General features: G+C 43.8%; 1 long non-coding RNA gene across 1 annotated transcript; it reads right to left on the minus strand.

Moving 5' to 3' along the window:
* Positions 1–15,075: 15,075 nt before the first annotated feature.
* On the minus strand, positions 15,076–15,714 carry LOC138784489 (uncharacterized). The gene is made up of 3 exons (XR_011361859.1): positions 15,587–15,714; positions 15,282–15,489; positions 15,076–15,148 (listed from the first exon to the last, which is right to left on the minus strand). It is a non-coding gene; the product is annotated as an uncharacterized lncRNA (long non-coding RNA).
* Between the last annotated feature and the right edge of the window lie 52,212 nt (positions 15,715–67,926).

Here is a 67,926-nt window from a genome sequence, read left to right on the forward strand (position 1 = left end):
CTCCTGCTTGCTTCGGCGGTTCCCGGCACGTCCCGCTCGGCCAATCACTGTGCTGCCCCGCCACAGTGCACTGGTTGGCTGAGCGGGACGTTAGCAGGAGCCCCGAAGTAAGCAGGAGCGGGGACCCGGTAACGTATAGTCTCCAGCGGCAGGGGGGTTAATGGGGTGGGCTGCGGAGTTTGTCTGCTATTGAGAGCATAGGGCCGGGATCCGCAGCGAAAAACTCGCTGCTGATACGGCAAGTGTGTTTGTACCCATAAGGAGAAACTGGGGAATCCAGAGAAAGGAGCTGACAAACACACACATCTATTTATCCTTCTAGACCAGGGGTGGGGAACCTTTTCCATGTCGAGGGCCGGTCGGGCATTTATAAAATCATTCGAGGGCCGCATACCGTGCGCAGCAGGGTAGCGTGGCTTTGCAGCACCCGGGGCAAGGCAAAGTATTGTTCCCCTAATGCCCCTGCTATTGTAGTTAACCCTCTGTGATGCCCCTTGTACCTCATGTGAATCCTTAGTGATACCCTGTAGCCTGAGTTAACCCCCCAGTCATGTCCCTGGTAGCCTAATTACCCCCCCCCCCCCCCTCACACCCAATGATGCCTCTGGTAGGCCTAGTTAATCCCCCCAGTCATGTCCCTGCTAGCCTAGTTAATCCCCCCAGTTATGTCCCTGCTAGCCTAGTTAAGCCCCTCTGTGATGTCCGTGGTAGCCTAGATAACCCCCCAGTCATGTCCCTGGTAGCCTAGATAACCCCCCAGTCATGTCCCTGGTAGCCTAGTTAACCCCCCCGTCATGTCACTGGTAGCCTAGTTAACCCCCCAGTCATGTCCCTGGTAGCATAGTTAACCCCCCAGTCATGTCCCTGGTAGCCTAGTTAACCCCCCAGTCATGTCCCTGGTAGCCTAGTTAACCCCCCAGTCATGTCCCTGGTAGCCTAGTTAAGCCCCTCAGTCATGTCCCTGGTAGCCTAGTTAACCCCCCAGTCATGTCCCTGGTAGCCTAGTTAACCCCCCAGTCATGTCCCTGGTAGCCTAGTTAAGCCCCTCAGTCATGTCCCTGGTGGCCTTCTTAACCCCCTCAGTCATGTCCCTGGTGGCCTTCTTAACCCCCTCAGTCATGTCCCTGGTGGCCTAGTTAACCCCTCAGTCATGTCCCTGGTGGCCTAGTTAACCCCCCAGTCATGTCCCTGGTGGCCTTCTTAACCCCCACAGTCATGTCCCTGGTGGCCTTCTTAACCCCCTCAGTCATGTCCCTGGTGGCCTAGTTAACCCCCAGTCATGTCCCTGGTGGCCTAGTTAACCCCCAGTCAGGTCCCTGGTGGCCTTCTTAACCTCCCAGTCAGGTCCCTGGTGGCCTTCTTAACCCCCCAGTCAGGTCCCTGGTGGCCTTCTTAACCCCCCATCCCCCCAGTCATGTCCCTGGTGACCTAGTTAATCCCCAGTGCCTGCCCCAAATAAAAAAAAAAATAAACATCCCACTCCTCCTCCCACGCTATCCAGGTCCTCTTCTCCTGCCTCTCTTCTGTGCCGGTCTTCTCCTGCAGGCGGCGCGCGGTGAAATGACGTCATCGCGCGCGGCCCGCAGGAGTCACAAGACGTGCGCCGCTCTGTTGGGGAAGGAGCCGGCACAGACACAGGAAGATGCTGTGTATGCCGGCTCCTGCCTCACCACCGCGGCGCACATGACAGGAGAGCCGCAAACCGCAGAAGACGTGTGCCGCTCTGGAGGAGAAGGAGCCGGCATACACAGCGTCCTCCTGTGTCTGGTAACTGTCACAGACACAGGAGGAAGCTGTGAATGCCGGCTCCTTCTCCTCCAGAGCAGCGCATGTCACAGGGGTGCCGCGGGCCGCATCCGGAGGTGTCAGGGGCCGGATGTTCCCCACCCCTGTTCTAGACCATGGGTCTTCAAACTGCGGCCCTCCAGCTGTTGCAAAACCACAACTCCCATCATGCTTGGACAGCTCAAGCTTTGGATTTGGCTGTCCAGGCATGATGGGAAATGTAGTTTTGCAACAGCTAAAAGGCTGCAGTTTGGAGACCCAGTTTCTAGACCCTGACACTACACTGCTGTCTCACACACACACACACACACACACACATCTATCCACACACACACATCTATCCACACACACATCTATCCATCCATCTAGACCCTGACACTACACTGCTCTGTCCCACACACACATCCATCCAGACCCTGCACTGCCCTGTCACACACACACATACACACACACATCTATCCTTCCATCTAGACCCTGCACTGCCCTGTCACGCACACATACACACACACACACACACCTATCCTTCCATCTAGACCCTGACACTACACTGCTCTGTCCCACACACACACACACACACCTATCCATCCATCTAGACCCTGACACTACACTGCTCTCTCCCACACACACATCCATCCAGACCCTGCACTGCCCTATCACACACACACCTATCCTTCCATCTAGACCATGACACTACACTGCCCTGTCCCACACACATCCATCCTTTTATCCATCCCCTGCACTGCCCTGTCCCACAGTAACCCCCCTCACACACATCCTTCCATCCATCCCCTGCACTGACCTGTCACACACACACACACACACACACACACACACACACACACATCTATCCTTCCATCCATCCCCTGCACTGCCCACAGTGACCACCAGTCACACACATCCATCCTTCCATTCCCTGACACTGACCTGTTCCACAGTGACCCCCTTACACACATCCATCCTTCCAGGCCCTGACACTGCACTGCCCTGTCCCACAGACACATCCATCCATCCCCTGCACTGCCCTGTCCCACAGACACATCCATCCATCCCCTGCACTGCCCTGTTCCACAGACACATCCATCCATCCCCTGCACTGCCCTGTCCCACAGTGACCCCCTCACACACATCCATCCTTCCAGGCCCTGACACTGCCCTGTCCCACAGTGACCCCCTCACACACATCCATCCTTCCAGGCCCTGACACTGCCCTGTCCCACAGTGACCCCCTCACTCACACACATCCATCCATCCTCTGCACTGCCCTGTCCCACAGTGACCCCCTCACACACATCCATCCCCTGCACTGCCCTGTCCCACAGTGACCCCCTCACACACATCCATCCTTCCATCCATCCCCTGCACTGCCCTGTCCCACAGTGACCCCCTCACACACATCCATCCATCCCCTGCACTGCCCTGTCCCACAGTGACCCCCTCACACACATACATCCATCCATCCCCTGCACTGCCCTGTCCCACAGTGACCCCCTCACACCAGGGGCAGATTAACTTTACCATAGGCCCCGGGCTGTTCACCAAGCCTGGGCCCCCCCACCCCACTGTAACTATGGAAGCACTAGCCTGGCGTTCATAGTACAGGATAGATAATGTCATGATGTCCTGATTTGTGCAAAATTGCCATAAAAAACTGTGATTTTTTGCAAATCATGGCAGAAGTGTAGCCAGGAGACAGTACACCGTTGAAAGTATAAATCTTTTTGGGTGGTCATGGGCCCCCCAGGAGCTCAGGGCCCCGGGCTGCCGCCCAAAACGTCCCTATTGTAATCCACTACTGCCTCACACACATCCATCCATCCATCCCCTGCACTGCCCTGTCCCACAGTGACCCCCTCACACACATCCATCCTTCCATTCCCTGACACTGACCTGTTCCACAGTGACCCCCTCACACACATCTATCCTTCCAGGCCCTGACACTGCACTGCCCTGTCCCACAGACACATCCATCCATCCCCTGCACTGCCCTGTCCCACAGTGACCTCCCTCACACACATCCATCCTTCCAGGCCCTGACACTGCCCTGTCCCACAGTGACCCCCTCACTCACATCCATCCTTCCATCCATCCCCTGCACTGCCCTGTTCCACAGTGACCCCCTCACACACATCCATCCTTCCATCCATCCCCTGCACTGCCCTGTTCCACAGTGACCCCCTCACACACATCCATCCATCCCCTGCACTGCCCTGTCCCACAGTGACCCCCTCACACACATCCATCCTTCCATTCCCTGACACTGCCCTGTCCCACAGTGACCCCCTCACACACATCCATCCATCCATCCCCTGCACTGCCCTGTCCCACAGTGAACCCCTCACACACATCCATCCTTCCATTCCCTGACACTGCCCTGTCCCACAGTGACCCCCTCACACACATCCATCCATCCATCCCCTGCACTGCCCTGTCCCACAGTGACCCCCTCACACACATCCATCCATCCCCTGCACTGCCCTGTCCCACAGTGACCCCCTCACACACATCCATCCTTCCATTCCCTGACACTGCCCTGTCCCACAGTGACCCCCTCACACACATCCATCCATCCATCCCCTGCACTGCCCTGTCCCACAGTGAACCCCTCACACACATCCATCCTTCCATTCCCTGACACTGCCCTGTCCCACAGTGACCCCCTCACACACATCCATCCATCCATCCCCTGCACTGCCCTGTCCCACAGTGACCCCCTCACACACATCCATCCCCTACACTGCCCTGTCCCACAGTGATCCCCTCACACACATCCATACATCCAGACCCTGCACTGCCCTGTCCCTCACACACATCCATCCATCCCCTGCACTGCCCTGTCCCACAGTGACCCCCTCACACACATCCTTCCATCCATCCATCCCGTGCACTGCCCTGTCCCACACACACATCCATCCATCCCTGCACTGCCCTGTCCCACACTAACCCCCTCACACACATCCTTCCATCCATCCCCTGCACTGCCCTGTCCCACAGTGATCCCCTCACACACATCCATCCCCTGCACTGCCCTGTCCCACAGTGACCCCCTCACACACATCCATCCATCCCCTGCACTGCCCTGTCCCACAGTGATCCCCTCACACACATCCATCCATCCATCCATCCATCCATCCATCCATCCATCCCGTGCACTGCCCTGTCCCACACACACATCCATCCATCCCCTGCACTGCCCTGTCCCACAGTGACCCCCTCACACACATCCTTCCATCCATCCATCCCGTGCACTGCCCTGTCCCACACACACATCCATCCATCCCCTGCACTGCCCTGTCCCACAGTCAGGGGCGTAACTAGAAATGGCTGGGCCCCACAGCAAACTTTTGATTGGGGCCCCCCCCTCCTCGACCAACCACTATGCCATCAACACACCCAGCTCTACACAGGTTCTATACACCATATAAATTACACTGCAGTTATATTAAGTGACTCACAGGGGACGCCTTCTCTCATTAGAGTTGTTTCCTTTTCATTTTCTTCTCCATCTGTCCTGGGCCATTATAAGAACTCCGAGCCACGAATCCACAGAATCTGCCAGACAGACAAATTAGGCTCTGTGTAGACAGCTTATAGATTGCCCCTTGTTCAGTCCTCCATATAGATGGCCCCATGTGCATCTACTATAGTAGAGATCCCCCTCTGTGTAATCCATTTATAGTAGATGACACCCTCTGTGCATCACCTATATCAGAGGTAGGGAATCTCTGCTCTCCAGCTTCTGCAAAACTACAACTCCCATCATGTATGGACAGTCAAAAATAAAGCTGTAGTTTTGCAATAGCTGGAGAGCCAAGGTTCCCTATCCCTGCCCTACAGTATATGGTCCCCTCTGTGTAGTCCTCTTAGATGACCCCTCTGTGTCAACCCCCCCAGTGTAGTTCCCCTTATAGATGCCCCCTAGTCCCCTTCATTCCCCATAAAAGTAGCCCCCAGTGTTGTCCATCCCCGTCCCGCATATAGGTAGCCCCCAGTGTTGTCCATCCCCGTCCCGCATATAGGTAGCCCCCAGTGTTGTCCATCCCCCATATAGGTAGCCCCCATTGTTGTGCATTCCCATCCCCCATATAGCCCCCAGTATTGTGCATCCCCCATATAGCCCCCAGTATTGTGCATCCCCCATATAGCCCCCAGTATTGTGCATCCCCCATATAGCCCCCAGTATTGTGCATCCCCCATATAGCCCCCAGTATTGTGCATCCCCCATGTAGCCCCCAGTGTTGTCTATCCTTAGCCCCCAGTATTGTGCATCCCCATCCCCACATAGCCCCCAGTATTGTGCATCCCCATCCCCACATAGCCCCCAGTATTGTGCATCCCCTTCCCCACATAGCCCCCAGTAATGTGCACCCCTAGTCCACACATAGCCCCCAGTATTGTGCATCCCCTTCCCCACATAGCCCCCAGTATTGTGCATCCCCTTCCCCACATAGCCCCCAGTATTGTGCATCCCCTCCCCCACATAGCCCCCAGTATTGTGCATCCCCTTCCCCACATAGCCCCAGTATTGTGCATCCCCTCCCCCACATAGCCCCCAGTATTGTGCATCCCCTTCCCCACATAGCCCCAGTATTGTGCATCCCCTTCCCCACATAGCCCCCAGTATTGTGCATCCCCTTCCCCACATAGCCCCCAGTATTGTGCATCCCCTTCCCCACATAGCCCCCAGTATTGTGCATCCCCTCCCCCACATAGCCCCCAGTATTGTGCATCCCCTTCCCCACATAGCCCCCAGTATTGTGCATCCCCTTCCCCACATAGCCCGCAGTATTGTGCATCCCCTTCCCCACATAGCCCCCAGTATTGTGCATCCCCTTCCCCACATAGCCCCCAGTATTGTGCATCCCCTTCCCCACATAGCCCCCAGTATTGTGCATCCCCTTCCCCACATAGCCCCCAGTATTGTGCATCCCCTTCCCCACATAGCCCCCAGTATTGTGCATCCCCTTCCCCACATAGCCCCCAGTATTGTGCATCCCCAGCCCCCACATAGCCCCCAGTATTGTGCATCCCCTTCCCCACATAGCCCCCAGTATTGTGCATCCCCTTCCCCACATAGCCCCCAGTATTGTGCATCCCCTTCCCCACATAGCCCCCAGTATTGTGCATCCCCAGCCCCCTCATAGCCCCCAGTATTGTGCATCCCCTTCCCCACATAGCCCCCAGTATTGTGCATCCCCTCCCCCACATAGCCCCCAGTATTGTGCATCCCCTTCCCCACATAGCCCGCAGTGTTGTGCATCCCCTCCCCCACATAGCCCCCAGTATTGTGCATCCCCTTCCCCACATAGCCCCAGTATTGTGCATCCCCTTCCCCACATAGCCCGCAGTGTTGCCCCTCTGATTAAAAAAACAAACAAACACATAACTCACCTAACCCCACGCTCTCCCGTCGGTCGCCGGTCTCCTCTTCTCTCTGCCTCCGCCCGATTAGCAGCCCTATGGTGAAGTCCCGGCAGCGTCATCGCTGAGCGCTCAGTGTGCGCCGCGGCGGCTGGGACTTCCGGTTTGTGTTCTTAGTACCGGAAGTCCCAGCCGCGGCGGCGCACACTGAGTGCTCAGCGATGACGCTGCCAGGACTTCACCAAAGAGCTGCTCATTGGGTGGGACACTCTTGTGATCGCAAGCGGAATGCTTGCTTGCGGTCACAAGAATGATTGACAGGGCGGGAAGCCTATGGCTTCTCGCGCTGTCAGTCAGAACACTGAACACCCGGGAGGCCCGCTCGGCCGCCGGGTGTTGCAAGCGTTCATCTTCGGGGGGCCGAGGCCACGGGCCCCCTGATGTTAGGGGCCCCGTAGCAGCCGCTACGGCTGCTACGGCGGTAGTTCCGCCCCTGCCCACAGTGACCCCCTCACACACATCCTTCCATCCATCCCCTGCACTGCCCTGTCCCACAGTGACCCCCTCACACACATCCATCCATCCATCCATCCCGTGCACTGCCCTGTCCCACACACACATCCATCCCCTGCACTGCCCTGTCCCACAGTGACCCCCTCACACACATCCATCCATCCCCTGCACTGCCCTGTCCCACAGTGACCCCCTCACACACATCCATCCATCCATCCCCTGCACTGCCCTGTCCCACAGTAAAAGTATAGGTAGAAGCAATAGGGGTGCACAACAGGAGTGGTTGGTGCTGGTTACAGACGGACTTTCATCCACATATAATCCAATACAAAGAATCCGTAGCACTCGTTTTCATATGCAAAAGTGTTCAAACGTTTATTTACAGCGTGAAAAAGGCAATGCCAGGTAAATGACAATACTTTCTTAGAAAAATAATATTTTGGGTTATGGCGACTGTGGACGTTTCGACCCTATCCAGGGTCTTTCTCAGCGTCGCTGTGAAGAGAAAATATATGTATGTAAGTAACCAATAAATTATGGATGGTGGGTGCATGGGTGAGTGGTAATGTGTGTGTGGAAATACTAAAGTAGAGCATATTATATAAACCTGAGTAGTAGTAAAGTGAGGGTCTAAGAAGTTGAATATATGTACACTGTAGGCTGGATATGGAACAGTATGGTAGGTACATCACATGAATAGCTGGATGTATATGACACAATATTGATAACAGGAAGGTATATAAGTAAACTCATGACATGCATAAAGTAAAGGGCATACAAGTAAAGATGCAAAATGTGAGCTCTTGTAAAAATCTCTAGATGTGGGAAAACAGTGTGATAGTTCTTAAATAAAGAGAACAATGATAGATGTTGTGATGGTCTGATATGTATATGCAGTATTAGGTGTATGAAGATGACTGTGTAGCGAAAAATAGTGAATAGAGAATATGTATGTACAGTATGTACCTTAGTGTAAAATGTAGATGGACAATATGAGGTAGAAAAGATAATAGAGAAAGATAAACAGGAGAAGAAAAGGGAGGAGAAAAGGAACAAGAGATTGGAGAAGGGGTAGGGAAAAAAGAGGAAGAAGGAAGTGGGCAGGGGGAAGGGGAAAACAAAAAAGGGGGGGGGAGGGAAAAGGAAAGGTATGGAGGGGTAGGAAGGGGGGGGGGGAGGGGGTTATACTACCTCACGGGTGCTGAGGTTAAAGTGCTTATGGGACCTAGGAGGCAAAGCAACAAATATGTCAATGCAAAGAATCACATTTCATATATATAATATGCATTTTCAAAGCAGAATATCATATTCGCGATTTAAACCATTCGGTGTGAGAGTTTGTAAAGTGTGGATCCAGAATGATTCTCTCTTTCTAAGTAGTAGGTTAATGTTGCCACCCCTCTGGGGGTGAGCAACTTGTTCCAGAATCTGGAATCTCAGTTGCGCAATAGTGTGTCCTTTATCATGAAAATGTTCTGGGAATGGGAGCCACGTCTTTTTGCAACGGATCGTCGATTTGTGGCTGCTGATCCTGTCTTTAATCCACTGTGGGTCTCGACAACATAGGCGAGTCCACAGGGGCCATATAACAAGGGGAACAGAGCGTTGTAGCGCCGCTGAGAAGAGCGGGGTCTATTCTCAGCGGCGCTACAACGCTCTGTTCCCTTCGTTATATGGCGCCATAGAGCCATTTATTATTTTTTTTCTTTCTGGCAATCACAGGATGCATTCTTCCCTTGATTTATCCCAAATTCAGATGCCATGACTAAGAGCCAGGTTGGCTCGAAACGCGTCGGCTGTTTCTTTTAATGAAATTTCCACAATAAAATTGAACATTTTATATGAGCTGAAGGAATCCTGTTGCTTCTCTTTGATATGGACACCCCGGCATCCAGGGGCTAGTACCTTCCTGCTCAACAATCTATTATCTGAGAGTGCACAAGTGCATAAGACTGGGTGCTGACCACTTTGTTTCTTGTCTGTTTATGCCAGTATTAGGAAGCTTTATTCTCTTATACTGGTGTTCTGCTATTGCTCTGTTATCCCTCCTGGACTAAATTTAAAGTGTGACCGTATATAATGTATATAAGTATGTCTGTTCTGTGTATATCATATATATATATATATATATATATATATATATATATATATATATATATATACATATACATACACTCACCGGCCACTTTATTAGGTAAACCTGTCCAACTGCATGATACCACTTAATTTCTAATCAGCCAATCACATGGCGGCAACTTAGCTGTAGACATGGTCAAGACAATCTCCTGCAGTTCAAACCGAGCATCAGTATGGGGAAGAAAGGTGATTTGAGTGCCTTTGAACGTGGCATGGTTGTTGGTGCCAGAAGGGCTGGTCTGAGTACTTCAGAAACTGCTGATCTACTGGGATTTTCACGCACAACCATCTCTAGGGTTTACAGAGAATGGTCCGAAAAAGAAAAAACATCCAGTGAGCGGCAGTTCTGTGGGCGGAAATGCCTTGTTGATGCCAGAGGTCAGAGGAGAATGGGCAGACTGGTTCGAGCTGATAGAAAGGCAACAGTGACTCAAATAGCCAACCGCTACAACCAAGGTAGGCAGAAGAGCATCTCTGAACGCGCAGTACGACCAACTTTGAGGCAGATGGGCTACAGCAGCAGAAGACCACACAGGGTGCCACTCCTTTCAGCTAAGAACAGGAAACTGAGGCTACAATTTGAAAAAAACGTTGGAAAAACATTGCCTGGTCTGATGAGTCTCGATTTCTGCTGCGACATTCGGATGGTAGGGTCAGAATTTGGCGTCAACAACATGAAAGCATGGATCCATCCTGGCTTGTATCAACGGTTCAGGCTGGTGGTGGTGGTGTCATGGTGTGGGGAATATTTTCTTGGCACTCTTTGGGCCCCTTGGTACCAATTGAGCATCGTTGAAACGCCACAGCCTACCTGAGTATGGTTGCTGACCATGTCCATCCCTTTATGACCACAATGTACCCAACATCTGATGGCTACTTTCAGCAGGATAATGCGCCATGTCATAAAGCTAGAATCATCTCAGACTGGTTTCTTGAACATGACAATGAGGTCACTGTACTCCAATGGCCTCCACAGTCACCAGATCTCAATCCTATAGAGCATCTTTGGGATGTGGTGGAACCGGAGATTCGCATCATGGATGTGCAGGATGTGATGCCATCATGTCAATATGGACCAAAATCTCTGGGGAATGCTTCCAGCACCTTGTTGAATCTATGCCACGAAGAATTGAGGCAGTTCTGAAGGCAAAAGGGGGTCCAACCCGTTACTAGCATGGTGTACCTAATAAAGTGGCCGGTAAGTGTATATATATATATATATATATATATATATATATATATATATTTATATTTATAGTATGTAAAGTGCCCATGTTCATGTGTGTATATAACCTGCGTGTATGACTGTAGGATTTAGTATATGTAGGATTCCTTTAATGCACTGGGGAAGTTCCTTGGCCCCTCAGTACACCGTCCCACCTGCACGCTGGTTGTGAAGTGCACACTTACTTAGGCCCCCTTCACATGTCCGGAAAATCTGGATTTCCGGACCCATAGACTTTTTATTAGTTGCGGACACCCTTATGGATTTTTTAGAATCGGTCCTATTTTTGTCCGGCATTCCGTCCCGGACACCTCCATAGGAGTCGATGGGAGCCTTGAAATCCTGGACGCTTTCCTGATGCACATCAGGAAAGCGTCCGGAGTTCCACTCACCCGGACCTCACAAGTCGCTCCCCCAGGCCTCCTTCCGCCGCTGCTCCCGGTGTGTCCCGACCTCCTGCTGCCTCCTCCTCCCCTCCCTGGACCTCAGCAGCGCCGCCACCCCCCCTCCATCCCGGACCTGAACAGCGCCGCCCGATCTGTAGAGATGAGTGGAACTTTCGGACTTTCGGTCCGAAAGCCGCTCACTCCAGTGCGATGCCTGCGATCCCGAGTGCATAGTTGCGCTCCTGGGAATCTGCGGCCGGGATCTTCTAGGGAATTCAAGATTCATTCCCTGGAAATCCAGGGAATGTATCTTGAATTCCCTGGAAGATCCTGCCCGCAGATTCCCGGGAGCGCAACTATGCACCCGGGATTGCAGGCATAGTAATTGAGCGAAGATGCCGTCGGACCGAAAGTCCGACGGTTCGCTTATCCCTACCAGTCTGCAAATCCAGCACTGGAACGACCGATATACTGTCCTGCTGACAGGTTATGATGGGAGTTGTACTTCTGCAGCCTGTGGCCATCCAGGCTGCAGAAGTACAACTCCCATCATGACCTGTCAGCTGGGCATGATGCCAGTTGTAGTTCTGCTAGCTGTGACCATACAGTTTACAGAACTACATCTCCCATCATGTCCTATTTCTTCTTCTGATCAGGAAATCCTGAAGACATTTCTTGATGATTTCCTGAAGGTAAAAACGGATTACTGTCAGGAAATCCTGATACTTTCCTGATGCCATTTGAGGCCTCCTGATCAGGATTTCCTGACATTAAAAACTGACTCGGATGTGAGAATGGGGCCTTATACATACTCATTTATCCATTAGCAGACACGTCTCGTTCCTGCGCTATCCGGAGTACGCAGTTTGAACAGCGCATGCGTGAGAAGGAGACGTGTCTGCTTTTGCATAATTGCGTATGCATAAGTAAGTGTGCACTTCACAACCAGCGTGCAGGTGGGACGGTGCACTGAGGGGCCGAGGAACTTCCCCAGTGCATTAAAGGAAGGAGCGAGGCGGCTACAATGACAACTCAGCAGGGTTATATGGACGAACCTGCTGATAGTTTTCCTTTAAAATTCACAGTTTTATTGTAGAAATATAATACAAGGCGTTATTGCTGTCATGGTGAGGCTGGTGACACATGGTAGTTTTTGTGCCAAAACCAAATGTGGATTAGAAAGGAATGAGGAATATAAGGGAAGGACGTGTACTTCTGCTTCCTGCTGGATCCACTTCTGGCCGTGGCTCAAAAACTGCTGTGTAGTCTAATGGTTTTCTGCATTATGGATTTACAATAAGAGTACGGTCACACAGGCGGATCCTACTGCAGATTTCACACACTCTGAAACCTGCATGGAATTTACTAGCCATTGCAGTGGGTAGCACAACTCTCAGGAAAGATGATGGTTTTACACTCCATGAGTTGGGTGCAGAGTGCCCATGGAGTGTAAGGAGAGGTGATGTATAGAGCCCTGATGTTAACTGTACTGGAGCCCCTGATCTGAACAAGGGTTCCCTCTCTTACTAGAACTGGGCAGGTGGGATTTACTTGCCTACTGCATATCCTGCCAGGAAAGTGTTGATGCTGTGCATTGCCACTTAATGTAGCAGTTCAGCTCTCCCCCCCCCCCCCCCACTGCAGGCTGGCACTTATACTTACCAGTGATCCGTGTCCTGTGGCGCGACTTCGCTCTGGTCCCACGATCACAGCTCTTCTGACCACTCTTCTTTCTACAGGTCTATTGAAGGCCGGAAGTCAGGGTTTCCAATGCATCTCAATGACAGCGCTCTCATAGTGATGCGTTGGGGACCTGACTTCCAGCCTCCTGAGCTGCAGAACTGAAGCTGAAGAGGTCACGTGGGCGCCAGTGGGATCCGAGTGGCGCCGTAGGACCGGATCATCATTGCTAAGTATATGTGCCAGTCTGCAGCAGGGAGAATAAAAAAACCTGGACTACTTCTTTTAATTTTTGGGGGGCAAGACACTAAGCAGCAATGCATATAGATTGTTGCACTTGTGTATAGAATGCATGCAATTGTGAAATGCGGGTGAGACCTTGACTTGCAAGTCTAGGTCTCCCTGCAGTTTACAAGGGGCATACATTAGCTGAGATATTAATTATATATTATATTATATTAATTTATTTTGTACTTGTGTTATTAGTGTATAGAGCTTGGTAGACGGGTGAAAGGAGCCCTAGCATTGTTCTCAGCTTTTAAATGAACTTTCACCATAGATAGTGAGGCCCAGCACCCTCTTGGTCAGTCTGGTGAGGCCCAGGCATTGCCTTGGTCTGTTGGGTGAGGCTCCAGTAAAAATTGTGTGGGAATTCACAAATCATCGTAGATCGTTCGCAAAACATTTGCAGATTGTTCAGTGTAAACATTCTTTCAACGTTTTCCCCTATGTGTGAGATAGACTTAAACGATCGCAAAACGATCGCATAGCGAATTTTACGTACGGTGTATTGTTCAGTCTAAACGCTGATCATTAGAAAAAAACCATTGTTCATTCAAAATCGTTAATCGTGCGATCGGGCGAATTATCGCAACGTGTAAAAGTACCATTAGACTATTGTGCGGTTTCTGATTTTGTCCCTGTCCTGCCTGATTTGTTCCCGGTCTGTCTAATGTTCCTTATAGTGTAAGCCTAATGCACTAAGCCCCTATTACACGGCCCGATCTTCACAGCAAGTGAGCGCCGACCTGTCAAAGCAATTGTGTCTGCATGCCACTTCAATTTGTGGGATTATTGCTTTTGCTAATGGGGAGCCCTGACATTTTGGCTATATGGGGCCCCGAAATTTCTGATGGTGGCCCTGCTCACACCCCTCCCCCACACAGTACTGTACGGCAGCTTTTAAAGCAACAGGGCACCTAATACACCTGGCCCCTGTCTTTATTAAGCTGCAGACAGAGACGTTCTGTCTCTGGGGAAACTGGCGCCCCCCCAGGCTTGCGCCCGGGGCAGCTGCCCCCCCTGTCACCCCCCAGGCCCTCGATCATGCACTTGTACATTACACTGAGCGATGATACACTATCACCGCTTCAAAAAGGCAATACTCCCACTTCAAAATGCTGACTGCATTGTTTTTTGTTCCTTTTTATAGAAATATCTGTGGCGCAGATGCTGCTGAACCAGTGTAACCCATCCAGCTTACAGTATACCGTAGGCTGGGTTCACACTATGTATATTTGCGGCTGTATTTGCTCCTCATGTCAGGTCCTCATAGCAACCAAAACCAGGAGTGGATTGAAAACACAGAAAGGATCTGTTCACATAATGTTGTAATTGAGTGGATGGCCGCCATATAACGGTAAATAACTTCCATTATTTCAATATAACAGCCGTTGTTTTAAAATAACAGCAAATATTTGCCATTAAATGACGGCCATCCACTCAATTACAACATTATGTGAACATAGCCTTTCTGTGTTTTCAATCCACTCCTTGTTTTGGTTGCTATACAGCCTCAAACATACAGCCTCAAATATACGTAGTGTGAACCCAGCTGTATACAATTGTATGGACCTTTCATAATGAACATTTCTGACACCAAACACTTTAACAACAGAAAGCTTGGTTTTTAAAGATTTTTTATTTTTTATTTCAGGACGTGTTTCCACAAAGGACAGATGATGTTTACTGATGAGCTCAGATGTTTTTAAGGAGATTCATCTTGCTATGGCAGATGCCACACACACATTTCTCAATGCTAACACGTTCTCTCCAACGTCGAAGTCTACGGTGGAAAAAGTAAGTATTTATTGAATTGAAGCAAGCAGTAGGGGTGACTAACACATTATTCATGCTCAAAGATGGAATTTCCTATGGATTAAGCATGTGACACACTTTTATATTACTCTGCATCTTACCTATTTTTGCACCTTGTGCATTCATAAACCACAGAATAGTGGATCTCATAACTGTGGTGTTCAGTGATTGGTGGCAGATCAGGATGAATTAATTCGGCATCGTCACAATAGGACTGCCATAACCAGCCATGCGGGTCATCTCCTTTCCCGTCTAGGATCCAACATGCAGCATGGCACATTTCGTGGATCATGGTGTCTCTCAGGCGTTCTGAAGACAAAAGAGGATATAATAACAAACAGAAATAAATACACATGGAAGACTTCACAGCAGCAAATCTATAAATTGTACTCAATGTGAATTATACCTGCAGAATCACAGATTTTGTCAGATAGTTGGATGATCGCATATCGCTCCCCGTTACTTTCCCCCGTTACTATCCAGTGCGGTCAGAGGTTTTTGTAAGCCTTTTGTTCCAGCTGATGTTCATTTCTGCAGGAAGCTACAGAATAAAGGAAGGAATATATAAAACTGTAACACAGATAACCCTTAAAATCATTGAGATATGGATGTTTTATGATTGTATACCTGATTCTCAAACACTGTCTGCTTATAAAACCTGTAGAGGCGTCTTGTCAGCTCCTGCTTCAACTGATTGAAATTGTCCACATATTTGGCTTCCAATATCAGGTCCGTCAAGAAGCAATTTTTGATCGGACGGTCTTGTATTCTGGTAACAACAATAAAATAGAAGTTCACATATCAATTTTAGATATAGTCAAGAACAGACAAAACATGAAAACAGACACACACCTCTCTCTGAGATAAACAGTACTGCCATCTAGTGACCAGAAATATGAAATGTGGTTTCCATTTATCTATTTGCGTCTGATAACAAAATACTCTACCTTGTCTCCTGCACAATTCTGCATGGAGGATACCATTTCTATTGACTACTGCATGGAGAATAGGATATAGCTGGTACAGATATATGAGCACTACTAGTGAATGTGTTACAGTATGGGCACAGATATATGGGGGACTTGGAGCTAAAACGTTAAATGGGCCATTTTTAAAGAGGTTAAGGGAGGCTACTACAGTCATTTGGTTCCTTTGGTGATATTACCCCACTAGAATATTGTTCTGATTTTCCTGAAAAGAAGCTATGTGTCATATGTAAAAGCCACCACTTACCTGGTCACCGGTGCCGCTGTTGTCTGTATGGGGTGGGGGGGGTTGACATGTTATCTATGTTTCTGAATTCATTACGGTTACAACAATAGAAGTATATAAATATAATAATAACAGTAGCATGATTTTTTTTTTTTTACTGCTCTTTAAAAAATGTAAACTTAAAAAATATTGTTAAAAATTGCTCTTTTGTGATCCTTATAGCGTGTTTTTTTTTTAGTTTATGGGGCTAATTGAGGTGTCTTTTGGGCCATTATCTGTTATCTTTTTAGTACATTGCTTGCATATATGCGACTTTTTGATCACTTTTCATTATAATATTTCTGGATGTCATGTGACCAAAATTCTGCAATTTAGTATTTTGCCGTGTTTTGGTACTTACGCCATTTCTCTTCTGAGATCTGTAATGTGATCATTTAGGCTTTTCATTTCAAGCTCAGGGGGTTACAAATATGAGGCTGAGGAGATCTAATCATGTGAGAACAGTAATTCTGTGAAGTATCCTACCTCAGGAGCTGGTCACAGCAAAAACAGTGGAGGGTTTCAAAACAGGCTTGGAAACATTCATAGAGCAAAATGACAATAATACATATGTACAAATATATCCATCTATTCATCCCTCTTCCCTTCATTCATCCCTTCACTTTGTTAAACCTAATGGACATGGTTTTTTTTTTTCAGCCTTATGCCATGTTCCCACTGCGTAAGTTTCGTAATAATCACAGCCGTAAGCCGTAACAACGTCCCTGATTACTACGGTACTTACATAGTGCTGCACCTGAGGGAATCCCGGACGGAGTGTATACATATAGTATACACTCCTGCCGGGATCCCTAGAGGCGCTACAAAAAAGTGACATATCAGTACCGGCCGGATGATCTTTACTGCCGCTGCAGCTCGAAGAGTGGCCGCCGAAAACCTGTCAGAGCACACAATGCACGCTCCATTGTGAGCAGCGGGGAATTCAGATGCGGGCTCGCGTGGATGCACCAGCATGCGAATTATACTATACTGTACTATTAGGCTATGTTCACACTACGGAACAGACCGGGTCACGGAACGGCCGGTCTGTGCCCGGTGTGTGCCGGTCTGTGTACGGTGTGTGTACGCTCTGGCCGGGATCCCATTAGACATAAGGCTGTGTTACACACCGCAAAACTGCGGCCGTAGTTTTACGTAGTGTGAACATAGCCTTATATTGAGTGGCAGTAGTAAGAGACAACACAGGGCTGTTTGATGTCACCAACATTTATGTTTAGACAAGCAGGCGTGTCCAAGGCCTGGTCCCTGATCCACTGCTCTAATAAAGCACTGATGCCAACACAGTGCTAGTGATAAACAGCCCCCTGGCACCATTTATTGCTTATTGTGTATCAGCAGAATATACATTATACTAAGGGAGGCACTATGTGCACAGGAACCTCTGCAAAACGAGTGGCAATTACTTTCATTGTTCGCTCTGGAGTACCCCTTTAATAAATGATTTATGAAAAACAATTTAGCCATACATACACTAAAACAAACTAACCACAGTGTATGAATCACAATCAAGTAAACTGCTGGCTCTAAAGCTATAAATCACTCATATAGTATCTGTTAGTAATAATCCACTCTATGATATACCCCTGGTGTATCTATTACATTACTGCAGCAATATCAGAACATTACTGATCAATGTGTGATGAACAGCATTGTAACATGTACGTTTGGACTAAATCACACAATAGTCATTCAGATCTGCTCAAAATTTATTTTTAATATTTCCGTGTGTCCTTTTCTGTCACATATAACACTACAAGCTGGGAGCATGAAAATCCCTTAAACCGAGTTGTAGAAATGGTTTTGCAATATATAAGTGTTGTTTATCATAGTTGTAGTAATGAAAAATTATCTCAAGCATAATTTAACTATAAAAGTGATGATGATAGATAGATAGATAGATAGATAGATAGATAGATAGATAGATAGATAGATAGATAGTTGGGATTCCATACAAACATCATATCAGCTGTACTTGTTCTTGCTCACTTACTGCTTCCTATATATAAATAACTTCCATTCTTGTTTTCTATGCTTAGGGTGTAGCCTAGTGGTGAAAAAGGGTTTATAAGAAATCCTTAACACAGTGTAATTTTCTGGAGTTCTAAACTACATGAACCAGGGCTTGGGTTGATTTTAGCTTTTTAAGTGTTTTTTAGCTAATTTCCCTGTTTTTGTGTATAATTTTGTATAATATTTTGCATAAAAGTGTATTGTATTGACTGTTTGGAGGTGTAACCTTTTGTTTTGTGTCTGCTATTTTGAGATTTTTTGTCATCAGTCTAATGCTTTTTAATCTACTGAAACCATATTTTGTAAACTCCTGTGGATTGAAAGCACAATATAAATAATAAAGAGAAACCTCTGCTTTTCATAAATAACACAAAGGAAAACAAAATGTATACAAATACAGTGTGATTTGCACTATCATTTTTTTTTCTCTATAGGATTGCAGTCCTGGTGGGAAACATAAATTGTAGTAATCTCATAGGTTCTTGTAGGGGTTCTATTATTATGTGCAATTATACATTGTACAGATGGAATCGTTTAGCTATTTTGTATGTAGTACAAGGGAACACAACACAATTGATCTAAGTAGAGTAATTGTCTTATGTCAGAGCCATACAGTGGCATATGTCTCCCACTCATTTACACTTCATGTACTTTTTCACAGAGAAGCATAACCCAGTACAATTTAGTAGACAGTAAAAATTATGTATTATCAAACAAGCAGCGTCTGAAAGGACATTTAAAAAAAAAAAAGGGTGAAGAGCACCTTCAAACAAAATGAAAATAAATGCAACATAAAAGCATAGACTACATAAAATACAGTAGAACACTGCAAGCACTTAGGACACACTTTTGGACTTTTGAGCTCTTTAGGAATGATTGATGTATATGATGTCAGGTTCTCCACTATAAATAGCATAAATAGGGCTAACACATAATGTAAATATAGAAGGAGATTTATCAAACATGGTGTAAAGTGAAACTGGCTCAGTTGCCCCTAGCAACGAAACCTTTCATTTTCCAAAGAGTCTGTGAGGAATGAGAGGTGGAATCTGATTGGTTGCTAGGGGCAACTGAGCCAGTTTCCCTTTACACCATGTTTGTTAAATCTCCTCCATACCCCATTTAAAGTCCAAAGCAGGACTAGGATTAATAGCTATTGGGGCTAGACCTGGCTCCCCACACAATGGCGTAACTATAAAGCAAACTTTTAATTGGGCCAACCTCCCCCTCATCCCACTCTAGGTAATCCCTTGTTCGTTAACCATCCGCCAAGTAGATACCATATGTTAGGCATCTCCGCTGGTATCCCCCCCAGAAGTTAGTGCCCCCCATAGTAGACATCTCCCATAATGTCCCCAAAATAGGCATCTTCCCTTGTATCCCACCCTCCTCAGTTAATAGTGTCCCCCATTGGTAGGCATCTCCTTTGGTAGCATGATGACAGCTCAGGGGGCCCAGTGTATTGCAGGGATGGGCCCACTGATGCGCAGGGCCCTATAGCAGCCTCTATGGTGATAGTTACGCCCCTGTCCCCAGGCTAGCAAGTGCTACTTTCATCTGCAAACACAACTTTAGGCTGAACATACAGGTGAAAGCTGACAAAGCAAAGACCCGCTGGCTAAATGCCCTGTCACTTCTATTGTTGGCTGCAGGATGTGACTGAGGTCTGTGACCTATTGGAGGCAGCGCAGGATACGATGATGCCTCTCATTATGCATGTAACTGCACCAAGAGAAGTCCCTGTTGGCAGAGAGGTGTTAAGCATGTAATTTTTTTTGTGAGGAGGGACCTGTCTTTACTGGGGGCAATTACCTCATGGGGCACCTGACTATACTAAAGACAACTATGGGCCTTTATTTACACTTAGTAAAACTATCTACATACTGGGGAGCAAATGCTTACTATCTAACATTTATTTATCTACTGAGGGCACATTATCTACTGGGTCACCTGTCTGGCTACTGCCACCAACTGGCAGCTATCTACCTACTAGTGGCAACTACCTATTGGGGGGCATCTACTGTTTCAACCAACTGGAGGGACCTGTATATTTACTGGAAGTACCTATTTACCTCCTGGAGGCACCAATCAGCCAAGAGTGTCATTATTGTTACCATGTGGGGCACTACGGGTGGAGAAAGGTAAAGATGGTGTTGGAAAAGTGTGGAACCAAAGAAAAAGCTATTACGGTGGTCTGGGCAAGGAGTAGAAAAGTAAAGGGAATGACTTAGAAGACGTGAGTCATCTCATGTAACTGCATTGTAATCACTTATACAGGGTACTGAGACTGTGAAGAGCTGGTGTCTACCACTATATTTGGAGCATTTTGGTCTTTCTATAAGCTGTTCTCTTTAGTAACATTATTGTGGCATTATGAAGCCACTGCATGGTGCTATGGTGTGGCTATAATGTGGCAGTATTCTTTGTCTCTAGTATACTGGTATTATTGGAAATGTTGGTAATTTTATACTGTGATTTGGTAAAAAAAATGCATATTGTAATATGTATGGTGATGTATGGCCCAAGAACTGTCATGGAAGGGGGGGGGAGGTCAATTGCCTTATCTGCCTAGTGCACCATATACTTTGTCCTAGCCTTGGTTTATGGCACTGATGGAACGGATCCACCACTGGTGATCGGTCTCTTACGTAGTGTGAACATAGCATGACACAATATACATAGGGAGTTTGAAAAGAGATGAGGCTGATGTTGGAGCGAGGAGCCTAGAATGTTTTGCAGATTCTGCGGAAATAAGTCATGGCTTGGGAAGTCTTCAAGATCCCCTGTGCCAGATGGAGAATAAAAGTAAACTTAGCAAAAACATAACTTGCAATTCATGCAAAGTCAATGGATGTAAACTGCACTATGACCACTTATTAGGTCTGCAGAACCCGCGGAGAGTTAAATCTATATATTGTCACTGCTTAGGGAGAGTATTTGTTTTTATGTAGTAGATTTTTGGGTCACTAGACCACCAATGATAGACATTTAGAAGGTTTAAATAGCCAGTAACAGAGAACAGCCAGGAACCACAGAGTATAGAGAGGGCTTGACTCATGAGCCTTCTCTATACCCGTTACCAGCACCATGATGTAACTGTACTTCATATTGCAGGTAAGAGTTAAGTAGCGTCCTTGTATTGACACTTGTGTAATGAATTATTACAGTGTTCTGTGGTTGATGGGGGGGGTGTTAATTTTTACAACAAGGTCTTGATTTTGTTAGAAAAACTACTTTTTTTGTGTGAGCAAACAAACAAATCTTGTTTTCAGTTGATAGCCCTTATTTATGAGGGCATTTTGAAATTGTTTATTCTGAAAGGAAACTAAAGGCTATCTGACAAATCTGTTAAAGTGTACTCACCTATACCAAAGATTATGGGGGAAATGCCCCCCATGTATGTAACATGCACCCCTTGTATAAGTCATGGAAAGGGTGCAGATTCTTACCTTCTCTGCGGCGTACAGTAGCTGTAAGCCCTGCTCCCCAGATAGGCAGGCAGTGGGGCACAGTAAGGTGGGGAGAAGGGGTTCCTGTGCCTTATTTACCATGATTTCCTCCAGAAATCTACTTGGGCTCAGATGCAGATGTAGATTTCTTCGCCCGCCATGTGGCACACACAGGTCCCACCGAATTTACCTAATAAGAGTGCTCCTCTTGGGTAATCTGGCAGGATCAATGGAGTGGGGCCTTAATAAATGTCCCCCTATATATACATATATACATTATGTACTAGATAAAAGAAAATGAGATGTTACTATCTGTAGGTTGTTTACAGTGCCCTTATCATACACCTTTTTACAGTTTTTTTTATAAGTTCTTCCATTCCCAAGATATGTGGGTTTTCTCTGACAATTCACTTAATAGTCAGATGTGTGTGAACTTTGTTTTAATAAAGGTGATGGATTTGGTTATATAGTCAGGAATTGTGTATTAGGCATACATGCCCCTCAATGAAAAACATTCACTTCCCTTCACTATATAATCATGCTCATCCTCTGACATTCACTTGCGTTATTAAAATAAGCTTCACGCCCATCTGACTATTAACTAAATAGTCAAGAAATTATAAGCCCATATATCTAGGAAATGGAAGGGTGTATCAAGAAGCGGTAAAAAGATGTGTACTCAGGACTCCCTAAGCTGTTTCGTGATGGTACAATTTCATTTTATGGGGGTTGGCCACAGGTTCCCTCTTCAATAGGAGCCAAAGCTACAGTAGCACAGTGCCTCCATTACACAGAGAACAGAGCCAACTGCTTCTGTTTCCAGTTACACTGTGTTCACTGGAGTTCTGAACAGCTGATCAGCAGGGAGGCAAGGTGTCAGCCCCCAGTGATCAATTATTAATAGCTTATCCTGTTGTTTTAACCTGGACAGCCCATTTCATGCCAGGGAAGGACTAGAGCAGGGGAGGAGCCAGAAAGCAGTCTTGATCATTATTTATGGCTGTAGTTATTAAAATACGCCGGTGTTTTCACCTCAAAAATATTGTGCGAACATACCAGACTGTATTTTTAGAGGGCTGTCATTTTGTGGCGAAAATATGGCCGTATTTTACCTCAAAATGGCAGCTGTCCAACAATCTATTGGAACAAAATGTTGTGTAAGCAGACCTTAAAATGTTAATCTAGGAATTTGTCAATTAATGGGTGTTTTTTTGCCTTCTGCATCAACTTCAGTTTAGATGGTATGACCTTCATGCACTTATCTCTTTTTTAATATCAATGTAAATTTATCAGTCATGTTACCAGTTTAATCACCATTTTGGAGGGCAAACTCGAAGAAAGTAAAATACAGTGCAAATGGTGCGTGGAGAGGTAAGTAAAACATTATTATTTTCTATATAAGGGAACTGGCAGGAGTACCGGGTGGAGGGGAGTAAGCAGGGTGGGAGGACTGTGAGGAAGAACTGAGGAAAAGTAATACATTTTGGGACTTGTGGTCATACAGGAAGTGCCACCCCAAGATACAGAAAGAAGACCTGTAAAGCAAATGGATTTTTAACCTGTAGTCAGAGTACCCCTTTAATCAGATAAGTAAACTGTGTCTCTTCCATGTTAGGATTTTCACTCTAAGGGTAGCTTAGACGGGAGACTAAGAAGCAAAGAGGAGTATGGGCAGGTGATGTATTAACCGGGCATCGCTGTTTTAAGTGTGAAGGGGCTTTACATACTCGCAGCGGAATGAAAAAGCTGCTGTAACTTTGTAAAGCCATAGAAAATGACAGTACCAGGAATTGCAGCGAATGTCACTGTGGAACCCGTAGCGTAAAATCCGCTGTGATCGGGTACGTGTGAAACTACTCTAAAAACATTTAGATTGCTGATTTGTTGAGGTAAAAGGTATGTACACTTTTCCCTTTCTTTCCAGAAATTAGAAACCAACTTATTAAACTTATGAGAACATCAACATTTCACTTTTAATGGCACCTTTGTGTAAATGGCAACAAGAATGTGTACTGTTCTACAAAGGACTTGGCAGTGCTACATGAGTTCATCAGGACCGACTCCCACCGTCTTCCTTGAACACAATTATATTCCAAAAAATCTAGCTGATGGCCTTCAATGCAGACATTCCATTTCTTCTTTGCTCATTATTGTGCATTGTTATATTGTTTGTTAAGATAAACTGTAATACACATGACCCTTGAAACCACATTCTATTCTTGTTTTCTCACCACTGTTGGATATTATTGTGTTAAAACCTTCTGAAACTGACATACAAGTACAAACAGGGGCTGTTCGGGCTTGCTTTTTGTTTGCTCACTTTTGCAATATGTTCTGCAATTAACAATGTTCACTCAAGTGGCACAAGCTCCAAGAACAACAATGTTTATATTTTTATTTCTAATGTTTGTTTGTAAAGTTTAATATGGATGTGTTCACTTTTTACTTAGAAAGGCATTTCATTTGAATATTTCCTTTCTCATATATAGGGGCAACATATCTGTAAAAAGAGAGTCATTGTTCACATGATTAAAGGGGTGGTGCGGCGCTCAGCAATTATTCACAGAATAACACACATTACAAAGTTATACAACTTTGTAATGTATGTTATGTCTGTGAATCGCCCCCTTCCCCTGTCCCCCCGCACGTGTACCCGGAAGTGTGGTGCGATATACATACGCGTGTCGACCTCCATCTTCTGTCAATGCAATCTTCGGGAGGCCGGCTGACTCGCTGCAGCCGTCCCGCATGCCGGCCCCCCTCTGCAGAGTCATCAGCTGCTCAGCCGCGATTGGCTGAGCATAACTGTGCTCAGCCAATCGCGGCTGAGCACAGTTATGACGCGGCAGAGGGGGGCCGGCAGGAGCGGGTTGGCCGGCCTCCCGAAGATGACGTCTTTGAAGAAGATGGCGGACGGGGGTCGGTCGACACGGATCAGGTATGTATAGCGCACCACACTTCCGGGTACACGTGTGGGGGTGGGGGGACACGGGAAGGGGGCGATTCACAGACATAACATACATTACAAAATTGTATAACTTTGCTGAGCGCCGCACTACCCCTTTAATATTGGGGAAAAAAGAAACTTTCATTTGTCAGACATAGCACAGGATTATATGGCGCACAATATCTGACATAGAGGAAAAAGGGGGGTAATAGGTCCTCTAGACAAGTCTGAGTGAGATAAATGATGAGATGTAATTATGAGATATATAATGAGATAAATGATGAGATGTAAAGATAGATTATGAGATATTTTTACTGATAGATAAGAAATGTAATATATGTTATGTAACCAAAAGCATAATAAAAACAAGTATTAGATCACAAATAACATGATATATCACGAATAAATAAAGATATGAACCAGAAAAACATGAAAGTAATGAAAAGTGAAAAATAAAAATAAAAATAAAAATGTAAAAAATGGAAAATAGAAAAATAGAAAAAATAATAAAAATAAAAATAAAAATAAAAATAAAAAATAAAAAATATGAAATGAGAAAAAATGAAATAGATGAACAGATAAAAAAAGGTATGGGTAAAAAGTTAAAAAATTGTGCACATGATTGGTATACCAAATAAACTCAATTCATCAGTACTATATGTTAAAATTCATAATTCATAATGATATATAGTAAATTAAAAGCTGAGTTCATAGTATGACGGCGCTTTTGTACCACTTGGTTGTGTCACACGTGTGTAGATGTGTGCTACTCCAAAACAGTTATAAAGTCTTGAGTGGTGGTACTCATATGGCGAACTGTTCTTATGGCAAATGTGCCTGATATACAGTCGGCTGGAGTAAGTTGGATGAATCATCATCCAACTTACTCCAGCCGACTGTATATCAGGCACATTTGCCATAAGAACAGTTCGCCATATGAGTACCACCACTCAAGACTTTATAACTGTTTTGGAGTAGCACACATCTACACACGTGTAACACAACCAAGTGGTACAAAAGCGCCGTCATACTATGAACTCAGCTTTTAATTTACTATATATCATTATGAATTATGAATTTTAACATATAGTACTGATGAATTGAGTTTATTTGGTATACCAATCATGTGCACAATTTTTTAACTTTTTACCCATACCTTTTTTTATCTGTTCATCTATTTCATTTTTTCTCATTTCATATTTTTTATTTTTTATTTTTATTTTTATTTTTATTTTTATTTTTATTATTTTTTCTATTTTTCTATTTTCCATTTTTTACATTTTTATTTTTATTTTTATTTTTCACTTTTCATTACTTTCATGTTTTTCTGGTTCATATCTTTATTTATTCGTGATATATCATGTTATTTGTGATCTAATACTTGTTTTTATTATGCTTTTGGTTACATAACATATATTACATTTCTTATCTATCAGTAAAAATATCTCATAATCTATCTTTACATCTCATCATTTATCTCATTATATATCTCATAATTACATCTCATCATTTATCTCACTCAGACTTGTCTAGAGGACCTATTACCCCCCTTTTTCCTCCAGTATATTTCTATTGTCTTTTGGGTATAGACAACATATAGGTTAACCTCGCCAAGTCAATAGCAGTCGAACTCACACTTACCGCTACCTTTGTAATATCTGACATAGGCTATGTTCACACAACCTCAAAAATTGAGAAAAGGCAGGCTATTTTGATATTTAAAAAAACTTCAGTTTTTGACGCAATTTAACAGACTGCAATGGCAATGCATTGAAGTCAATGGGAAAACGGATGTCTAATGCGCACAATGCATTGCATAACAGACGTTTTTACCACGGACGTCAAAATAATGAACATGATCATTATTTTCTGACGTCTTTTGCAAACAGCGGACGTGTTTAACTAGTTGTTCACACACAGTTTTTCTTTTGTCACTGTTCTTTCTTCGTTTTTACTATTAAATTCAATGGACTTTTCAATTAAGCCGCACCCAAAGGGCAATTTGTAATCCCAAACTAGAATAGTGTACAAACACCCGTCATTGTACTAAGGGTAGGCAGGGATGCTAAATAACATTCGTTATTTTAGACTCAAAATGATGGACTTCAAAAGAAAAGGTTTCCCACAGCATTCAGAATGAAAGTAGTGTGTTTATTCAATATAAAAAATGTATAAAAAACAACCGCGCTCCTGACAGACACAGCTTTTAGTAAATTACCAGTGTCCGTATAGCTGCAGGCTACCAACAAGTGGTTACTGCTCCCACTCAATAAAACTATAATAAAAGGTAATAATAATAATGTTGTGCCGCGCTAAAAAGTTACCATATTGTAATGAAATGGTTAACTAATTCACATACTATCATTCATGTACTTGTAAAAACTAAAGTCACTCACCACATAGGTGTACTAGTTGTGCTCTGACTTGTGATCGGATGCAGTATTGGCTGATACGGAGGATCACAAGTCAGAGCACAACTAGTACACCTATGTGGTGAGTGACTAGTTTTCACAACATTATTATTATTACCTTTTATTATAGTGTGTTTATTCACACATCAGGGTACACAAAAAAAAATGCAACGTTTCGGCCTACTGGCTACTGGCTTGACAAAGGCCAGTTGGCCGAAACAATGCATTTTTTTGTGTACCCTGATGTGTGAATAAACACACTACTTTCATTCTGGATGCTGTGGGAAACCTTTTCTTTTGAAGTTCGTAGTGCTAATACCTAGGATTTGGAGCATACCTGCGTGCATCCTTTATCCTATTGCTGGCCATTATCTGGAGAAACTCCAAGGTGCTGTTGGACTTCTTTTTGTTTTTCAAAATGATGGACATCATTTTAAACTGAGCTGAAAAACGTTGTGTGAACATAGCCATAGCTTGTTTTCTCATGAAACATAGAAGATTGTCATCAGGGGAAAAAAAAACACCTGCTACATCTAGTTTTCCCATTCCTCTTTTTATTATCTTCGAATAGATATATATTTATCCCAGGCAAGTGTTTTTCAAACATCTATTACTCTTTCTGTAAAGTAATATTTTCTTTTGCCGCTAGTGATCTTCCCCCCAACTAACCTCAGATTGTGCCCCCTTGGCCTTGAGTTTAGTTTTTTTATTTAAAAAAAAAAAAAAAAAAACATAGAAAACCTTCCCTTTTGGGTGTTATTTCATCTTTTTACATATTTAAAGGTTTCGATACCCTTCTTCCTTTTTTCCTCCAGACTATATGGATTTAGATCCTTCTGTCTTTTCTTGTTTTATTCTTCAGACTGTCCACCATTTTTTAGCCCATCTTTGGACCTGTTCTAAACTTCTGATCACAGCTACCAGGTTATATCATTTATTTCTATCACTTCATAGATTAAGGCTGGGTTCAAACTGTGTTTTTTGCAGTCTGTTTTTTTCACTTGTTTTTTGCAACAAAAAAAAAAGGTTGAAAAAACGGTTGTATTTGTGTGTATCCATTTTGGTCTGTTTTTCCATCCAACTTCCATTATTTAAAAAAAAAAAAAAAAAGGATTAAAAAAACAGATCAAAACACATCCATTTTTTTTTTGTCAACCCACGTTTTATGTACACCAAAAAAACGATGCATTTCGATCCATTTTTTAAAATGGAAGTTAGTGGAAAATCGGATGCACACAAATACATCTGTTTTTATTCGTTTTTGCAATGAAAAAAACGGACTGAAAAAACACAGTGTGATCACAACCTAATCCATTTGACTTTTTTCAAAATCTTATAACATAATACTATTTTTTTTCTCTAATCAATGTCCCATTATAGCAAAGTTTTTCCGAAATTTGCACAATATAAAAAAGCTAAATATATTAAAAAGGCAAATCTAGGAAAGCTTTTACCTAGAGATGAGCGAACCTCGAGCATGAGTCCATCCGAACACGAACTTTCTGCATTTGATTAGCGGTGGCTGCTGAACTTGAATATAACCCTAAGGCTAGTCATTGGCTATATCCATGTTTTCCAGACAACCTTAGAGCTTTATCCAAGTTCAGCAGCCCCAGCTAATCAAATACCTAACGTTCGGGTTCGGATCAACTCGAAACCGAACCCGGTTTGCTCATCTCTACTTTTACCACAAACTTATCTGATCCTTCTCGTACTATAAGAGGCCATACAGACATGACAGGGCTGCAATTACCTATAGGGACGGGAAGGGAAGTGTGTGAATAACATCAGCTGAGAGCAAATTTACAATCTGTACCTATAAACTCCTGAGATTGGACAAGAAACCATGAAGGAATAGATGGGGTAGAACTAATTTGCTGTGTGTCCAGTGCAATGTAAAGTGGGAAGCTGCTTTATTATATGTTTTAGAAGAATAATTATTCCTTGTATAGTAATACTTAGTAAACCATACAGTATATCGTCTAATGTTTTGTAAAGGTTATTGTTTTGTATTTTTCTTTTTAAAGATAATGTTTGTGGAAAGAAAGTATTGCCTTTATGTTGCATTTCTAGCGTTTAGAGTGAAGTGAAATGTACAAATATCAAGACAAAGGTTAATAGATCTGGAGCATAACCTAAAAAGGGTGTCAAGTTTTAAGACTACAATGTACCAGGCCAAGAAGAATTGTCATAAACAGCCCCCACAATAGAAATCACTCAGCTGCTAGATGGTTACGAATGACTTATCACAACTGTGTGCTAGTATTGCCACAAGAGGGCAACAATTAGTCAAAAAAGTGAAGCTAAACATTACTTCCTATATATAAGTTTATATATGTTTGATTTTGTGTGTCTATACATAGCGGTAGACTGGCATGAAGGAAGACAGGACCAGCAGGTTCTGAGCAGAAAGAGACAGTAACACATAAAACATATAAAGCCCAAAACCAGGGCTTGCCTGTTTTTAACTTGCATTCCAAAAGGAACCAGAATCCTTGCTCATTTGAGTGTTTCTCAGTATACTAGGGGCACGCTACATGTACTGGACATAGTGTATTGTGGATCTAGTAGTCTATTACTGGCTTGTTTTTTAATGTGGAATACTGTATACAGTGCCTTCAGAATGTTATGAATCTTTGCTAATTACTTAAAAAGAAGAAATATTACATTGACATGAGTATTTAGAGCCTTTTCTCGGTACTTAGGTGAAGCACCTTTGGCAGTGATTCCAACCTACAGTTTTCTTCAGTATGATGACACAATGTTTACAAACTTGGATGTGGAGATTTTCTGCTATTCTTCTCTGCAGATGCTCTCAAGCTCTGTCAGCTTTAATGGGGTCATTTTAAGGTCTTTTCTGAGATATTTGTTTAGGTTCAAGTTAGAGCCCTGGATGGGCAAGGCAAGAACATTCAGTTGTCACTACGCTGTCACTTCTAAACTGTCTAAACTTTGCTTAAAGGGGTTGGCCACATTATAATAAAATAGTTCAGTGTACAGTATTAGTAAGTGTAATCACTGTATATACTGACAGCAGCTCCCTGTGTACCTCATAGAGCTAATATCAGACTCCCCTCCTCCAGGCTGTCCTGTTCTGTGGTGAGTCTGTCCATAAGATGGCTGACATGGAGGAGCATGTGACCATGTTGAGCAATGATGAGTATTGCCTTGTTCATTGCAGACACAATCCTTTTATCAGACCATAGAATGTCTTTTCTCACAGTGTGAGAGTTCTTGGTCACCTCACTTACTAAGGTCCTTCTTAACTGATTACTTAGTTTGGTGGGATGGCCATCTCTAGCAAGAGTCCTGTTTGTTCCAGACTTATTCTGGAAAAATTCACAGGATAGGTAACCAATCACCAACAGCTCCTGTTTACTTAAATAGGAGTTGAGCTGCGGTTACAGGTAGCTACTTGAGATGAGCGCAACTCGAGCATGCTCAAAAGCTATTTCTCGCCATTGTTTCTACACTATTTTTATAGGGTGTAGCGCTTATCTTAGGTCGCTACCTCTACACAGGGAACAAACTGCTTCTACCCCCATTCACTCTATAGTGCGGAAGGGGCTGAACAGCTGATGAGTAATCACCCTGCTGATCAGAGACTGATGAACTATCCTGTGGACAGCTCATCGGTCTTTTATTGCCAGGAAAACGCCTTAAGGCTGGGTTCACACTATGTATATTTGAGGCTGTATTTGGTCCTCATGTCAGGTCCTCATAGCAACCAAAACCAGGAGTGGATTGAAAACACAGAAAGGATCTGTTCACACAATGTTGAAATTGAGTGGATGGCCGCCATATAACAGTAAATAACGGCCATTATTTCAATACCACAGCCGTTGTTTTAAAATAACAGCAAATATTTGCCATTAAATGATGGCCATCCACTCAATTACAACATTATGTGAACAGAGCCTTTCTGTGTTTTCAATCCACTCCTGGTTTTGGTTGCTATACAGCCTCACAAATACAGCCTCAAATATACATAGTGTGAACCCAGCTTAAGGGTATATTCACACGAACAAACTCTCAGCGAGAATCTCGCTGCGAGTCCGGCAGGTCCTGGCAGTTCCCACACACTAGTATGTAATTCAACCGCCCTTAACCACTTCTGCTCCCGCCCGGCTCCCCTGCTGTAAGCATACATTACCTCTCCTCGCTGCACGGGTCCGGCGTCCTGCTCTCCCGTCCGGCCAATCAGTGTGTTGCCCAGCCGCAGCCACTGATTGGCCGGACGGGAGAGCAGGACGCCGGACCCGTGCAGCGAGGAGAAGTAATGTATGCTTGCAGCGGGGGAGCCGGGCGGAGCAGAAGGGGTTAAGGGCGGTAGAATTACATACTCGCTGCGGTCGTTCAGACCGAAGCGAGTATATAGTGTGAGGGAACTGCCACGACCTGCCGGACTCGCAGCGAGAATCTCGCTGCGAGTCCGTTTGTGTGAATATACCCTTAATGTTTTCTTCCCCATAGACTTATAAATAGTAAATAAACACCCACAATATACCATACCTACAGCATGCTCCATTTTGAGAAAACACCGTGAACCCAACAAATCTATTACAAAATGTGATCACTGCATATCACTGGGAAATGTATGTGCCTTTACACAGGGCCAAGATACATGTCTGTAGAATTCTGTCCATACGCGGGCAGTGTTCTGTGGACTGGGCCTGGGAGCTCCCAGCATCATGATTAATTATAATGTCAAGGGCTCCTAAACAATTTAAAAGTTTACTGACTCAGCCGCATCCGTCCTGTACGGATGGAATTCTATGAACGTGTGAATGACTTCTAAGTGTCCCTGTAAAAATCATATCTTTGTAACTAAAAAACATGGTATGATGTATTGCAGTGCTTCTCAAACTGTGAGGCGCAGCTCACACTCTGGTGAGGCGAGGGGTCCCTGCCTGTACAGCACAGTGTCACACAGCAGGGTAGAGACTACATGATGTAAGTTGCCCTGCAGCATTCGATCAGGTTCAGGACCATTGTGCTTACCACCATAGGCGGATTATAATGAGGGCAATCTGGGCTACCACCCATGGCCTTGAGCTCCAGTGGGCCCAGTAGCCCCTTACACCTGCCCAGCGAACTCAGTGTTTATGTGTGGGGTGTCTGCTGTGTGGGGCCTTTGTACTGCTGTATATGTTTTTCTCCCTCAGTGATATGTAGAATGAGCAGACACTGGCTCAGCTTGCTCATTCACGTCTCATTTCTGGGCCCTGAAGAGATTACAAGACCCCCCTTGCTGTGTTTTTTAATAGCCGCCATTTTGGGAGACATTTTATTCTTTTTTGTTGTATTTTAATTAGTAAATTATTTGAGCTTTTGGTTCACATATTTGGTAAAATGATTGAGCCTTTTAAGTTTCTGTATAAATCCACACATCCTCCATCCATTACTAGACTACTCCACATCATTACAGCACAACGTGCCTCCAATGTGTTCTACTAATAAAAATACATTCATGAAACTGTTTAAAAGCAAAACTATCCTTGTTGTCCATAGCAACCACTCACAGCTTTTATTTCTGAAAAAAAAAAAGAATGCAACAAGAAAGCTGTGTAGTGATTGGTTTCTAAGGGTAACAAGCAGTTATCAGCTATTTGCCCCAATTTATTTATTGTAGGCAAAAAATGCAAACTCTCCTTGTTGCCAATAGAAACCAATCACAGCACAGCTGTACTGAGCTCTTGAAAAGTGAAAGCTGCACTCTGGTTGCTATAGACAACAATGACAGTATTATGAACTTCCCCCATTATATTTAGCCTGCTAGGGGTCTGGGATGGGCCTGGGAAGGGCACTGGGATGGTCCATATTAGGGGCCTGGGATGACCTGGGTTGGGAAGGGCGAAGGGAGGGTCCGCATTAACAGGCTGGGACTAGTCTGGGATAAAAGGGTGCAGGGAGGGTCTGTGTTAGGGGGATGGGGCAGGGCTGGGAAGGGCAATGAGGGGCCTCCTTAGGAGACTGGGGCAGGGTTGGGCATCAAAGGGCTCCAGGAGGATCCACATTAAGGGGCTGGGGTCGGGCCTGGGATGAAAATAGATGAAGGGAGGATCCTTGTTAGGTGGCTAAGGCAGCCCTGGGATGGAAAGGGCGGGGGGGAGGGTCTACGCTAGGGGACTGGGTCCTGGCTAGGAAAGATGACAGGAGGGTCTGCATTAGGGGGCTGGTGTGGGGCTGGGCTTTGCAGAGTGATGGTAAGGTCCACATTAGGGGACTGATGCGGGCCTAGGCTGGGAAGGGTGGCGTGAGGGTTTGGGTCACAGCACAGCTTTTGTACTTAGCTCTTGAACAGTGAAAGCTATGATCTTATTGGTTTCTATAAACAACAAAGGCAGTTTTATAAATTTTCCCCTTAGAAGTTAGGGAGCTGGGGCACGCCTGGGCTGGGAAGGGTGCTGGGAAGGTCAACATTGAGGAGTTAGGGTGGGCTTTGGTTGGAACAGGCACCAAGAAGGGTTGGCTAACAGTTATAGTGCACACAATTAAATTTTCAATAAATAACTGCCGTTGTAACACCGAACGCTATTTATTGAAAATTAAAATAACATTGTGTCCTTTTAATCCCGGACAGAGTGTGTACACTCTGTATACACTCCGGCTGGGATTTTATGCGGCTGCATAGAAAACCAACATGTCAATTTTGTGCGGTCGCTATTCATTGACGTCATTGACTGACAGTACAGGCTCCGGCCACACTTTACATTGTCTGCTATGGTAATTTGGAATGCGGGGACACCCAAATGCACCTGCATTCTAAATAAAAAGAAGTGAACTTCATAGAATGGCCGCTGTCATACACTGTGTGAACCTGGCCTTAAGGAGTTTTAGGTAGGTTTTAGCAAAGGAAAGGTAAATTAAGGGTTGGTATCTGTAATCTGGTTAGGGTACAGGGGCTCCCTCATGGTTTATTCACCTTGATGCGGTGAGGGAACTTGTGTGCCTTGATGATCCAATGACCTAAGCTGGTGGGAGTAGTACTGTTAAGACAGACAGGTCAATGGGGAGAGGCCAGACTAAGCAGGGCACCTGGAAGAAAGGGCAGGTATCCTAGAAATATTAAAATTACAACGGACATATACTATTAACCCCTAGGCGACCCTGGACGTACCTGTACGTCCAGGGCTGCCTCCATGTGTTGAGAGTGGGGCCGCACGGCCGCCGCGCTCTGAACCGCCGCGGTCCCAGGTGCCGCTTGTAGCCTGGACCCGCGGCTATTAGCGGGCACGGTCCGATCGTCGTGCCCGCTAATACAGTAATCGGATGCAGCTATCAAAGTTGACAGCTGCATCCGATTACTTGATGCAGCCATTCCCTGGTGTCTAGTGGGGAGGATCGCTCCTCCGGGACGTTGTTCTGGAGGAGCAATCCACACATCTGTTACCTCCGGGGTTCAGTGCCGTAATGTCGCTGATCCCGGCTCGGCACTCGATTGCTTCTGGCTGCAGCAGCCGGAAGCAATCAATGTGCCTATCTCATCGATCTATGCTGCATATCTATGCAGCAAAGATCTGTATGAGAGATACTTATACTAGAGGGGGAATAGCCCTAACCCCAGGGGGAATAACCCTAACCACATAGGGCTTCTTGTATAAGTGTAAAAGTAAAAATAAAAGTGTGGTTTTTCCATGTTATAAATAAAAATAAATAAATAAAGAAAGAAACATGTTTGGTATCGCCGCGTGCGTAATCGCCCAAACTATTAATTAATCCCATTCCTGATCTTGCATGGTAAGAGCAAAAAAATCCCAAAGTGCAAAATTGTGCATTTTTGGTCGCATCAAAATCAGAAAAATTGTAATAAAAAGTGATCAAAAAGTTGCATATGCGCAATCAAGATACCAATAGAAAGAACACATCATGGCGCAAAAAATGACACCTGACACAGCCCCATAGACCAAAGGATAAAAGCGCTATAAGCATGGGAAAGGAGCGATTTTAAGGAACATATATTTGTTAACAGCAATAGGAGAAGGGGGAGTTTTGAAGTCGGCACTCCTAGACGTAGCAGGTTAAAATGTAACTTTTATTCGTGCATTAAAATCCCATGGTGGGCATAGCAGGACCTACGCGTTTCGCGCTACTGCGCTTAATCATGACCATGATTAAGCATGGGAAAGGAGCGATTTTAAGGAACATATATTTGTTAACAGCAATAGGAGAAGGGGGAGTTTTGAAGTCGGCACTCCTAGACGTAGCAGGTTAAAATGTAACTTTTATTCGTGCATTAAAATCCCATGGTGGGCATAGCATGGTCTGATTAAGCGCAGTAGCGCGAAACGCGTAGGTCCTGCTATGCCCACCATGGGATTTTAATGCACGAATAAAAGTTACATTTTAACCTGCTACGTCTAGGAGTGCCGACTTCAAAACTCCCCCTTCTCCTATTGCTGCAAACCAAGCCTACGGCGCCTGGCCAACGCCCTGATGTTCGAGCACCCAACCTTGCACCTAACCTGTCGCTGCTGCATCTAGATCCACTGGTGAGCTGTATCTTTTTCTATATATTTTTTCCATATATTTGTTAACAATGGTTTGAATTTTTTACAGCCCATCAGATACAATAAAAGTTATACATGTTACATATTGTTGTAATCGTAATGACTTGAGAAACATATATAAGAAGTCAGTATACCCCAGGGCGAACGGCGTAAAAACGAAAAAAAAAAAAAAAAGAAATGCGTTTGTTTGTTTTTTTCAATTTCACCACACTTTGAATTTTTTTCTGGTTTCGCGGTGTACTTTATGCAAAAATTCAGTCTGTCATTGCAAAGTAAAATTAGTGGCGCAAAAAAATAAGGGCTCGTGTGGGTTTCTAGGTGGAAAAATGCAAGTGCTATGGCCTTTTAAGCACAAGGAGGGAAAAACGAAAACCCAAAAATTTAAATTGGCCTGGTCCTCTAAGGGTTAACAATATAACAGAAAGGGTGCTGTGTCAGGAAGAAGCCATCCGCCAAGCTGTTCATGGACTGGCCCACTTAGCTCATAGGCCCAGAAGGAAGAACCATCAACGAAAGAGTTTTGGGCTGGAGAAGTCCTTGACGTTCGGTAGGAGATTGAATGCAGATAAGGAGAAAATCAGCTATAGAGGGAGGTGAAAGTTTTCTTGCAGAATTTATCATTTTTCTATTCCTTCTATAAATTCTGCAGATGATCCAAATGTTACACTTTTTACTCCAAGTAGTTAGTGGGTAATATTAACACACATTCCAAACTTTTCCAGTATTTTTCTTAAATAAGAGTTTATATGAAATTGAACATTTTAAAAATAAACCTATAACGTAACAGACATGGCTGATATACTAAACACCTGCTGTAATAAACAGGAATCCTTCCACACACGCAATGATTTACTGTGAATAGTGTGTTTTAAAAACCCATGTTGTGCTATTAATAGAATGTTACCTGGCATCTAGATAGACTTAAAGATCCTGCCAGATGACCTTACTGACTGGAATGAACTATCCATAAGAGGCATAGAGAGGTAAGCAGAGTGTTCCACTGGGGATATTTCAGCAAGACTTCATTGCTTGTGCCAAGAGCAAAACCTTTGCGCTCTATTCCAACCATGTTTGCAATGAGAACTTCAAATTTCAAATAATTTATCCAGGGTGCAAAGAGTCACACTCAGGCCCCAGAGACTAATCTTGGACCCGATAAGCATATATGCCCCATATATAATAGTTAGGAGCCCTGTTAGCGATTTAAGGGGGTCTTGTTCAGGAGCAGTAGGTTATGCCCCTGTGGCCTAACACTTGCTTTTTTATAACTAATATTACTAATACCCAAAAAACATTTCATCATAGCCTATTACCAAATAACTGTTGAAGCAAAACCATTAACTTGTGAAGTAAAAGTAAACAAAGAAGAATTTGTTTGTACGTCTCAGGTTGCCAACTTAGAATAGTTGAAGCAGTGCCCTGATCTCCCACTGTTCCTGTGCCAGGTAGAGATCTTTACACTCTACTTCTAACTCTGCTGGGTGCTTCAAAGCTGCATTTTATGTTATGATGCAATTCCCCCGATACAATGGAAACAATAATGTTTATGCACATAGCTCCATATGTTTTGATGTTGTAATAGTTTGTAGAACATGCTGAGTAAATATTTTTTATAATTCCACAGTAAAGTGGATGCGACTATATTTACACATATATTTCTATGTCTATTTATACCGTGTTCAGTTTTTTGTTTTTATTTTGCTTTAGTGGTACAGAAAAAATAGAATTGGGGGTCTTATTTGCTGAACAAAAGAGCTAAGGTAGATACTGCATACTTCACAATTCTAGCAAGAAAAATCATTACAAAACAAGATAGAAAAAATAAACTATTCTGTTAGAGCTCAATGAAGCTTTAGAGTAGGACCATTCAGGAAAACTTCATTAGTTCATTATAAAACCCATTGTTTATGTGAAACCATGCATTTTTTAGCCAAAACCATGAGCTTATTGTTTTTGTGAACAGGCCCTTAATGTAGGGTCCAGGGTATATGGACGTGATGAGCTTTGATGCAATGTATTTAAATAACTACATTCTTTATTTCAATAGTTATGTTTCATTTCTGTTGTAACAAGAGTTTAACCAAGAATGGATAATCCCAAATTATTTCTAGTACCAGGTTAAGAGGTGTTATTCAGTCATTGCTATTGCATTTCAGCCATTTCTGAGATACTTCTCAGAAATACTAATATTGTTCCATGATGCTTGGTGACAAACTCTAATTACAAAGCCCATAAGGATTGTCCTCCAGATGTGTGCCAATTTAGAATGGCATACAAATATACAAACTGTAGATAGCGAATCCACTACTAGATCTTAGTTAATGTGCATGTCTACACTCCATGGGTTAGGTGGCTGGCCATTCAGTGGCGTAACTAGAAATGGCTAGGCCCCATAGCAAACTTTTGATTGGGCCCCCCAAACTGATCTTTAAGCAGTCAAGTGTAGTCATAACTGCATAACTGCAAGCGGTGGTCAGGAGTAGGGATGAGTGAACCAAACCGTTACAAACCAGATTTGTTACGAACTTTGCAAAAAGTTCGGTTTGGTACCGAACCGAACTTTCAAAAAGTTTGTTACGAAGTTTGTCAAAATCGCAACGGTGTCGCAAAACTGTATTGTTTTCACAGAATGGAAGAGGATATAAGGAATTATTACTCCTATTATCCCTTTTATCCTGTTATTATGTGAATATCAAGGTGTGTGACGTCACTACAGGAACAGGAAGTGCCTGAGCGTCTATGCTCTTTCTCATTGTGTGTCTAGACTGCAGAGAGAGAGAGGAGCTCTGTGCTAGTTAGGGAGGGAAAGCACATAGATAGATTGGCAAACAAGTAGATAGCTACAGGGAGGTAGAAAGAGGGAGAGATAGGCAGAGACAGGAAGTAAAAAACTTGTGATATCCAGGCAGAGATAGGGAGATAAAAAAAAAAGACAGAGAAAAGTGAGAAGAGTCAGAAACAGCTACCGTTCTGTGACTGAGAGGAGGCTAGTTGTTGCTGCTGTGGTGGGTGCCGTCAACCCCGTATAGCTGCAACCAAAAAAGTTCATTTAAAAAAAAAAAAACTTAAAAAAAAACCCAAGAAAATCTAAAAAAAACTAAAACTAAAAACTAAAAAAAAAAAAAAGGTTTGTTTGTTTGTAATACCCTGTACATTGCTGCTTTGCAGGGTGCTGTCAACCCCGTATAGCTGCAAAACACATAGTTAGTTGTTAAAAAAAAAACTAAAAAACTTAAAAAAAAGGTTGTTTGTTTGTTCGTTTGTGATAGCCTGTACATTGCTGCTTTGCTGGGTGCTGTCAACCCCATATAGCTGGAACCCAAAAAGTTGTTTAAAAAACCCTAAAAAAGTAAAAAAATAAAAAAAAGGTTGTTCATTTGTGATAACCTGTACATTGCTGAACTGGACTGAAATCGATCAACTGGAATGGACTGGAGTCGATCAACTGGACTGGACTGGAATCGATCAACTGCTGCCTCATCCTCCTCAATAAGCCTCTCCTCGATAATACTGGCCTGAAATCAATCAACTGCTACTTCCTCCTCCTCCTCAAGTAGCCTCTCCTCGATAATACTGGCCTGGAATCAATCAACTGCTGCTTCCTCCTCCTCCTCAAGTAGCTTCTCCTCAATAATACTGGCCTTGAATCAATCAACTGCCTCCTCCTCCTCAAGTAGCCTCTCCTCGATAATACTGGCCTTGAATCAATCAACTGCTGCCTCATCCTCCTCAATTAGCCTCTCCTCGATAAAACTGGCCTTGAATCAATCAACTGCTGCCTCCGCCTCAAGTAGCCTCTCCTCGATAATACTGGCCTTGAATCAATCAACTGCTGCCTCATCCTCCTCAAGTAGCCTCTCCTCGATAATACTGGCCTTGAATCAATTAACTGCTGCCTCATCCTCCTCAATTAGCCTCTCCTTGATAATACTGGCCTTAAATCAATCAACTGCTGCCTCTTCCTCCTCAATTAGCCTCTCCTCGATAATACTGGCCTGGAATCAATCAACTGCTGCTTCCTCCTCCTCCTCAAGTAGCCTCTCCTCGATAATACTGGCCTGGAATCAATCAACTGCTGCCTCCTCCGCAAGTAGCCTCTCCTCGATAATACTGGCCTGGAATCAACCAACTGCTGCCTCCTCCTCCTCAAGTAGCCTCTCCTTGATAAAACTGGCCTGGAATCAATCAACTGCTGCCTCCTCCTCAAGTAGCCTCTCCTCGATAATACTGGCCTTGAATCAATCAACTGCTGCCTCATCCTCCTCAATTAGCCTCTCCTCGATAATACTGGCCTTGAATCAATCAACTGCTGCCTCCTCCTCAATTAGCCTCTCCTCGATAATACTGGCCTGGAATCAATCAACTGCTGCCTCCTCCTCAAGTAGCCTCTCCTCGATAATACTGGCCTTAAATCAATCAACTGCTGCCTCATCCTCCTCAAGTAGCCTCTCCTCGATAATACTGGCCTTGAATCAATCAACTGCTGCCTCCTCCTCAATTAGCCTCTCCTCAATAATACTGGTCTGGAATCAATCAACTGCTGCCTCCTCCTCAAGTAGCCTCTCCTCGATAATACTGGCCTTGAATCAATCAACTGCTGCCTCATCCTCCTCAAGTACCCTCTCCTCGATAATACTGGCCTTGAATCGATCAACTGCTGCCTCCTCCTCAAGTAGCCTCTCCTCAATAATACTGGACTGGAATCAATCAACTGCTGCCTCCTCCTGCTGCTCAAGTTGTCTCTTCTCAACAATACTGGCCTGAGAGGCGAGCAATCTACTGCTGCCTCCTCCTGTTCCTCGACTTGTCTCTTCTCAACAATACTGGCCTGAGAGGCGAGCAATCTACTGCTGCCTCTTCCTGTTCCTCGACTTGTCTCTTCTCAACAATACTGGCCTGAGAGGCGAGCAATCAACTGCTGCCTCCTCCTGCTACTCAACTTGTCTCTTCTCAACAATACTGGCCTGGGTGCAATCAACTGCTGCCGCATCCTCCTTGAAGACTTTTTTTTTCAATATTTTTTGTCACTATTTTGGCACTTTTATTTACTATATTTTATTAAAATTATTCCTATTAGTATTATTTTTTTTTTCCTCATTATTTTTGCATTTCCCCCCCCCCCACTTTTTTCATTGTAATATCAACTAAAACTAAACAAAACTATACCCTATCACACTCCCACTATTGTAGCTGCAATTATTCAGCCGTTAGAGCAAGGTTCGTTTTCGGTTCGGACCAATCCGAACTTCACGAAAGTTCGCCGGATTGAACCGAACCGAACTTTTGAAAAGTTCGCTCATCCCTAGTCAGGAGTGCTTGCAGTTAAAGGAACAATTGCAGAACCCAGGAGGCTCTCTCGGCCACCTGGTGCTGCAAATGATGATAGCTCAAAGGGCCCAGTGTATTGCAGGAGTGGGCCCCAGGGCCCCCTGATGCGGCAGGCCCCATAGCAGCCGCTATGGCTGCTACAGTGGTAGTTACGCCCCTGTGACTCATGAAGTGTAAGGAGCAGAGTATGATTTTATATGATTTGGGCCTGTCTGTACCCAGTTCTTTCCAGTACCCATTGTGGTGATGGAAACTGGGGTAACAAGGGAGAGTTAGTGTTAGCCACTAAGGAGATGTTCCTCTACTGCATAGTGGCCAATGTTGCACCCATTCACAAGAAGGATAGTAGATAACTACAGTACTGGCCAGTTAGCTTGAAATATTATGGAGATTCTTTTTAAAAGGAAGATGACTGACCAACTTTATAGACCCATATAAGCTTAGCTTTACTGAGGGCAGATCATGTCAAATTATTTTCATCAATTTCTTTGACTCACAGGTGATGCCATAGACTGCCATCGCCTATCTAGATTTCAGCAAAACCTTTGATCCAGTTCGGTTGATACAGAAGTTAGTAAAATTGAGCAGAGACTGTTTACAAGTGATGAGCCAGAGGGGTCTGTTCTGGTTCCTGTTCTTTTTGATATGTTTGTAAGTGATATAGATAAAGGATAGCAGGTAAGGTTTGTCTGTTTGCCGATGACACAAGTGTGTAATAGGGCTGATGTTCCTGGAGGTGAATTCAATAAGGAAAATTATTTAGCTTTACTAGATAAGTGGTCAAAACAATGGAAACTGCAGTGTAATGTTTCCAAGAGTAAAATAATGCATTTGGGGCGATCATCTATCTGACTATCATTTTGGCAGTTATATGTTAGCAAAGGCTTCAGAAGAGAAGGATTTAGGGTTAGTAATTTCTGGCAGTTAAAAGTCATCAATGCAGTCAGGCAGTAGGGAAAGCTAATTGAATGCTAAGCTATATACTGTAGCTAGAGGCATAACCAGTAGGAAGAGTGATATTGTGATTCCACTATATAGAGCTCTGGTGAGACCACACCTGGAATACTGTGTCCAGTTCGAGAGACCTCACCTCCAAAAATATATTTATAAAATAGAATAGGAACAATGACAGGCTACAAGGTGGGGGGTTTAAAGCATTAAACATATCAGGAGAGGCTTAAGGGGTATTGCAATCTCAGCTTATCATCCCCTATGCATAGGATAGAGTGCAAAAAGCTGATCACTGGGGGTCCGACCACCAAGATCCCCACCTTTCCTGAGAATTAGTGGGCAACCCTATGGTATGTCAACATATTCCTTGGAGTACTGCCAGCTGGCCTAATGTAATCAACTATTAAAACTATTTTAGTCTCACAAAATAATTGTATAGGTGTGGAAAATGAACTGAACATAGTCACTAGTTAGGCACTAGAAAATAGGATGCCGGCTTAATCCAATAAAATTCACAATTTCTGCTACTCTGCCACCAGTGTGTAATAATTCAGTACCAGTATGAATACGGCCTAACACATTGTAGTAAAAAATTATTGGCCTGCAAGGCTAGGCGCAGTTGTGAAAGCTTTATATAACATTTTCTTTGTTCATTTTTTTTTATATACTGTAATGGTCTTTGTATTGTGCTTTATCTTTTATCACAAAATGATCCATACAGCTTTGATTGTTGAATATTGTCTATTCACGCAGAGTTTTTTTTTTTTTTACAAGAATGTTCGTTGTTAGCAATTTAAACAACTAATGTTTTTGTAAAAAAAAAAAAAAAGTAAATAAAAAAAAAAGAATTCACTGTGTGGAATCCAATGGGGAACAGTGGCCGCTGTGCACACAATATATTGCACAATAGCAGCTGTGCCCCTGCGGCTGTGAAAATAATTGACTTGTCAATTATTTCCGGCCGGCAGACTGTGAACAACAGCTGTTGTTCACGGCCGTACATTGTATTAAGATCAATGGATAACTGGATTGCAGACACACCCGAATGTGCCCGCAATGCAAGTGAAAGAAAATGATGTTCATCTGGCCAATACTGCTGAATTGGTCGAGTAAACATGTAAGACAGCGGCCGTTGTTTGACACGGCCGTTGTCATTACAAAGTGAGAACATAGCCTTAAATTGGCAGATATACATTAATACACGTCATCCTTATCGCTCATCCCTGGATATTGTCTAGTTTTAACACACTCTAAACTAAGATAAGAAACACGATTTTAGCTTCCCATCAGTTTTACGTTTACCGGATTTTGCAAGCACTTTTGCTCCAAGTACAATAGGGTTAATCCTTGTTGACAAGACTACAGACCTACAAAATAATATCATCTTGCAAGACTTAAAAGTCAACCAAAGAATTAACTACAGAGTCATGCTGTGTTCTAATAGATGGCCACCAGCTTAAAGCCTGCAGATGTAATAACCAAGATTACATTCTGATAGGAGAGGATAGCTTATAACTGAGGTAGATGTGATGTAATCTGGAAAACAGTCTATTGCAGATATTGCATTTACAGTATATGATTTTTGTGGCATATTCTAGGCTTTATTTTCTTTTTACCCTCTATTTAATCATATATTTTTCTATAGGGAAGCAGTCTATGTATTCATACACACATAAAATCCACAGAAATAATGTTATCAAACATATATGTCAGTCATTTAAAAAGTTAACCTTCCCTTCTGTAAGTGCGGTATTAATAACTGTGACATCTACACTACATTCTAACACATACACCCTGGGGCTAATAACCTCTGCCTCCAATAGATAAGAGTGCTTCTTATAGCGTATCTGCAATTACATTACATTTTCCATCCTTCTTTAATCCTTTTGAAATTCTCTATTTTCTTTTTCAGCACCTGTTTAGTGAGCAGGCTCTTCCTATTGTAACATAAATAGAATTCTCATTACTCTTTGTCAATCAAATGATTCACCCAGGCGCTAAAGGAGGGCTGGTGGGGCATATTGCCCGTGTTTTAGATGCCAGTGGGGTGGCAACAAGTCATTATTGTATAATGGCTTGTTGGCACCCCACTGTATATACAGAACTTGGGAAATTAACAGAAGATTTGCTATGTGAAATAATGGCTGGCTGCCATTCAGGTTTCCACATTCTCCACTTTTCCACTGCCCGATCACACTATGAAATTTGCGCTGAATTTTAAGCGGAGTCACAGACCCTACTTGAAGTTGCGCCTGTCCCGTTTATTGAATAGGATGTCTCACATACACTCCACCCAAAGAACTGACTTGTCAAGGGTGGAGTGCGCGTGAGACATCCCATTCAATCAATGTGACAGGCAGAACTTCAAGCGGGGTCTGTGACATGGACTCCGCTTGAAATTCCGCACAAATTGACCTTCACAATGTGTTATCTCACAGACTGCAGTCTCCTCACTCCTCTTTACATATAGTTTATGCTTTCATTATACATGAATACATTTCCTGAAAGAATGAAAACAGGCACATACAAATTGACATTAAGGGTAGCTTCACACGTACCGTATCGCATCTAATTTTCTGCTGCTGATCCAAAGCGGATCCACAGCTGATTTTACAGTGCAGATTTAATGCTGTGTTCATTCATTTAGTCAAATCTGCTGCGGATTCGCTGTGGATCCGCTTTGGATCAGCAGCAGAAAATTAGATGCAATACGGTACGTGTGAAGCTACCCTTAATTAGGAACCCTGTCACTTTAGGTGCATAGCTAGGACAAGGAGAGCAGTCCAGTAGTCTTTGCTAGTTTCATAAATCTACCATTGTGGTAGTAAACTGCAAGTCGGGCGGTCAGGACCTTGGAGAATGATAAGTATGGTTTTCCATCCTTCCACAGTCTCCCACTGAGGTCATACATCTCCTGGGCTTGGATTGTTGCTGGAGACATGTGTAATCTTAAGGGGAGACACCGCAAAGCTGATGTGCTCTGCACTGCTGTAAGCCAAAACACATCCCCCCTCCAAACACAGAGGTGCCAATTATCAGATGGGGCAAGCCTTTTAATGACATCATCAGAAAGATCACTTCTGGTCCTTGAGGATACAATAACAGTGTTTGTGCTTGTCTATGATCTCTGTACAGCCCAAAAAGCTCTGGCACTACAGTCACGTTACTGCAGTCTGACACATTTGTGCAACAAGTGAAGAACGCAGACACCAACCTTTTCCTTTGCACAAAACAAAGATGTCACCCAGTGAACCCGTAGTGGAGCAGAGAACCTCATAAAGTTCTGATTAAGGCCACAGCATTTCAGATGCTGCTGAATTGTCTGTTGGTTCCTATTCGCATTTATTAGGTTTAATAATATTTAGGTGTGAACGTCACAGAAAAATGCAGTAATGTGGCCATGGTCCTGAAGCTGTTCTAGAGGCCCCCTCCCCGGTTCTTTACACATTCCTGCACAAGTTGGTTATTTTGGCGTAGTGGGATAATCAGCATATTTGTCCTATTGAAAGAAATGTCTAGCTACACCTTTAAAGGAGCACTCCCCCCCCATCTGCCAGATGGAATGTAAACTCACTTGCTATGACTGCTTTCCTGCAGCTTCATTTCGGTGCTACAATGCTGTTCAAGTCCTGCTGGAGCTCATCTGACATCACAGCGATGCATTGAAGATAATGTAACATGAGGTACATTTGCTTTAAGCTTTGCCCATGGATAGAACGGTGCGGTAAAGCCGGTGCCACAGTGCTTTTTTTGAACCGCAGGTCAGTTCCCGTGTACGGCACCGTTCTATTTATGGGCACCAGGCCCGGGGGTGAAGCCCGTCCCCAGTGGGAGGAAACCCCCGCCCCTCTATGATGCGGCTCCATTGATTCTAATTTTAAAAAAGGACGGCGGCACCAGCTTCTCCATGACTGCGCCATGCTATCCATGGGCAAAACTTAAAGCAAATGTACCTGATGTTCCATTCACTTTAAAGACCGTCACTTCAGGTCTTCAAAAACACTGGGGAAAGAAGAGGGTGAGAAGAGCCTTGATGTCAGCGCCATCGGATTTGAATGGCACTGTAGGAAAGAAATCATCAGAGATAAGTATACATGCCATCCGCCACTATTTTTTTTAAAAAAAGTATACTATTATTCTTTTTTTTTTTGCTGGATGCCTCTGCATTGACCTTGCCTTTGTGTACAATTTTATAAGTGGAAAGGTATGAAGTGCCAGACAGAGGTCAAAGGGATACTCTTTTGGCCTCCAGTGGTTGAATGGGGGTCTCTGAATATGGCTGACCTTTACATCAGGAGAGTCAATTCAACCTTTTATGACTGGATATAAAAATGGAGAAGTCCAACTTTCCTAATGTTGTATTTGTCGCTGTAGAAATCACTTAAGTAAACATTGTTACAATAATCAGTTTGTCTTTTACATGGTACAGTATGCCAGTTATTCACAGCTTGCCAAATACACTGAATCCAAAGCCAGGCCTGAAAGGCAAGAATTACACAAGAACAAGTGCCATGTTGATTACTATTTTATTAGCAAACAATAGATGTTACTATGTCAAAATATTTCACCGTATACTTAATATCTTCTACTGACTTTTCAAGAAATTCTTTTTTATTTATTGATGAATTGCAATCTAGGTATAGTAAGAATAGAATAAAGAGTTTGTAGGCATAATGTATATCCACATAATCCTTGCACAATTCTAATGATGATACATCAGACATTTTAGGTTAGGTTCTATTTCTGCTGTATCCAGATATCTAACTCCCCTACTAAAATATATACTATTAGTGTAAATATTTGTCACATCAATGAAACAATAAGGCTTGAGAGGTATGAGCCCTCCGTGGGTCCAAAATGTAGTGCAGAGAAACTAACGAGTCCAGAATAAACTTAACCAGGCAAAATGTTAATTGTAAACTTCTTAAAGCGGCTCTGTACCCACAATCTGACCCCCCCCCCCCCCCCCCAAACCACTTGTACCTTCAGATAGCTGCTTTTAATCCAAGATCTGTCCTGGGGTCCATTCAGCAGGGGATGCAGTTATAGTGATAAAAACAACTTTTTATCCGTCAGCGCTGTGTCTAACGGCCGGGGCTCACATTTGTATATGCATTAGGCTGGTACAACCTCTCTGTCCTTCCTCCCCACCCTCCTCATCATTAGGAATACTCCAGGCAGATTGCTTCCTCTTCCCCACCTGTGGCAGTCCGGCACATTGGCTGGATCGTTAATACACCTGTGCAAAGCTCAAACAGCAGTAAATGTTCCTGGATCATTCCTAATAATGAGGAGGGTGGGGAGGAAGGACGGAGAGGTGGTGCCAGCCTAATGCATATACAAATGTAAGCCCCGGCCGTTAGACACAGCGCTGCCGGATTAAAAGTTGTTTTTATGACAATAACTGCATCCCCTGCTGAACTGACCCCAGGACAGATCTTGGATTAAAAGCAGCTATCCCAAGGTACAAGTGGTTTGGGGGAGACAGATTGTGGGTACGGAGTCGCTTTAAAGGCACAGTACACGGAAAATCACAGTTCCTTCAATAAAGTGCAAAAGTACAACAGTTTGAGGTTGCTGACTGAGATCCCTTGTAATACGCTTGGTACTTGAAATACTTTAAAATTTTAATCACTGCCACACATAGATATACTGTATAATATACTTTTAGGAAGTTTGGACAAAGTATCTGCTTGCTTCAGAAGAGGAGTTGGTTTAGCACAGTGAGCTACTTGCAGGGAGGGGGCATAGACATAGAAAATACATGCAATCAGTCATGTTCACACTTAACCCCTTGTAAACCTTCCTTCAGCCGTGCCATACAGTACATAGAAGATAGAGAGACATCTAGTGGTGGAAGTGCATAAAGGCACCTTCAGCCCAGAACAAGACCGTCTTAACAGCATTATAGGCCCCTGGGTATTGCTATGAACTGGGCCCTCCCTTTATTAGAATTTTTACTTTTGTACTAATATTGATATATGCCGCTCTTTGCAATATTGTAATCCAGGGCAGTTGCCAATAAAGCAGTACCTATCCTCCTGGTTTCTTCTTCTTTAGAGCATTTTTTGCAGTTTAAAAAATCCTGCAAAATAGCTGTTGGGGAATTATTTGAAAACCATAGTGACATATCTTTATGTGAAAATATAAAGATACTTCTAGAATAATTACTATTCTAGATTAGAACACTTTAACAAATTCTATTTATATCAATATTTAGTGAAGCTAGGATGAAGGAGTGGACTGTGACAACCAATCAGTCATTGGCTGTCAAAGATAAAACCGCTCTACCAGTCAGTGAGTATGATGGATTATCTGAAATAGCACAGTGGGTGATTGTGCATTTTTCATGGTTTTAGTCTATAATATTATTTATACATTTTTAGGGTTATAAATTCCATCTTAAGCATTGTGTTTTGTTTAGAATATAGTTAACCTTTTATTTTACACTCACATATGTTAATGAAAGTGACAATGTATCCTCCTAATGTGTAAGAATATGCTATCACCCACAGCAGGGATCACAAGTCAATGGATAACTTCTCTAGCTACTAAACTTGATGGGTTTCCTGCATTGGTTTCTCTGAACACTCTCAACACTTCAGAAACTTTCCACCTTATCTTTAAACTTCTCCAGATAAAAGAAGGCAAAGAATGCATGAAGCACCCCTACAAGAAGCCTAGTGCATACATAACTGTGGGATCCATCTGTATTTGCTGTATACTTTTTAGTTATGTATGCCTCATTAATAACTTAGTGCTACTTTTAAGGGGAGCATTCTGCAAGTCTGATTTCATTCCTATGAACACTGTGTATTGTTGTCAGCATAGCACTCAGATAAAGATTTATTTATAGACAAAGGTGACTGCAATAATTGCAGGATAAAAGCTGGAATATTATTGTTGATGAAACAATATGTACCAATAGATTCTGCATTCAGTATCGATATATATAATTGCATTTAGGCATCAATTAAGCATGGCTCTTTTCCACTTAGCGCACATTTTAGTTACTATGGCTACTGATTAAGGACGCTGGAGTGAAATGATTGGCTAAAAGTTAGAATGGTGAATAATTGAGAAAATGACAGGAACATAAAGCAACAATTTCCCAGCATACACATGATTTGTGCAGTATCCTCCAAAAATAGAATACGAAATAGACAATATAATGTAGTCTTAGGTGATTTTTCATAAATAAACATTTTAACCCCTTGCCTCTAAAGCCTGTTTTGGCCTTAATGACCAGGCTCATTTTTCAAAATCTGACCTGTCTCACTTTATGCTCTTATAGCTCAGTGATGCTGTAACGTATGCTAGCGATTCTGAGATTGTTTTTTCGTCACATATGGCACTTTATATTAGTGGCAAAATTTGGTCACTACTTTGTGTATTTTTTGTGAAAAACATCAAAATATCATGAAAAATTTGAAAATTTTGCATTTTATGAACTTCTGAAATTCTCTGCTTCTAAAAAAGCAAGTCATAGCACATAAATTAGTTGCTAAATCACATTACCAATATGTCCTCTTTATTCTGGCATAATTTTGAAAACATATTTTACTTTTTTAGGGTGTTACTGGGCTTAGAAATTTATTAGCAAATTATCACATTTTGTGAAAATTTCCAAAACTGATTTTTTTTAGGGACCAGTTCTTTTTTTAAATGGATTTAGAAGGCTTGTATACTGGAAACCCCCATAAGTGACCCCATTTTGGAAACTAGACACCTTAAAGAATTAATCTAGGGGTATAATGAGCATTTTAACCCTACAGGGGCTGGAGGAAAGTATTCACAATTAGGCCGTAAAAAAATCAAAAATTTAAATTTTCAAATAATATAAACGTTTAGATTAAAGTTTCTCATTTTCAAAAGGAACATGTGAAAAAAAGCATGCCAAAATTTGTAACGCAGGTTTTCCTGAATACAACGGTACCCCATATGTGGGCGTAAACCACTGTATGGGCACACAGCAGGGCTCAGAAGGAAGGGAGCGACAATTGGCTTTTTTAATGCAGATTTTGCTGAAGAAGTTTCTGAGCGCCAGGTGCGTTTGCAGAGCCCCTGTAGTGTCCGCAGAATAGAATCCCCCCAAAAGTCACCCCATTTTCGAAACTACACCCCTCAAAGAATTCATCTTTGGGTAGGATGAGCACTTTGACCCCACAGGTATTAGAGGAAAGTATTCAGAATTAGACAGTAAAAATGAAAAACACGAATTTTTACAATAATATGTTTGTTTAGTTTGAAATTTCTCAATTTCACGAGGAACAAGAGAAAAAAAGTACCCCAAAATTTGTAACGCAGGTTCTCCTGAATACAACGGTACCCCATATGTGGGCGTAAACCACTGTATGGCCACACAGCCGGGCTCAGAAGGGAAGGAGCGCCAATTAGCTTTTTCAATGCAGATTTTTCTGAAGAAGTTTCTGAGCGCCAGGAGCGTTTGCAGCGCCCCTGTAGTGTCCGCAGACGAGAAACCCCCCATAAGTCACCCCATTTTGGAAAGTACACCCATCAAGGAATTCATCTTTGGGTGTGGTGACCATTTTGACCCCACAGGTATTAGAGGAAAGTATTCAAAATAAGACAGTAAAATTGAAAAACTAGAATTTTTCCAATAATATGTTCGTTTAGTTGGAAATTTCTCAATTTCACGAGGAACAGGGGAGAAGCTGCATGCCAAAATCTGTAACGCAGGTTCTCCTGAGTAGAATGGTACCCCATATGTGGGCATAAACCACTGTATGGGCACCCAGCTGGGCTCAGAAGGGAAGGAGCGCCAATTAGCATTTTCAGTGCAGATTTTTCCGAAGAAGTTTCTGAGCGCCAGGTGCATTTGCAGCGCCCCTGTAGTGTCAGCAGAATAGAACCCCCCCAAAAGTCACCCCATTTAGGAAAGTACACCCCTCAAAGAATTCATCTTGGGGTGTGGTGACCATTTTGACCCCACAGGTATTAGAGGAAAGTATTTAAAAGTAGAGAGTAAAAAAGAAAAACTCAAATTTTTCCAATAATATGTTTGTTTAGTTTGAAATTTCTCAATTTCACGAGGAACAGGAGAGAAAATGTACCCAAAAATTTATAACGCAGGTTCTCGTGAGTAGAACGGTACCGCATATGTGGGTATAAACCACTCTATGGGCACACAGCAGGGATCAGAAGGAAGGGAGCGCCAATTAGCATTTTCAGTGCAGATTTTGCTGAAGAAGTTTCTGAGCGCCAGGTGCATTTTTTAGTGCCCCTGTAGTGCCAGTGTAGTAAAATCTCGCCATAAGTCATCCCATTTTGGAAAGTACACCCCTCAAAGAATTCATCTTGGGGTGTGGTGACCATTTTGACCCCACAGGTATTAGAGGAAAGTATTCAAAAGTAGACAGTAAAAATGAAAAACTCGAATTTTTCCAGTAATATGTTCCTTTAGTTGGAAATTTCTAAATTTCACGAGGAACAGGAAAGAAAGCGTACCCCAAAATCTGTAACGCAGGTTCTCCTGAGTAGAACGGTACCCCATATGTGGGCATAAACCACTGTATGGGCACACAGCCGGGCTCAGAAGGGAAGGAGCGCCAATTTGCTGGAGCAAAACCGCAGCTAGAAACAGTTATTAGAATAGCACAGTTACTAAAATACAATAAAAAAATTAGATTACAGGTAATGTGGGGTGGTTACGGGTAATCTGGGGTGGTTCCAGGTAATCTGGAGGTGGTTACGGGTAATCTGGAGGTGGTTATGGGTAATCTGCGGTGGTTACAGACAATCTGGGGTGGTTACAGGTAACCTGCTGTGGTTACGGCCAACGTGGGGTGGTTACGGACAATCTGGGTTGGTTACGGATAAACTGAAGTGCTTATATGTAATTTGGGTTGGTTACGGCAATCTGGAGGGGGTCTTTGGCAATTTGGGGTGGTTAGGGGCAACGTGCGGCCGTCAGTGGCAACGTGCGGCCGTCAGTGGCAACGTGCGGCCGTCAGTGGCAACGTGCGGCCGTCAGTGGCAACGTGCGGTCGTTACGTGTAATCTGGCGTGATTACGGGCAACCTGGGGCGATTAGGGGCAACGTGCAGTGGTTACGGGTAATCTGGTGTGATTACAGGCAACCTGGGGCGGTTAGGGGCAACGTGCGGTGGTTACGTGCAATCTGGCGTGATTACGGGCAACGTGCGGTGGTTACGGGCAATGTGCGGTGGTTACCGGCAACGTGCGGTGGTTACGGGCAACGTGCGGTGGTTAAGTGTAATCTGGCGTGATTATGGGCAACCTGGGGTGGTTACGGGTAATCTGTTGTGATTACATGCAACCTGGGGTGGTTAGAGGCAACGTGTGGTTGTTACGGGCAATCTGGCATGATTACGGGCAACGTGCGGTGGTTACGGGCAACGTGCGGTGGTTACCGGCAACGTGCGGTTGTTACGTGCAATCTGGCATGATTACGGGCAACGTGCGTTGGTTACGGGCAACGTGCGGTGGTTACGGGCAACTTGCGGTTGTTACGGGCAACGTGCGGTGGTTACGGGCAATGTGCGGTTGTTACGGGCAATGTGCAGTGGTTAAGTGTAATCTGGCGTGATTACGGGCAACCTGGGGTGGTTACGGGTAATCTGTTGTGATTACATGCAACCTGGAGTGGTTAGGGGCAACGTGCGGTGGTTAGGGGCAACGTGTGGTTGTTACGGGCAATCTGGCATGATTACGGGCAACGTGCGGTGGTTACGGGCAACGTGCGGTGGTTACGGGCAATGTGCGGTTGTTACTGGCAACGTGCGGGGGTTAAGGGGAATGTGCGGTTGTTACGGGCAACGTGTGGTGGTTACGTGCAATCTGGCGTGATTTCGGCCAACCTGGGGCGGTTATGGGCAACGTGCGGTGGTTACGGGTAATTTGGGAGTAAACTGCAATTATTACTATAATAAAAAGTGTGTGTGTTTTTTTTTGTGTGTGTTTTTCACTTTTTGTACTTTATCCATTCATTTTCACTGTATTACTATGATTACTGTGATATTTTCTATCACAGTAATCATAGTTTAGTGACAGAGACCAAATTGGTCTCTGTCACTTTAAATTTTCAGAGCTGGACGCTTCTGGCGCACATGCGCACATCAGAAGCAGCCAGGACACCGAAGAGGAAGGAGCTCCAGGATCAGGTAACGTATAATGGGAAGGGCGGGTGACTGGGGGACGGGGGTGACTGGGGGGGTGGGGGGCGACTTGGGGGGCGACACTGTAACACTTTTTATCCCCTGTCACCAATGATTTATGGTGACAGGGGATAAAAAGTGCCGGCAGCACTGGGAACAGGCGATCGGCGGTATATAGTATATACCGCCGATCGCCTGCTCCGGGACCACACGGGGGGGTCCCCGATCACTGCCCCATGCTCTCCGCTACCTCCGGTGGCGGAGAGCATGGGGCTTTGATCATTCTTTCATTTCCATCCCTGCGAACAAACATCGTTTGTTCGCTGGGATGGGGGCGGCCATCTTGGATCTGATGGCCGCCCGGGGAGGGAGCGGGTTAGAGATCGGGGCACTAGGAGGGCTGATCTGGGGTCTGATGATTACATTTTCATCTCCCCCCACCGTGGATTCACGGTGGGGGGAGATGAAAGCTGTCGGCGGCGCCGGTACCGGAGATTGCCGGTATAATGTTGATATCGGCGATCTCCGGTACCGGCGGCAGTGGAAGGGGGGCCAGGGGACACTGTAACAGTGGCGGCGGGAGGATGCAATGTCCTGCAGCCTCCTCCCGCCGCCCGATCACCGGCAAACACCACATCTCCCCCATAGACGCTGCGGTCGCATCGACCGCGGCGTTTATGGGGTTAACTGCCCGGGGGGAGCGCGGCTCCCCTCCGGGCAGAGGCAGCGGGAGGATGTGGTGTGATACTGCCTCCTCCCGCTGCCCGATCTCACTTACGGGCTGCGGGGGGAGGCAGGAACAACATGACGTTTGGGGAACGTCATGTTGCATTAACTACCTACTTTACATGACGTTCCCCAAACGTCATTTTGCGGCAAGGGGTTAAAGCAAGGAAATTTATATAAAGCACAGCCATAGGCTTCATTGGATACATAGGCTTCACTGGTTATCTACAACTGATGATAAACAATTCTTTTATCATTGATCTTTGACATGACTTGGGAAATATCCAGGCAAGTTATACATCCACAGAAAAAAAAAGACAAATTTGGTCAGCTCTCCTAGAACACCATTCAAACTAGGCAGGAGCACGTTGCTATGGCTGAAGTTGCAAACACACAAAAAAAATGCAACAGCTCACCGCAGTGGCAAGATACAGACCCACTACAGACATGAAAATAGTTAAAAGCAGCCCCCTCAACTGCCCAAAAAAAATTCCACAAAAATAATGAGGCTCTTGGTTACCAACACAGAAAAAAATGGGGGTTCCAAATGGGGGAGTGGCTGCCTCTACTTGGTCGTGCACTCCACCTATCCCACCCAGGTGGTGTAATTACTTGTGCCGGTATAAGACAGATCTTGCATGCCCAGAGCATAGGCGTATTTCATGCCATGGAGAGGCCATAGTACAGTGTAGGACTGCCCCAATATGAGGCCAACGTAACGTGGTGGGGTAGTTTACACCATTTTCAAATGTAACCAAGAGCCTCATTATTTTTGTGGAAGTGGTTTTTTTGACAGTTGGGGGGGGGCTGCTTTTAACTATTTTCATGTCTGTAGTGGGTCTGTATCTTGCCATTGCGGTGAGCTGTTTTTGTGTGCATACATCCACAGACAGCTGTTTCAGGGTATTTGTCCCCTCATCAGTGTGGAGCAGGATTCTGGCTAGTGGGATCAAAGCCTAGCAAATCTCTCTGCAGTGTTTTGGTTTATCTCGCTGTGGTCAACTTTCTTTCCCTTGAATGCACGTACTAGGCTTTGCTCCCACTAGATAAAAACCCCCTCAAACAAACACACGAGTCACCAGTTTAGTACGGCAATGTTAATACATGATTTTAAAGCAACAAAGTAAACAAGAAGGTGGTCACTCACCATACAAGTGCTGGATTTAATGTATCATCACCATAATAGGTAACAGGCAGACATGCTGTGTGCGTTCCACTAAGGCTTTGATCGTTTCGCGTTTACACGCTTCCACTGGCCTCGTACTACTACCCCCAAACAGTTGTCTGTGGATGGATACCTTATTGGATATTTCCCAAGTTATGTCACTCTTAACACACACACACACACACACACACATACAGCCTTGTTGTTGCTCCCCGATAGAATCAAGGTATATAGGAGTCTCCCAGAGCTAAATTCTAAGGGAGAGATTTATCAATGGGTGTAAAATTTAGATTGGTGCAAACTGCCCACAGCAACTAATGACAGCTCCTCTTTCCTTTCACCAGAGCTGATAGCTGAGCTGTGATTGGCTGCTGTGGCCAGTTTGCACCAGTCTAAATTTCTGAATCAATGACTCACAATGTTACATAGTAATACACAGCTATTTCTTCACTATGATCCCTCATTCATTAGAATTAATGGAGCCACATCATAGAGGGGAGGGGGTTTACAGTAAATGTGATGTACAACAAGTTTGCAATATACATTTATTATTTTATTTGTTGTTATCATGCTGTAAAACAAAGCTGCACTTACCAGAAATCCAGGCCCAGTGAAGGAAGATTTTCTGACTTGGCTCGTTGAATAAAACATACTAAACACAGGAATTCCAGCCAGTACAGAGAGTCATGGTTCAATGTGTCCATCAATCACATGACTGACTTCTCTGTGAGCGCTCAGATGGCCTGGGATACACTGGACTTCCTGTTTTCTGACTGTTTCCTGTTCTTTGACAGTCAGAAAACAGGAGGTGCTGTGTTCTCCATGATAGCTTAAAAAAAAAAATAATGTACTGTATGTAAATTGCAAACTTTCTTTATAACACATCGACTTTTGGTTTAGATTTTGAAATAAATAACAACAGGTACACTTTAAGCCATATGAGTGAATGCAGAGAAAGGGAATCCAGAAGGCTTCACGTTTCAATAGATACCGTATGATATCCCCTCCTCTCATGGGTAGGCGTACTTGCTCGATTATCTCAAATTTCAATTGTGAAATCTGGTGTTGACATTTGTAAAAATTATGTGGGACTGGTAATAGGAGATTTGACAACTAATAGATGATTTGTGTTGTACTATTCGATCTTCCATTTTCTGTGTGGTCTCCCCAATGTATATTAAGCCACATGGGCACTATATCAAATAAACCACGTTCTTACTCTCACACTGCAAATCACTCTCTGCAGGTCTGAAATTTTTATACCAACATCCGCCCTCACAAGTCTATCTCTCAAGTTTGTTACACATCTGGGGTTACAATCTAAATTTTTTGCACATTGTATACATATGCTGATCACATGATGTGACGTAATCATTGTAAGTCCAATGACGTGTATTTAGTGTGCCTTAATCACATAATAAAATGTGATAGATGTTACAATGCAGGGATTTAAAATGTAAACATTGTTGCAGTTCTTAAAGTTGTAATAAAGAGAGTAAAAATAAAACTAATTCATTTGTCTTCGCTGCTTAGAATGCTTGTGGAGGGCTGAGGTATTTCTCAAGGGCGACAAATTTGTTAATTCTCTTACAGAAGAGACTATTAATACCTAACATTCATTAGTGGTTAGGAGGAATTACCAACAGTGTTGAATAGCTCACAACACTGTCTGGCAAGGAAGCTGCAGTTGAATTAGTGCTAGGTTTCATAGGATATTAGCTATCTCATGCCTGCTCTCATAAAAATATACTTGCTACATAGGAGATGGAAAATAGACATGAACATGCATCCCCATTACTTACCTAGAAGGATAAGTCAAAGTGTATGACCTATTGAAAAAAAAAGAAAAAATTAAAGAACTTTTAAACTAATGGGCTGCTCACTTCTCTACTTGCTATGTGTCTGTGTGCACAAGACTGTCTCATAGACTCTTATTAAGAGTCTGTACATATCACTGCAAATACTGTAACATTAGCCTACATGTCCCGTGCCACACTTACAGGAGTCCTGGTAACGTACAGTAGATATTGTTATTGGGAATTGTATGCTTAGGTCATCATACCTTAAAGAAGAGTCTTGTGAATATAGAATATACTGTGAATTAAGAATATTTTGCTTATTGATTTATTAAGTGAAAATTTTATTGATTTTTACTCTAAAACCCTACATGCAGCCTAGCACCTGCATACAAAACACAGTATGTATGGCATTGGCGATACTACAGACTTTCTGTGTTAGAACTGACTTACCTGGAGAGCTTCCAGTACTGATAGTCTCAACTCCTTTGAGTCCCCGCAGGGAGGAATGCTCTGCGGCTGATCGTTTGCATGTACTTCTGACTATTCTCCTCTCTGACAATGTTGTTCCTTGACACCCTCTTAGTTTGACAAGGCTCTAGTTCTACCCAATTTCTATTTGTCTTCAGTATTTGTCCTCCATCTTTTGCTGTGCACTTTTGTATTGTAGGGTTTGTTGCCCAGTTGAGATAGTTCGTGTATCCTATCGTTCATATATAACTTGCTGTAGTGAGTGTGCGATACATGAACAAAGTACACTCACGTTTCAGAAGTCTTCATCTTGACTTCTTTATTTGAAAGCAATATACTAGATTCGGCTGTGTGTAGTCAGAGCACTGGAGGTAGCTCGAGGTTAGGCGTCCTCTCCCTGCCGCGCAACGTTTCGGAAGGCGGGGCTTCCTTACTAATGGGCGCATGAGTAAGGAAGCCCCGCCTTCCGAAACGTTGCGCGGCAGGGAGAGGTCGCCTAACCTCGAGCTACCTCCAGTGCTCTGGCTACACACAGCCGAATCTAGTATATTGCTTTCAAATAAAGAAGTCAAGATGAAGACTACTGAAACGTGAGTGTACTTTGTTCATGTATCGCACACTCACTACAGCAAGTTATATATGAACGATAGGATACACAAACTATCTCATTGTTACATGCCAAAGAAGTGGAAGTTGGCAGTATCCGCGTTGATCGCTCAACATTGAGCTAAACTGTGGTCCGAAACCAGACATTGCGCTTTGTTTGTTGCCCAGTTGTCACTTAAGGCCTAGCAGAAGATCAGCTCGTAGGGGAGAGACAGAAACAGAGGCTGTGGGCGAGATCAGGGCCCACTCCTTTACCCCTGCATGACATTCTGATTTAATGGTATTTAAAGTATATATTAAATCTCATCCTCCCATAGTGTGAAAATCATAAATTAATAAAATATGGAGTAGGTAACATTCATATTTTTATGTCTATTTAGAATAAGATTCTAAAGCATAATGTTCATATTTCCTGTAAGATTGTAAAATTTCTAATCATATACGAATATAGTGATTGAGGAGTACTAGTGGTGCCCTGGACAGATGACAGTGATTTTCCATGGAATTTTAAAGTTCAGGTTTCATATGCAGTTCTGAATGTTGCGTGCAGTTACGCTGTAGCCTTAGACTGCAATAATATCTCTATCCTTATGCTCCAAACAGATGCCATTGAAAAGGTCAATACTACCTTGATATCTACCATGGAGAGGAACAGTTTACACTGCTTTACAGTATGTACTCTAACATGGAACATATACAGTTTGTAGAGGAGTTACATAGCAGGACAATGCAAAACAAATTTTTGATTGTAATAGTATATTACTCAACTACTATATGTATTGACCATTTCTTAAAATGTATTTATCTTTATTTAATTTTCTCTTCTCACTGATTTTAAAATCTTAGGATTCATCCCACAATATAATAAGTTTCTGCTAAATCTAATTATTACCTGTAATAAATGATACAGGTACAATAGGTATAGAGGATATAACCACAAATTAGGCCTATACTTCTGAGGCATATGAGCAGCCCTGAAATATAATAGAACAGAAGCATGATGATTGAGCATAATAGTAGAAAAAACAGATATTGCTGATTTATATTACTGAAGAGCTATCGCTAATTTACATGAAGATGATGATGATGATGATTATTGTTATTATGTATTAAGATGTGAATCACACAATACAAAGATTCTCAATCTCACTACAAAGAAACTAATACAATTAAACTGTAACTGCCTATATAGCAGGGTGTCATCATATCTGGTCACTGGTGGTTGGGCCTTGGCCCTAAATAACTGCTGGCAACTACCTATATATTGGAGCACCATTCCACCCACTGAAGAGGGGGGCTAACAACCTAAATGGTAGATCTATTTACTGAACTGGAAAAATCTATTGACCTACTGGGGAAATCTGTTAACTAATAGGCACACCTACCTACAATCTAGGGGGCACCTACCCATTTATGGGAGAAGAATTATTACCATTAGGACCATCGTGGCCAGGAGAAGCCATGGTTTGAGCTGGAAGGAGAAAGAAAGGCAAAAGAACGATGACTGTGAGTCAGAGGAAATAACTGCATTTTAATTATAGGATCTAAACAGCCACTGTATAGCTGGTAGTGTATATACCACTGTATGTTCTCTGTTTGGCATGAATATTTGTCTCTATATAGTGCGCTTTTTAGTAACTAAATGGCGGTATTCTTCAGTCACTGTGTGGTCATAGTGTGACAGTATTATTATTGCTTGTTTACTGGTATTATTGATAATGTTAGCCTTTGTATTCCGAGAATGGTTCACCATTGGTTTTGGTATCCTGGGATCTGGTCAGCAACAGTATGCTTTCATATGTATAGTGATTATATTTTCTCTTTACGTCGATCATTTATTATTTTTATGCTTTAAGAAAATACAACTCCTTATTACCCCCCTAATTGCAAAAGAATGGCAAGCAATGTATTCAAACATATTAAATGAATTGGCCCAATGATGGAACTGTACTTACACAACAGCAAATCTATGTTTGGAGTCACTAATAGAGATGAGCGAATACGATTCGATCAAGTAGGTATTCAATCGAATATTGCGGTATTGGAAAGATTGGAATTCAATCGAGTAGTGTGACAAAAATGCGGGAAACATTTGAAAGCCCTCCCATCGCAGTTGGTGCTTTTTAAAATCCAATCACAATGCACGGAGGCCATGAGGGACCCTGGGAGTACGCACGCAGCGCGAAATCGGCGTTTACCCTCATTGGATGGCTGAACCACATGACCTTGAATATTTAATAATTGACTTCCGCCTCTTGTCCGCACATGCGCTTTCAACCTAGCCAGGGAGAGATCTTGGAGCAGGGAGAGGCTTACTACTGAACCCATAAGTCCTTTTTTTAGAGCTAATATCCAGCGAAAAAGTCATCTTTGAATCCAAAGCACTTCTTAGTGCTAGGACATAGATGATATAACAGCAGCAGCTGTATTCATTCCTGGACCCTGTGTGTCCAAGTGACTTATAGTGACTTATAGTTTGTGCCAGTTGCCCAGTAAAAGGCACTTGATACCTATTGTGCCAGTTGCCAAGTAAAAGGCATGTGATACCTTTTGTGCCAGTTGCCCAGTAAAAGGCATGTGATACCTATTGTGCCAGTTGCCCAGTAAAAGGCACATGTAGCTATTGTCCCAGTAGCCTAGTAAAAGGCACATGTAGCTATTGTTCCAGTAGCCTAGTAAAAGGCATGTGTAGCTATTGTTTTAGTAGTCTAGTAAAAGGCACATCATACATACTGTTCCAGTAACGTTCGTACAGCATGATGCTTGATACGCGCGAATAACGTGACGTTCTATGGACACACATTGGAATTATGTAGGTAACGCTGCCCAAGAAATACAAAGGAAAAGTGTGAACATTGCCGTAAACATTCGTAAAGCAGTTGCAAATATGTTTCATTCGCAACTGCGGAGAGTGGCATTATACTGCGATTTTGGGGTTTGGGGTGCACACAGGCATGCTCCCCCTGATGTCACAGTGTAATTCTGGAGGTGTTGGCATTATTTAGGGAGGTTTCATGGGGGACTTGGTGACCTCCAAGTGGTCGAATTTGGATTTCCAAGTGCCGAGAATTTTTTTCAATAGAATAGACTTTTGAATAGTCGAATCTCGGTGCCTATTCGATTCGAATTTGCGAAAGTCGAAAATTTCACTACTCACTTATCTCTAGTCATTAACCATTTGCATGACAGTTTGGAAATACACATACACATGGTGACATTTCTATAACTAAAGCATTTGTGTAACCATACGGTTCAGGGAAGAAAAAGAGTGCTGCACCTCACACCTATGGCTGATACTAGTACCTCTCGGCTGCATAAAAAACATCAGAATTCTGTATGTGAATTGATCAAGCCACACTGCCCCATGTACCTCGTGCAGGTATCTGATACACATGGGTCCCTACACTAAGTCCACACTGTGCCAGTCAGCGACCACCACCCCCGCAGGTGTGCACAGTCAGGGAAGGGAGGCCATGGAACGGCCCTGCAACCCCCATGCCACAGGACCAGACCCAAAAATGCCACACCAAAACCCAGCCAGCACCACCGGCGGAGGAAGCTGCCCCCAAACAGCACAAGTCTGGATAAGGTATTGCACTCACCATAGCTATCAAAGATAGAATAGGACAGACAGGAGGGATTAAAACCATGAGCACTCAGATGTCTCCTGCTAATTGCGGTCATGTGGGTCTCACCAGGAGGAGTGCAAAACACGGAGAAAAGAGAGAAACAAAATACGGTTCAGGGAAGAAAAAGAGTGCTGCACCTCACACCTATGGCTGATACTAGTACCTCTCGGCTGCATAAAAAACATCAGAATTCTGTATGTGAATTGATCAAGCCACACTGCCCCATGTACCTCGTGCAGGTATCTGATACACATGGGTCCCTACACTAAGTCCACACTGTGCCAGTCAGCGACCACCACCCCCGCAGGTGTGCACAGTCAGGGAAGGGAGGCCATGGAACAGCCCTGCAACCCCCATGCCACAGGACCAGACCCAAAAATGCCACACCGAAACCCAGCCAGCACCACCGGCGGAGGAAGCTGCCCCCAAACAGCACAAGTCTGGATAAGGTATTGCACTCACCATAGCTATCATAGCTATAGCTAGCTTGTGCTGTTTGGGGGCAGCTTCCTCCGCCGGTGGTGCTGGCTGGGTTTTGGTGTGGCATTTTTGGGTCTGGTCCTGTGGCATGGGGGTTGCAGGGCCGTTCCATGGCCTCCCTTCCCTGACTATGCACGCCTGCGGGGGTGGTGGTCGCTGACCGGCACAGTGTGGACTTAGTGTAGGGACCCATGTGTATCAGATACCTGCACGAGGTACATGGGGCAGTGTGGCTTGATCAATTCACATACAGAATTCTGATGTCTTTTATGCAGCCGAGAGGTACTAGTATCAGCCATAGGTGCGAGGTGCAGCACTCTTTTTCTTCCCTGAACCGTATTTTGTTTCTCTCTTTTCTCCGTGTTTTGCACTCCTCCTGGTGAGACCCACATGACCGCAATTAGCAGGAGACACCTGAGTGCTCATGGTTTTAATCCCTCCTGTCTGTCCCATTCTATCTTTGATAGCTATGGTGAGTGCAATACCTTATCCAGACTTGTGCTGTTTGGGGGCAGCTTCCTCCGCCGGTGGTGCTGGCTGGGTTTTGGTGTGGCATTTTTGGGTCTGGTCCTGTGGCATGGGGGTTGCAGGGCCGTTCCATGGCCTCCCTTCCCTGACTGTGCACGCCTGCGGGGGTGGTGGTCGCTGACCGGCACAGTGTGGACTTAGTGTAGGGACCCATGTGTATCAGATACCTGCACGAGGTACATGGGGCAGTGTGGCTTGATCAATTCACATACAGAATTCTGATGTCTTTTATGCAGCCGAGAGGTACTAGTATCAGCCATAGGTGCGAGGTGCAGCACTCTTTTTCTTCCCTGAACCGTATTTGTGTAACCATGTTGGCTTTTAAACTTGAGCATTCATATACAGCTGATGGCAGCAGTTCAGGTTGCTGTGGAAACGTCCTAAGCGTGCGATCTGTGCACAAGCACAATAAGAAGAATAGGTCTCCTGCATGCCACCACCACCCAGGACATTTCCACAGCAACCCCAACTTCTGTTGGCAGCTGCACCTATGAGAGGAACACTGTGAACTGTATCTGCCTTTGCAGGGGACTTTTTAAGAATGAGTTATAATGTTTGTATATGAGGAAAAACACAATTGCCCGCCAATATATGATTTGTGGCTGGTATTTTTCACAAGTCTTATCGTCGATAGGCAACTGTTATTTGGCGTAGAGGCTAACTACTATGATGTCTCCCACAGAAAGGACATAAAAGAAGAGATTTCCCTTCCTGCATCTCTATAGCACACCCTCAGAAATAGCAGCAGCATGGAGCATACTATCCAACAGTGCTGAGTATTGTAGCTGTAAATTCAGCCCTAAGATGAAATAGAAGCTGCACACTTGTTTCTTCCCCTGTCTCTCTCACTGTTCTTCTCTGCCTCTCCCCACTTCATTGATTTTTATGGACAGCATGTAACCTAATCCCTTAGTGAGTTATCTCTTATAAGGAAACCTAAGTTGGTGTTGTATATAGTCAGGTTAATAATATAATGATCCTGATTAGCAATAATTATCAAAATCACAAAATATAAATAATAATATAGGGAAGGGTCTTCACATTTTTGAGATGCAAAGCCTGTAGTAATGTACAATATAAAAAAGAAAGAATAGGATTTATATGTTTTTGTAAAAAAAAGTAACCAATAACCGCCCCCCCCCCCCCCCCACGACTGGAGGTAGAGAAATAAGACATCCTCCACTGACCTCCATGGAGTACTCACCCCGGGACCAAGAGCGCATCAGCAGAATGATGTGCCAGCGGGAAGTTTGTCAGGCATGCAGTAGGGCATGTTGGACATATGTCAAGCATGTGGCATGACGTGCGGCGGGACTTGCGGAGGACGTGGGGGCTATGGACCAGTATGCTTGCGGCACTGACTGTGAATGTCCACAAGGGGATTAGGTGAGTCCTGGGTGGCGGCAGGTGGGAATGTGGGAACGGGTGGCTTTACTTTCAGGGGGCTCCTTACTTTTGGGGGGTGCCCTAGTTTAGAGTAGGGGGTGCTTTATTTTCGGGGGGGGGGGGAATTCCTTACTTTAGGCTAGTTGGTAGGGTAGTTGGGGTGTCTTATTTAAGAGGAACCAAGGAACCAAGCTTCACATTATAAAAGTAGTAAAATAGAATAGAAAGGGAAAGAGAATTTTAGCCACGGGGGACAGGGAGAATTTAGATTTATTGAGTATAGTATATCATTGTCTACACACTTTGGCAGTCTGAATTGATATTCTTTACTTAAAATACAGTAATTGATGATGCATTTCTTCTTATACATTGTTCACACCATCAGTTATCCCAATGTTTTGGTCAGGCCAAAACGTAGCCAGCACTGTCCATGTTTAATGGATTGCTGCAATGCACATTGCTAAGCATTCTAGCCAAGTACTCTTCTATAGTAGGGCTCCGCAACTACAGTTTTCTACACCAGAACACTTGTAGCAAAAATCTTCTTAATTTTTAAAAGCATAGACCATAGATGTAGACATTAGAGCCTTAATGTTAATAACAACTAGAGTTGTTAGTAAAATAGTTTTAGTAGTGTAATCTATTTGTTAGATGCTACTTAATGAACATTATTTGCTAAGTATTCATTTGGGTGTATATTAAAATGTTCCATTATGCAACTATGTGTGATAATAAAATCCGAGAAAACATGCCTAGTAAAGGTCAGTACAATTACTCGCCAGCAACTGAGCATTTTTGTAACGCATAAAAGAATCTCTGGTACATTAAAGAAAAATGTATGTTGTGTAGTCAGGGGAAATGTACAGAACAATATTTCATCATTCGTAGAGGAAGTAACAAAAAAGATCTAAAAGTCCAAATGTTCAGCACAAAAAAATGCTAATGACACGTTGGATTGACATAGCTGAAATGGAAAATAAATCACATTATTTTGTAAGTGATACAACCTATTTTTATATCTGAGACTTCCTGTCTGCCCATGAACTTTAGAGCTTTTAATCCTCCTTCAGACACAAATTAATCTGAAATCTTTCTTCCTGACAAAAATATGTACATGGGGATTAACTTTCCACTTTAGCTTTATGTATAGTTTATAGCTTGAAGACATTGATTGGGATTGTGTCAGACAATTATTACTATGGCAATTGTGGACCTTGCATGAAACGCTTTGATGCATGTTTAAAGCGACTCTGTACCCACAATATGTCCCCCCCAAACCACTTGTACCTTTGGATAGCTGCTTGTAATCCAAGATCTGTCCTTGGGTCTGTTCGGCAGGGGATGCAGTTATTGTCCTAAAACAACTTTTAATCCGGCAGTGCTGTTCCTAACGGCCGGGGCTTACATTTGTATATGCATTAGGCTGACACCACCTCTCCGTCCTTCCTCCCCACCCTCCTCATCATTAGGAATGATCCAGGAACATTTACTGCTGTTTGAGCTTTGCACAGGTGTATTAACGATCCAGCCCATGTTCATTATACACACAGGTGGGGAATAGGAAGCAATCTGCCTAGAGCATTCCTAATGATGAGGAGGGTGGAGAGGAAGGACAGAGAGGGTGTGCCAGCCTAATGCATACACAAATGTAAGCCCCGGCCGTTAGACACGGCGCTGCCGGATTAAAAGTTGTTTTTTGGACAATAACTGCATCCCCTGCCGAACGGACCACAGGACAGATCTTGGATTAATAGCAGCTATCCGAAGGTACAAGTGGTTTGGGGGGGTTAGATTGTGGGTACAGAGTCGCTTTAAAGTTAGCACCAATCACTCCAAATATCTCTTCTTGGAGGGACCCTTTTTCAGCTTTTTTTTAAATGTTCGGTTTATTTTTCTGCATGACGTATTTTTGTTATCCAAAAAGAAAGTTTTGGTGGTTGTCTAAATATGTGTTTCATGTTCTCCAGGTAATGGGTACCGCCAGTTAAGAAATGATTATCTAGAAAAACATTTAAGGGAATCTGTCAGGTCCGTACCAGGTACAGAGGTACAGACACAGGTAAATAGGTGGTAAGGAGATAAAACAGGTGATGCTTTTGTCTTTGCTGATGGCCATTTGCAAAGGTATAAAATTGTGTTTTTCCTCAGAAACTGAAGTGCTGTCCTTGCTGTATATAACACACACACACACTGCTGTCCTGGCTGGATGTAAGTATATAAGTAATACTATTAATATTATTGGCGTGACTGGAGGGGGGCCCATTCAAAAGTTTGCTAATTGCAAATGAATGGGATTCCGGCCAGAGTGAATACACATAGTATACACTCCGGACATGATCGCTAGCGGCTAAAGTAAAAACTGTACTGTTACTGCAGTACCGGCCGGGATGAATTTCACTGACACCGGCTGTTCTATCTATACTACTGGGGGCGACACACGGGTCTATACTACATTGGGGCTGCACAGAGGTGACTTTATTATATAGGGACCTTACTACTAAATTGGGGCACAGAGCATACCTAATTATTGAGTGGGAGTACAGAGGGATGTAACTACTGTATAGGGGCACCGGGGGGGGGGGGGGGGACTACTATATACAGTAGGAGCACAGAGGCGGGTAACTACTGTATTTGTTGGAGCCTAAAATGTTTCTCTGGCAGATTCTAGAGAGAGGATTCACAGCCGGTGGAAGACTTCAAGGTGGCCAAAGCTGGATGGAGTGAAAGAAAAGGTGAAAGACTCTGAACAAAGACTCTGAATTACGTAATGGTATCATTGGTGATATCTTTATAAAGTTATAATGTAACTACTGTATGTATTAGAGCTCTTAATACAGTGTGTGGGCACTTTCAGGGCATTATACTCAGGGCCCGATTAAAGGGAGGGCACAAGGGGCACGTGCCCAGGGGCCTCCACCACTAGGGGGCCTCCACCAGCCCAAACCCAGAAGTGGTGTCTGGGAGCCAGTCCCATGCGCAAAAAGCATGTGGAAACCCTACCTGGACACAGCACTGGCCACACTGCATGCTGTCCAGGGAGGGAGAGAGGTGTAGGGTTAATCCTGTGTAAGCATCTCCCTCCCGGCAGGCTCAGACTCCCCCCTGGTGGGTCTTTGAATGGATTCTTCCTGTCAAGCTTCCGGGTGCCTGTCTCTTGCCGAGGTCCTCACTCCCCTAGCCCCTCCCCCTCACTGAGGAGAGGACTGCATGGGACCTTAGCAAGGAAACCTGATCTCTCCAGCAGGGATGTGACATCATATAACAGAGCAGGGGTATATACTATATAGCCTGTGTGCAACATATGACATGTAGCCTCTGATCAGTGTATGATATATAGCCTGTGTGCAGCCTATGATATATAGCCTGTGTGCAGTGTATGGTATATAGTCTGTGTGCAGTGTATGATACATAGCCTGTGTGCAGTGTATGGTATATAGCCTGCGTGCAGCCTATGATATATTGCCTGTGTGCAGTGTATGGTATATAGCCTGTGTGCAGTGTATGGTATATAGCCTGTGTGCAGCCTATGATATACAGCCTGTGTTCAGTGTATGGTATATAGCCTGTGTGCAGCCTATGATATATATAGCCTGTGTGCAGCATATGACATATAGCCTGTGTGCAGTGTATGGTATATAGCCTGTGTGCAGTGTATAATATATAGCCTGTGTGCAGTGTATGGTATATAGCCTGTGTGTACCATATGACATGTAACCTGTGTGCACTATATGATATATAGCCTGTGTGCAGTGTATGATTTATAGCCTGTGTGCAGTGTATGGTATATAGCCTGTGTGCAGTGTATGATATATAGCTTGTGTGCAGCATAAGGTATATATAGCCTGTGTGCAGCATATGACATGTAGCCTGTGTGCAGCTATATATGCCATGATCCTTAGGGTATATTCACATGTACCATATCCGATATAGATTCTACACAGCC

This window comes from Dendropsophus ebraccatus, chromosome 2 (assembly GCF_027789765.1).
Source record: "Dendropsophus ebraccatus isolate aDenEbr1 chromosome 2, aDenEbr1.pat, whole genome shotgun sequence".
In the NCBI taxonomy this organism is placed as follows: domain Eukaryota; kingdom Metazoa; phylum Chordata; class Amphibia; order Anura; family Hylidae; genus Dendropsophus; species Dendropsophus ebraccatus.